Source organism: Mustela putorius, unplaced genomic scaffold, assembly GCF_011764305.1.
Source record: "Mustela putorius furo isolate JIRA1106 unplaced genomic scaffold, ASM1176430v1.1 tig00000083_pilon_pilon_pilon, whole genome shotgun sequence".
NCBI lineage: Eukaryota > Metazoa > Chordata > Mammalia > Carnivora > Mustelidae > Mustela > Mustela putorius.
In genome coordinates this window covers 14,623,183-14,694,925 of record NW_025421273.1, presented here as the reverse complement: position 1 = coordinate 14,694,925, position 71,743 = coordinate 14,623,183, and the positions used below count along the sequence as shown (strand labels likewise).

General features: G+C 49.0%; 1 protein-coding gene across 1 annotated transcript; it reads right to left on the bottom strand.

Annotated features, from left to right (window-relative positions):
• Window positions 1–12,218: 12,218 nt before the first annotated feature.
• Window positions 12,219–43,741, bottom strand: LOC101686154 (epididymis-specific alpha-mannosidase). Its single transcript, XM_045077177.1, is given in 19 exon segments — window positions 12,219–12,498; window positions 13,909–14,029; window positions 14,850–14,962; window positions 16,405–16,542; window positions 18,139–18,331; window positions 18,409–18,519; window positions 19,631–19,883; window positions 20,445–20,636; window positions 24,273–24,547; window positions 26,142–26,275; window positions 26,463–26,601; window positions 27,516–27,706; window positions 29,025–29,223; window positions 30,523–30,722; window positions 32,108–32,219; window positions 32,987–33,159; window positions 35,941–36,046; window positions 41,664–41,810; window positions 43,604–43,741. Coding segments are annotated over 19 exon segments (3,135 nt in total). The 3' UTR covers window positions 12,219–12,298.
• Window positions 43,742–71,743: the final 28,002 nt, after the last annotated feature.

Below are 71,743 nucleotides of genomic sequence, written 5' to 3'. Positions count from 1 at the left end.
TAGCATAGACATTTTCACAATATTTATTCTTCCAATCCAGGAGCATGGAACATTTTTCCATTTCTTTGTGTCTTCCTCAATTTCTTTCATGAGTACTTTATAGTTTTCTGAGTATAGATTCTGTGTCTCTTTGGTTAGGTTTATTCCTAGGTATCTTATGGTTTTGGATGCAATTGTAAATGGGATTGACTCCTTAATATCTCTTTCTTCTGTCTTGCTGTTGGTGTAGAGAAATGCAACTGATTTCTGTGCATTGATTTTATATCCTGACACTTTACTGAATTCCTGTATAAGTTCTAGCAGTTTTGGAGTGGAGTCTTTGGGGTTTTCCACATAGAGTATCATATCATCTGCAAAGAGTGATAATTTGACTTCTTCTTTGCCGATTTGGATGCCTTTAATTTCCTTTTGTTGTCTGATTGCTGAGGCTAGGACCTCTAGTACAATGTTGAATAGCAGTGGTGATAATGGACATCCCTGCCGTGTTCCTGACCTTAGCGGAAAAGCTTTCAGTTTTTCTCCATTGAGAATGATATTTGCGGTGGGTTTTTCATAGACGGCTTTGATGATATTGAGGTATGTGCCCTCTATCCCTACACTTTGAAGAGTTTTGATCAGGAAGGGATGCTGTACTTTGTCAAATGCTTTTTCAGCATCTATTGAGAGTATCATATGGTTCTTGTTCTTTCTTTTATTGATGTGTTGTATCACATTGACTGATTTGCGGATGTTGAACCAACCTTGCAGCCCTGGAATAAATCCCACTTGGTCGTGGTGAATGATCTTTTTAATGTACTGTTGAATCCTATTGGCTAGTATTTTGTTGAGTATTTTCGCATCTGTGTTCATCAAGGATATCGGTCTATAGCTCTCTTTTTTGGTGGGATCCTTGTCTGGTTTTGGGATCAAGGTGATGCTGGCCTCATAAAATGAGTTTGGAAGTTTTCCTTCCATTTCTATTTTTTGGAACAGTTTCAGGAGAATAGGAATTAGTTCTTCTTTAAATGTTTGGTAGAATTCCCCCGGGAAGCCGTCTGGCCCTGGGCTTTTGTTTGTTCGGAGATTTTTAATGACTGTTTCAATCTCCTTACTGGTTATGGGTCTGTTCAGGCTTTCTATTTCTTCCTGGTTCAGTTGTGGTAGTTTATATGTTTCTAGGAATGCATCCATTTCTTCCAGATTGTCAAATTTATTGCCGTAGAGTTGCTCATAGTATGCTCTTATAATAGTTTGTATTTCTTTGGTGTTAGTTGTGATCTCTCCTCTTTCATTCATGATTTTATTTATTTGGGTCCTTTCTCTTTTCTTTTTGATAAGTCGGGCCAGGGGTTTATCAATTTTATTAATTCTTTCAAAGAACCAGCTCCTAGTTTCGTTGATTTGTTCTATTGTTTTTTTGGTTTCTATTTCATTGATTTCTGCTCTGATCTTTATGATTTCTCTTCTCCTGCTGGGCTTAGGGTTTCTTTCTTGTTCTTTCTCCAGCCCCTTTAGGTGTAGGGTTAGGTTGTGTACCTGAGACCTTTCTTGTTTCTTGAGAAAGGCTTGTACCGCTATATATTTTCCTCTCAGGACTGCCTTTGTTGTATCCCACAGATTTTGAACCGTTGTATTTTCATTATCATTTGTTTCCATGATTTTTTTCGATTCTTCTTTAATTTCCCGGTTGACCCATTCATTCTTTAGAAGGATACTATTTAGTCTCCATGTATTTGGGTTCTTTCCAAACTTCCTTTTGTGGTTGAGTTCTAGCTTTAGAGCATTGTGGTCTGAAAATATGCAGGGAATGATCCCAATCTTTTGATACCGGTTGAGTCCTGATTTAGGACCGAGGATGTGATCTATTCTGGAGAATGTTCCATGTGCACTAGAGAAGAATGTGTATTCTGTTGCTTTGGGATGAAATATTCTGAATATATCCGTGATGTCCATCTGGTCCAGTGTGTCGTTTAAGGCCTTTATTTCCTTGCTGATCTTTTGCTTGGATGGCCTGTCCATTTCAGTGAGGGGAGTGTTAAAGTCCCCTACTGTTATTGTATTATTGTTGATGTGTTTCTTTGATTTTGTTATTAATTGGTTTATATAGTTGGCTGCTCCCACGTTGGGGGCATAGATATTTAAAATTGTTAAATCTTCTTGTTGAACAGACCCTTTGAGTATGATATAGTGTCCTTCCTCATCTCTTATTATAGTCTTTGGCTTAAAATCTAATTGATCTGATATAAGGATTGCCACTCCTGCTTTCTTCTGATGTCCATTAGCATGGTAAATTCTTTTCCACCCCCTCACTTTAAATCTGGAGGTGTCTTCGGGCTTAAAATGAGTTTCTTGGAGGCAACATATAGATGGGTTTTGTTTTTTTATCCATTCTGATACCCTGTGTCTTTTGACAGGGGCATTTAGCCCATTCACATTCAGGGTAACTATTGAGAGATATGAATTTAGTGCCATTGTATTGCCTGTAAGGTGACTGTTACTGTATATGGTCTCTGTTCCTTTCTGATCTACCACTTGTAGGCTCTCTCTTTGCTTAGAGGACCCCTTTCAATATTTTCCTGTAGAGCTGGTTTGGTATTTGCAAATTCTTTCAGTTTTTGTTTGTCCTGGAAGCTTTTAATCTCTCCTTCTATTTTCAATGATAGCCTAGCTGGATATAGTATTCTTGGCTGCATGTTTTTCTCGTTTAGTGCTCTGAAAATATCATGCCAGCTCTTTCTGGCCTGCCAGGTCTCTGTGGATAAGTCAGCTGCCAATCTAATATTTTTACCATTGTATGTTACAGACTTCTTTTCCCGGGCTGCTTTCAGGATTTTCTCTTTGTCACTGAGACTTGTAAATTTTACTATTAGGTGACGGGGTGTGGGCCTATTCTTATTGATTTTGAGGGGCGTTCTCTGAACCTCCTGAATTTTGATGCTCATTCCCTTTGCCATATTGGGGAAATTCTCCCCAATAATTCTCTCCAGTATACCTTCTGCTCCCCTCTCTCTTTCTTCTTCTTCTGGAATCCCAATTATTCTAATGTTGTTTCATCTTATGGTGTCACTTATCTCTCGAATTCTCCCCTCGTGGTCCAGTAGCTGTTTGTCTCTCTTTTGCTCAGCTTCTTTATTCTCTGTCATTTGGTCTTCTATATCACTAATTCTTTCTTCTGCCTCATTTATCCTAGCAGTTAGAGCCTCCATTTTTGATTGCACCTCATTAATAGCTTTTTTGATTTCAACTTGGTTAGATTTTAGTTCTTTTATTTCTCCAGAAAGGGCTTTTATATCTCTCGAGAGGGTTTCTCTAATATCTTCCATGCCTTTTTCGAGCCCGGCTAGAACCTTGAGAATTGTCATTCTGAACTCTAGATCTGACATATTACTGATGTCTGTATTGATTAGGTCCCTAGCCTTCGGTACTGCCTCTTGTTCTTTTTTTTGTGTTGAATTTTTACGTCTTGTCATTTTGTCCAGATAAGAGTAAATGAAGGGGCAAGTAAAATACTAAAAGGGTGGCAACAACCCCAGGAAAATATGCTTTAACCAAGTTAGAAGAGATCCAAAATTGTGAGTGGGGAGAAAGGGGATAAAAAGAGGTTCAAAAAGGAAGAAAGAAAAAAAAAGAAAAAAGATAAAGAAAAAAAAGAAAAGAAAAGAAAAGAATTTTTTAAAAAAGAAAACACCTAAGAAAAATGTAAAAAAGAAAATATATATATATTAGATAAACTAGTAAAAAATCGTTAAAAAAGAAAAAGGTAACAGTTAATAAAAAAATTTACCCGAAGGCGAGAAGGAAAAAAAAAAATGAAAAAGAAAAAATTAAATTAACTGCAAGACTAAAAAAAATCACAGGAAAAAAGCCATGAGTTCCATGCTTGGCTTTCTCCTCCTCTGGAATTCTGCTGCTCTCCTTGGTATTGAAACCGCACTCCTTGGTAGGTGAACTTGGTCTCGGCTGGATTTCTTGTTGATCTTCTGGGGGAGGGGCCTGTTGTAGTGATTCTCAAGTGTCTTTGCCCCAGGCGGAATTACACCGCCCTTACCCGGGGCCTTGGTGAGTAATCCGCTCGGGTTTGCTTTCAGGAGCTTTCGTTCCCTGAGCGCTTTCCGTAGAGTTCCGGAGGACGGGAATACAAATGGCGGCCTCCGGTCTCGGGCAGGAGGAGCCGAGAGCCCAGGGCCCCACTCCTCAGTGCGCCCTCAGAGAACAGCGCCCAGTTACTCCCGTCTGCCTGACCTCCAGCCGCGCTCCGAGCTCACCGAGCCTGTGACCGGTTCAAGGTAACACCGAGCTGTGAGCTTACTGTCAGCTCTGTCTCTGCAGCCGGCTTTCCCGTTCCAATACCCGCAAGCTCTGCGACACTCAGACACCCCCGATCCTTCTGTGACCCTGCGGGACCTGAGGCCACGCTGACCCCGCGTGGGCTTCGCCCCGGTTTAGCCTCTGGAGCGATGTCCCTCAGCGGAACAGACTTTTAAAAGTCCTGATTTTGTGCGCGGTTGCTCCGCCGCTTGCCGGCTCCCTCCCCCCGGGGTCTATCTTCCCGTCGCTTTGGATTCACTTCTCCGCCGGTCCTACCTTTCAGAAAGTGGTTGATTTTCTGTTTCCAGAATTGCTGTTCTTCTTCTCTTTGATCTGATGATGGATTTTCAGGTGTTTGCAATCTTTAGATAAGCTATCTAGCTGATCTCCGGCTAGCTGAAGCAGTCTCAGCTTGCTACTTCTCCGCCATCTTGACTCCTCCTGCCCATTTCTTGACTGGATTATTTGTTCTTTGGGTATTGAGTTTGGTAAGTTCTCGATATATTTTGGATACTAACCCTTTGTCTGATAAGATATTCCCCCAAATCTCCCATTCTATAGATTTTCTTTTGGTTTTGTCAGGAGATACATTACTAATTGAAGAACATAGATCTATGAAATTCAGACCTAATACATCCCACAGTGCATTAGGAAAAACTCACATTTTTTTTTTTAGGAGGAAAAACTCGCATATTTTTAAAGCATGTGTAGAAAATTCATTTCAGAAAGCACTACTGACAAACCCTATGTTTCAACAAATGCCTCAGTGACACAAACCAACTGAAACCCATTATGATTCATCATCAGACAAGTGCTATCTCCAGCATTAGGGGTTAAAAAAATAAAAGAGCTGGGCATATTTCTCCTAGATGGCTCTGCTCTCCTCTGCACCCACAGACTCAATGAAAAGAGACAATTTCAAAGCAGTGGGTGCTCATCCAGGGTCAGGGGTCTGGCTCTCTTTTCAGCTCTCCTGTAACTGACTTAGTGATCTCAGGCAAGTCACTGTACCCCTGAGGCCACAGTTTCTCCTGTGTCATCTCTGAAGAACCCTCCTCTTCCAGGGATCCCCAAATCCCTGCATGTGGATTCAGTCAAGAAGATGAATCATGAGATCCAGGTGGGTTTTCAGACATTGGAAACTGTAGCAGGTAGTCTCACTCCCAGGGACCCCTATCAGCTGTGCACACCATAAGCCAGGCTTTGATTCCCTCTTAGACTCACTAGGTAGATACAAACAAGATACTGTAGCTACATCCAAATGGTCAACCAACTGTCCACACTGTTGACTTTGCTCTTAAGGGTGCTATTGAGAGGAGACAGGAAGCTTCTAGGACACCTGTACAATGCAGCAGCCCCCATGGGGGTGTTTCCACAGAAACTTGAGGAGCAATAGGGCCATTGCCCCCAAGGCACAGAACCAGGGAATAGCCAGTGGAAAGGGCTCTGAGAATAATGGCAGCTGTCACTGATATGGCACTCACTGTGCCCTGGCCACGGCATTCAGAGCATTGTGGATGTACCCAAGGAAGCTCCGCAAGGTCAGGGTTGAGTTCCAAATTTTAGAGCAGAGGAAGTTGTTAGGTCAAGAGCAGGGCTCCAGTACAACCAGAGATATCCAGTGGGTCACGGTGAGGCAGGGTGTGGCTGCATCATTACAGACCCAGACATCACAGCTGGAGATGAGGATCCACCAGAGGGGTTCTTGACACATCAGAGGTACTCAGCGAAGGTCAGGGACCACAGCTCAGAAAGCTGAAGTCATATGTCTCCTGGATGGCCCTGTCAGTCCACAGAACCACGGAGATAAGAATACATTGCTGCTTTATGGGACAGTTTGTTATGCAGCACTAGGGAATAGAGACGCTGACTCCAGATCCTTCCTTTCTCTGCCTCCTGTGCCAGAAATGCTTTCCTCTGCCTTTTCATGACTGAACCTTCCTTTCAATGAGCTTTCATCAGAAGGCACCTCTCAGAGAGGCCTCAGTGAGTCTTGGCCTGGTGGCTTTTTAGTTGCCTTGTGTTCTATGTTCATGGGAATGAGATCTGCTACGGATGGTGGCAGAGTCATTTTCCAGGAGCCGTTTGTGTCTGCAGTTGGCTTTCTATTTAAGAGCTAAAATCATAATACAGAAACTCATATAAACATTTTATTTCATTGTAGAAAATTTTATTTATTTCTGAGAGACAGAGACTGAGCCCAAGCAAGGTGAGCAGTAGGCAGAGAGAGAAGCAGGCTCCCTGCTGAGCAACTAGTCTGATACCCAACTTGATCCCGAGGCCCTGGGATTATGACCCGAGCTGAAGGCAGTCAGTTCACCAACTAAGCCACACAGACTTCCTCAAATAAACATTTTTTATTTAAATTGGGATATAAATGTCATACAGTAAAGCAAACAGATCTTGAGTACCCAATTTGGTTCGTTTTGACAAATGTGTGAGAAAGATCTGTTCCCCGTCCAGTCGACTGTCCTCCCCTGCCTCATAGAGCCAACCATCTCTCATATCTGAAGGGCCAACACATGCATTTACCTGATCTAGAATGTTGTCTGAGTGGAATCTCCCACTGTGTGCTTGTGTTTGACTTCTTGGGCTCAGCAGATCTGTGAGATTCATTCACATTGTTGCATGAATCAGTATTTCATTCCTGGACATTTTTTAGAATTCCATTTTGATTTTCCCATGGGCTCTTCAGTTCTCTCTCTGCATTAAATTCTCAGTGGTTGCTCTACAGTTATACAGTACATCCTGAGATGTTCACAGAGGACTTAGTGAACACTCGTGCCACTTCCAAAAATGGAAGCCACTCATCAACAGATGGGGACATTCATTCCCTCCCTTCCTCCTTTCCTCTATAGTTATTGTACATGTTCTATCTAATGTACATTATAAGCCCCACAGCACAATGTAGTCAGTTCTCTGTACATAATCATATACACTCTGAAGAAATCAGGAGAAAAGAGTCTCTCATATTTACCCACATACTTGCCATTTCCCATGGTCTTCATTCCTTCCAGAAGGTTCAAGATTCCATCTTGCCCATTGATCTTCACTCTAGAGGGCCGCCTTTCTCATGCTTTGGAACCCAGGTCTGCTGGCAGTGCATTCTCTGAGTTCTTTTTCCTTCATCTGAAATGTCTTCATTTCATCTTCATTACTGGAGAATATTTTCATAGAAATAGCATTTTCCAGTGGCAGGCTTTTCCAGTGGGTCACAGATGTCACTCCACTGTCTTCTGACCTCCATTGTCTTTTTGTTTGCTTGCTTGCTTGTTTTGTTTTTTGCCTCCATTGTCTTTGATGACAAGTCAGCGATCCTCACACCATCCTTCCCTTGTCTGTAAAGTGCCTTTTTTCCTCTGGCTGCTTTCAAATGTTTCTCTTTGGTTTTTCATAGTTTAACTTACGACACGTGCCTTGGAATATTTTTCTTTATATAGGTCTCCTCTCAAATAGGGAAGATTTTCAGCCATCGTTACATTTTTCTGCCACGTTTTCTCTTGTCATGTTCCATGAAAACACCACTTGTCATAGACTTTGGTACTGTCTCGTAGACCTGTGTAGCTCTTATGTAATTTCTGTCCTCTGTTCTTCTGATCAGGTAGATTCTACCGATCTCTCATCAAGTTCACTGAGGATTTCTTCTAGAATGTGGGCTGTTTTTTAGCACATCTAGTGAATTTTTTTTAAATCCCAGATTAAATATTTTTATTTTATCTTATTAAAGACTTTTAATTTATTCATTTGAGAGAGAGTGCACGTGAGCAGGGGGAAGGGTCAGAAAGAGGGGGTCAGACTCCCACGAACAGGAAGTCTGACACAGACCTTGATCCCAGAACCCTGGGAAGATGACCTGATCCAAAGGCAGACACTCAACTGAGCTGCACAGCACCCTCCCAGACACATTATTTTTAGTTCTAGATTTTCCATGTAGTTCACCCAATAGTTGAGATTATCTGTCTCAATTTAGCATGAACATATTTTTCTTTACATTCTCAAGCATCATGACAAGTGCTGCTTTAAAATTATGATTTAATATTTTTTAATTAAACCCACTACCCCCAGTGTGCAGCTCAAACTTTGACTCCAAGATCAAGAGTCGCACGCTCTACCAACTGAGACAGCCAGACACCTCATCTGCTTTAAAACTATTGTCTCTAAGTTCCAACATTTGGGATGAGTCTCAGCTGACTCTCTTCTCTCTTGAGCTGTGTTCCTTCCCCTAATAAGGAATTTTGGTTTCTGTCCTGAATGTTGTGAGTACTATGCTGTAGACATCCAGGATTCTATTATGTTACTCACAAGGGTATTGCCTTCTCTTTTACAAACATTTAACTTCTTAAGTGTAAGATGTTGCCCTTGCATGGGGAGCAGCTAGAATCTCAGTGTGGTTCTTATACACCTGCTGGGCCATTTGGTGTCTGCCATGTCAACCCAGAGTTGAGGGTAGAGCCCACGCACAGAATTTGTGTTCTCATGTCTGGTTTTCTCCTCATTCCCGTGCCAGTTTCCAGAAGCTCTGTCCACTTCTTCTTTTTTAAAGTTTAAAATCTTAATTCCAGTATAGTTAACATACAGTATAATATTAGTTTCAGGTATACAATGTAGCAATTCCTCTCTTCCATCAACACTGCCTGCCCGGCACAACAAGCACATACCTTAATTCCCATCACCTGTTTCCCTTATCCCCCACCTTCCTCCCCACTATAACCATCAGTTTGTTCTCTAGAGTTCAGAATCTGCTTCTTGGCTTGTCTCTCTCTCTCTCTCTCTCTCTCTCTCTCTCTTGCCTACTGCTTTTTTTATTATTTATATACTACTCTTTTTTAATTCTTTTTAATTTTTTTTATTTTTACAGTGTTCCAAGATTCATGTTTATGCACCACACCCAGTACTCCATGCAATATGTACCCTCTTTAATACCCATTACCAGGCTCACGCATCACCCCACCCACTCCCTTCCAAAACCCTCAGCTTGTGTCTAAGAATCCACAGTCTCTCGTGGTTCATCTCCGCCTCCGATTTCCCACAATTCACTCTTCCTCTCCTTTTCCTAATGTCCTCCAAGTTATTCCGTATGTTCCACAAGTAAGTGAAACCATATGATAATTGACTTTCTCTGCTGATTTCACTCAGCATAATCTCCTCCAGTCCTGTCCATGTTGATACAAAAGTTGGGTAGTCATCCTTTCTGATGATGAAGTAATATTCCATTGTATATATGGACCATATCTTCTTTATCCATTCGTCTATTGAAGGGCATGGTGGGAATGAAGCTGGTGCAGCCACTTTGGAAAACAGTGTGGAGATTCTTAGAAACTAAAAATAGAACTACCCTATGACCCTGCAATTACACTGCTAAATATTTACCCCAAAGATACAGATATAGTGAAAAGAAGGGTCTTATGTATCCCAAAGTTCTTAGCATCATTGGTCACAATTGTCTACTACTTCTTAAAGCCATTAAGAGATCTATCCCATTGTCGACTGTCCTGAAAGGTTCAGAGTGAGAACCGTCCACGGGCTAAATGCCAACAAAAAGAACCCAGACGAAGAAGCCCTAGTGGCCCATGTGATGGACCCTGTCAGGGAGTGCCTGGAGATGTGCCACGTCCACTCTGGAGACCAGTGTCCCGCATTCAGGAGCATCAAGGGACTAGTGAGGAGGAGAGAAGCAATGCCACAGCGCCCTGGGGCACCCTAATCCTCAGCCTCCTCATCTGTGAAATGGGCCAAGGACTGGCCTCCCTCACAAAGGCCAGGACTACCTTTCTTTCCCCCATGGGTCTCTCTCTGGAGGCCAGCACACCGTCCAGGGAGAGCCACCTACTAAATGAATCAATGAATGAATGAATATCATGAGGATTCATGGCACTGACCTACATGACCCCATGAGATTCCTGTAGGTTCTCATGTGATCCTCAGGAGAACTCAGCTGACCTGCCCCTGCCCATCCAAGAGTCAGTCCTGGTGACACTGAGGGTGTACTCCGGCCCGTGCCTGACGGAACCAGGCTCAGATTCCAGCTCCTCACCTGCAGCTCAAAGACCCAGTGGGAGATCGCTTTGTTCCAGAAGCAGCCGCGTACATTTTACGGCAGCAGCTGGGTTGATATGTCAGAATCCCAGAGCAGCATCGTGGGCACTGGGCAAGTGGGAGCAGAGTGGGGCTTCCATTTGCCTAAAAACAGCATCCAGATCACTGAATAATTTATGGTTCATGCAGGTGTGATGCCCTCAGGGCTGCCTCGGCTGATGTGGCCATTCCACCCATGTCAGCTTGTATCGCCATGAGCACTCAGCTGCCTCAGGTCCCTGCAGGATTTCAGACCACCCTCGGATCAGAGCAATTTGTCCCCATGTCATGCTTTTGAACCACCAACCCTGGGTGCCTAGAGGGCGTGGGCCATGCAGGGCCCTGGGGCCCTTTCTGGGCATGAGGTTAGGCCCCCAACACACCCCAGGACTCACATCAGATGACCGATCTGGTCACCCAGAGCCTTGACATGCACTCAGGGGCCCTCCTGGGGGAGGCTGGGCCAGGGTGAAGGTCCCTGGAGGAACGGGCCCTTCCAGGAGATGGGCAGTCTCAGGCCAACTGTCCTGCATGAGGCTAATGGGGCCGGAGTGACCCCCATCTTCCCCACTTCATTCTTCTCTGAACAGAAGCCGCAGACAACCTTCATCGCTGCAGCTTTGATCCAGGGATTAAACATTGATCAAGGGCCACGTGTGCCTACGTCTGCTTCCAGCCTGGGGATACAGTGGGGAACAGCCAGAAGTTTCCTCCTCTGTGAAGCACACGTCCAGGGGTAGGAGACAGCCGATCCCTGCCATAATGAACAAGGGAAGAGAAAGCCTGGAAGGGGAGGAGACTGGCAGGGGGAGGGCGGTGTTGGTGACACCTGCCATAGAGTGGTCAGAGGAGAAGGTGACCTGGAGTAGAGACCTGAATGAGCCAGGGAGGGAGCAGTGCAGGAGTGCAGGAGTGTGAAGGAGTTTCTGGGCAGAAGGAATGGCACGTGCCAAGGCCCTGCAGTGGGACTATACTTGCATGTCAGAGGCATTGGGAGAAGGCTTCTGTGACTGACACAGTGAATACTGTGTCATCCACAGGGAAGGATGGGACCCGAGGCTGGAGTTTAAGGTGGAGCCCAAAGACAGCAAGGAAGACTCTGGATCACACTGACAGAGTCAAGAACCCAGACCACACAATGTGCTGGAGGCTTCCAGATCCTGCCGTTCAGGTGTCCAGACCAGAGTCTGGCAGACACAGGAATGGCAATGAGGGAACAAAGGAAGCATTCCTAAAGATGCCTTGATGACAAGGGACAGTCCAATTCCACTGTACCATCAGTCCCACAAGGCTTGGACCCCATACAGCTAAAGGTGCTGGGAATCCTCTTCAGGCTCCCACTCCCACGCCAGGTCCCTGTTCTAGGAGAGCGTCACACGACACCGGGCACCTGGGCCATTTCCGACACAGCCCATGGAGGGCCGCCCAGGAGCCTGAAGTGAGAGCAGAAAGAAATACCCCAGCAGATTCTGTCCCCTGCTCTCAGCACCCTGCCTGTCGGGGCTCAGGCCTTGAGGCATCTTCTCTTCCCACAAAGCCCACCCTAGCCTGAGGGTCATCTTTCCACAGCCTTCCTGGATGGACCCCTCTGCCCCCCACAGGCTCAGAAGGCCCCTTGTTCTGCCAGGGCCCTCATCCGCACACATCATTAGGGACACGGTAGGCCCGCACGTCACACTGGTGACCTGGGCAAGAGGGGGTGAGGCCTGTGTGGCAGGTGCCTTTCCTGTCACTCCCCTCTCACTTATGGGAGCTTCCCAATGACTCCTGCACAGGCACAAGAAGTGTGAGTGTGCGTGCAGACATCACCCAGGCGGGGGGATAGGAGAGGCCAGCTCTAGAGCCCAGGAGAAGATGTGAAACACAGTTTTTATTTAAAGCACAACAAAACCCCCAATCTGACCATTTTTCCATTAGCTTATGGGGGGGGTGGTCCTCACTCATTCTCCCATGCTGCTTTTCCATGTCCTGGGTCCTGTTCCTTTTCCTGGGGCTCCTGGGAAAAGGAGGGCTCTGAGGTCACAGAGTCAGCCAAGGGCTCACTGCTATGAAAGTGGATGAAGAATGTCCGCATTTCCTTCGGGTAAATGGTGACCTTCGTGCCTTGCAGGGATGTCGAGTGAGAGCTGGAGCTGCCTGGGGGAGCAGAGGTGGTCTGTCCTTAGAACCACCTGCTTCCCCAGGGTGTTTCCACCCAGCTTCCCCTCATACACCGCACCCACCTGCACTCTAATGTGGCTCTTTGATGAAGGCCCTTGGCTGACCCATCCCACAAGTACTCCCACTGCCATGCGCCCCTTGCATTTTGGCCCTCCCATTAGCAAAATATGTAGGTGGTCCGGGCCATGCATGGTCTCATTTCCCATGGGGTGTAGGCTCAATTCCTAGAACTTTCTCACTGAGGCCACCTGGTGGGGCTACACTTTATATTACTGGGTTCCACTAAATTCAATCTTGAGAGGGAAGCTTGTTCATTCATCCATTCATCTAGCCACCCATCTATCAACCCACCCATCCATTCATCTATCATCCAACCATCCATCCATCCATCCACCCATCCATTCATTCATTCATCATTGATTCATCATCCTGCAGAAAGACACTTCTACACCTCTACCCACCCACTCATCCATCCATCTACCCATCCATTCATCTATCATCTATACATCATTCATCATATATCTACCGATCCATCTATTTATTCATCAATCATCACCTATTCATCCATCCTTCCATCCATCCATCCATCCACCTATCTATGATCCATTAGTGTATCCACGAATCCATCTTTCCTTTTACTCATACAAACACTCACACTTACACAAAGCCATTCATTCATCCACACAACCACCATCCATCCATCCATTGTCATCTATCCATCCATCCATCCATCCCATTCATTCATCATCTATCCATCATCAGTCTACAAATTCATCCACCCATCCACTTATCCACCTATCTATCCATCCATCCATCCATCCAACACCATCTATCTATTCCCAACGACTAAGTGTCCAGCTATGTAGAAAGCACTCAGCTGCATGTGGTGGACAGAGAAGACCCATGGGAAAGAGGAAAGAGGGGGAGAGAGGAAAGGAAGAGGAGCCTGACCCAGCTCTGGACTCCACCAAAGCTTGAGGAGGAGTGGGCCAGAGAGAAGGGGACAAGGGTGATCCAGGCAGAGGGAACAGCATGGGAAAGACTGGGGGGCATAAAGCTGTCTGTGGTTCCCAGGAGCTGATGGTGGTGTGTGTGGTGTGAGACACAGCATGATAGATGTCAGACCCCCTGGGATATGCCTGCCAGTTCAGGACTCACCCAGGGTGGTCTGCAGACACACACACAGGCATGCACACACACACTGACCCATGGTGTGTGTACAGAATCAGAGAAGCCAAGTGTGTGTGTACAGAATCAGAGAAGCCAAGTAGCCCGCTCAAGGTCACACAGGCCATAAGGGATCTAAGCAGGATCTGGCCTGCTCCTGAGCCAGGCTGGGGGAGGGTTGGGATTCCCAGGCTCAGCCTGAACCAGAAGTTCTCAAACCTCTGTTGTGGGGACCACCCCAAGTCTTCCAGCTCCAGCGGCGCAGCGTGTTCACATCCCATGTCCCTGTGAGTGAGCGCTCCTCCACTGCCGCCACGGACCCCAGCCCCTGCAGCAAGACCTGAGGGACAGGAGCACAGGGAGGGTGAGCTATCAAAAAGGTCCCAGATCAGAGCAAAAGCAAAGCAGGAGCAGGGGCGACACCCATGCTTGGGGCACAACACACTACCACATGAATTCTCCCAACAAATTCTCCCTCTGGGGAGAGGGAACTGTGTGCCCATTTCACAGATGAGGCCACTGAGGCCAGGACCAGCATGCTTTCCCAGGAACTGCACTGAATAAGCATACCCAGGGGAGGCAGGCACAGGAACTGCACTGAATAAGCATACCCAGGGGAGGCAGGCACAGGAACTGCCTCCATCGTCCAGACCCTTCTCCCCAGTATGGCTCAAGGGGCAGCCCAGGGTGAGACCAGGAGTGGTTATCCATTCCAAGAAAACAGGGACTCAGCCTCCTGTGTGAGGACAGAGGTAGGTGGCCCCTTCTGGCCTGACCAGCAAGGGATGGCTGGCCCAGAGTTGGGAGGTTTCTGGAGAAGCTTCCCTGAATTGACACAGGGAGAAGGCAATCAGAAGCAGTACCCCATCTGCTGCTGCCTTCCCACTTCTGCAGACCTATCTGCTTGTGGCTGTGCCTGCGAGGCCGGCTGTGGGACACAGCGACACAGGAAGGGACCAGAGAAGCAGCAGCAAGAATGCAGAGAGAGGAGGGAGGGATGCCCACATGCCCCCACAGCACCCACTCCAGGGTGAGCGAGAGTACCCCAGGCATCTCTCCTGAGGTCTTTGCCAGAGGGGATTTCCACACTGGGGTTTTCCTGCTTGCTAGGACTTCAGGCTACGGCCAGGGAGCCTGTCACAGGGTCTGAGGGCTCTTACCTCCAGGTTCACACTCACGGGTTGAGACAGGACCTGGTCCTCCCCCACCTCATGCAGGTGATGGAGCCGCAGCAGGACACGGTGGAGGTCCACCTTGGCCTTCCTTCCATGGCCTTCAGGAACAGAAGGACCCCCATCAATGCCAATCCTCTAGTCTGGGCCCAGCACTAGACACCTGCCCTTCACTTCCTACCCTCAGCCTCCCTGGGAGGCAACTGACAGTCCCTGCTTGATATTACTGCTGCACACAGGTTATGAAAAATCCCTTCTACCTGTTCCAGGGACTGGTTATGGATTGGAGCCCTAGGGTCAGGAAGGTCCTCTGTCTCCAGATGATGGTGGGGGTGGGGTGGAGAGAGGACATGCTGATGTCCAGGACGACACACCTGCTTCATAATGTGGCCCTGAGCTCGGGGAGATGGGGGTTGGGTCTCGCTCAATCCCTGAGGCTTCCCTCACTCTGCCCCTCACTCCCCGCTCTCCAGGGAGGAGGGACCTTCACTCAACAGGTCTGGGGCACCCCTAGGCCAGCCCAAACTATTTGGGAGCTAGCTGTCTACAGGAGACCTATTCTCTTGCATGGGGCCACGCACACCAGTGGGAAGGGAATGCTCTGCCTGGTAGGGAAGGCTCCTTGCCCAGCAACTGTGACAGGGGGATTCCTGGTAATACGGTTCAGTGCTAGAACATCACTTGGCTGCAGGCATGAGCAATGGTCCCCAAGATGCACTTTATCAGATAAAAGTGTTATCTGGACTGTTGCCTCTTTATTTTCCTCCTTCAATCTGCGGACTCCTACTGAGCCGTCTTTGGTGACTGGCAGGACCTGGGTGGGGCTCTAGGGGACAAGAGGGTGGCTCAGGGGCAGCCAGCTCTGCCTTTGAGCTCCTCACAGTGGAAAAGGGAATATAAGGTGCAGTTGGAGCTTTGGCAACAGGAAGAGTCAGTTTATGGCAAGTGTCACCTCCACCAGGGAGCCCTCCATGATGCCCTGCTGGGGGTATAATGTGAACACTAACATCACTGGGTGGTGACTTGGCTGATTCCCCCTCTAGATGGAGAGCTCTGTGAATCTAGGGGCCTTGCCTGCCTTGGTCACTGCACTACCCAGTGCCCGGCACAAGAGACATCTGTTCAGTGAACGAATGGAAGTTCTGGACAGTCAGGCTTCCTGGGTTCAGAGGACAAGTGGGACTGGCTTTTCAGGGTTCTAGGAGGTGTCCCTGAAGAGCAGGACTGCACTGAAGGCTGAGGGTCTGGCAGATGGTGGATGATGAATGGGAGCTGGTAGTAGGGTTAGCAGGGATCCATCAGAGAATGTGTGGACATATCCTGGGCTGGGGTCCATGTCCACAGGGTACCCTGCTTACTGAGTAAACTGGTCCCCCACAGCCTGTCCGTGGGTCTGGGCTTCCACTTTGGGTAGAGAAGATCAGGTGACCATGCAGAAGCAGGACAACTCTGAGAGGAGACCACTTTGTCTGGTGATGGACATGGGGCCAGGTCGCCATGGGGAAGGAGCCATGAGTCTGGCTCCCCTGGACACCTGCCTCACCTTTCTCGAGATTCTGCAGGTGCTCTGTGTGGTTGGAGCTGTAGTTCCAGCCTGGGATGCTGAGGATCTGAAGGTGAAGACCTGGGGGTAGGGTCACAGCTTCTTGCTGTTGGGGGTCTGGGAGATTCTGGGCAATCGCTGCAAGATAGACACACAGAGCCAGGACAAGCATTGGGGCCAAGCTCCTCCTCCTGGCAGTGAGAGCTCTGCACACCATGTGCCCTTGTTCAGGCAATCTGGCTCCTGCCCATGTGAATCCCACAGGGAGGACAGCCTGAAGCATCTGCTGGTCCCAGTGCCTCAGGCATCCCCTTTCCTGCCTTTGCCCATGGACCTCTTTCCACCTGGATGCCTTTCCTCCCATCTGTCCAAGGGCTCAGATCACAGAGTCTAACAGCTGGAAGGACCCTGAATCTCTAGTCCAGCCATTTCAAAGTAGTGATGGGGAGTCTACCACCCACAGGGGTGATGGGGTTTGTTCCAGACCCCAGGGCAGGTTCATGCAGAGCCCTGATTTCAGTGCAAGCTGTGGGATGCCAGCTCCTCCCTTGTTTTGTCATTAATGGCCCCCTGCTCAGAAGGCACCTCAGCCCCCTCCTCCTTCCAGGAAAAGCCCTTTTAGCTCTGGGCTCCAGCTGGGGCATCACCTCCTTGCAGTCCCCAGGCCATAGTGATTGGTCCAAGTTCATACCACAAATTCCTCTCTGCACCAGTCAGAAGCTTTCCCTGGAATTGTTGTACTTAAGCCTGGGACGATTGTGCTCATTTCTTTTGCTGAGGTTGGGAGAGAGGAAGTGGGACAGAGAATATCAAGCAGGCCCCTCTACAGTCCAGGGGCCTAATGCAGGGCTCGATCCCATAAGCCAGAGATCATGAACTGAACTGAAATCAGGTGTTGGCTGCCTACCAACTGATTCACCCAGGTGACTCTAGGTGTTTCATTCGTTTAATGATGTTCCAAAAGTACCATCTCTAAACATGATTATTATTTATTTTCCCCATTTTCAATTATTTTCATACAGGTACAGCCTGTTTTAAGTCAGTAGTGGTCTGAGTGGAGGGAATTCATGAGCTTTGCAGATCAGACCGTGGACAGGAATCTCCCTCACCTGGTGACAGCATACCAAGAAGTCAAATAAAACAAATATTCTAATGTTGATCTTCTAGGTGTGAAGCCATATATTGGCTCCCTTTGAATATGTCATATTCAGAAAGAAAAAAAGGGTCACCTGGGTGGCTCAGTTTGTTAAAGTCTTCGCTTTCGGCTCAGGTCATGATCCCAGGGTACTGGGATCGAGACCCATGTCAGGCTCTCTGCTCTGCAGGGAGCCTGCTTCCCTCTCTTTCTCTGCCTGACTCCCTGCCTTCTTGCGATCTCTTTGTCTGTCAAATAAATAAATAAAATCTTTTAAAAGAAGGAAAGAAAGAAAGAAAAAAGAAAGAAGAAAGAAAGAAAGAAAGAAAGAAAGAAAGGCATCAGAGCAAAAATGAAGGAAACTCAGGGAAAAGGCAGAAGGTGGAATGGGTGTGTCTCAGAAATGCTCCCACCACCTATATGAACTTAAGTGAACCCTGAACCTCTTTGCCCAAGTTCGTCTACACCTTATATGAGGACTTTGGATCAGAGACCCTGAACTCCCTTGTGCCCAACGTTGTCCAGATCAGGGGTGGTCCACACCCCTCCCCAGGTCTACCCGGCCAGGTGGGCTCATTCTGGTATGAACACTCCCTTACCATTCAGCTCTCTTAACAGCACTACGGGTCTGTGCTGCAGCGCCAGCCCACTCCTCTGGCGCAGGCCGGTGGTGAGTGGCCGGGGTCCTAGCAGGAGCCAGAGCACGGGGTGGACAACAGAGGTGTCGTTCAGTGTGAGGTCATAATCCAGAGCCCAGTCAAAGTTGTTCCTCAGCCGGCGATGGAGCATGACCTGCAGGGGAAAGCTGTCTGACAGGGCCCCCTCCCACCAGCTTCCACCCTGGGTGGCCAAGAGGGCCCACTTCCTACCTCCACCTGGCCGTTCCCTTGGCTGGAGATGCCATGTGCCTGCTCAGACAGCAGCACCAGCCTGCTTTGGCTGTCCTCGATGAAGGCGGACTGAACCATGGGGTAGTAATTCTGTGCACACAAACACGGCCAGACTGGTGTCAGGGCAAAGTACGGGCAGGACTGCTGGTCAAGGTCCCCCTCGGGCCACCCCTGCCTGTCCCCCACATGGGCACAACAACTGCTCAGGGTGCAGCAGGAAGACTATGGTAGAGGCTCTGACCACAGAGCCCAACAAACTGTCATTCACATACAGATGCACTGCTTCCTGCCCATCTGAGCTGGGAACGGAGTTTCCTCATCGGGACCTCAATTTCCCCACCCATACAACAAGCTCACGACCCAATGTGCACATTTCTATGCGAGTGATGAGGGGGTGCATGGGGCTCATGTGCTATGGATGCAGGGCCGAGGGTTACTACAGAGACAAAGGACTGAGTCTGGTCTGGGGCAGCAGCCACACTCCCCACGCTCTGTGCTCTGCTGGAACAACTGTCCTGGAAGGACCCAAAAGGACGGTCAGGAGCCCCTGCATAGCATGGGAGAGTGAGCAAGCAGGGATGAAGGGACCAGAACTCAGAAGCAAAGTAGGGTGGGGACATAGCCCACTGGGTCCCCCGGGTGGAGTAAGGACTAATGATTACTGGGGTCACAGGAGACCCCCACCGTGGGCTTCACCTCGATTGATCCCGCTGACCCTCCCAGCCCTGGGGACCAAGGTTATTCCTTTCATTGGGGCAGTGGGGAGCCATAGGAAGGCCAACCCCCTTGCCCAGAGCTAGAGCCCTGGGATGGGGGAGCTGATGTGTGGCTTCGGACCACACTCATCACTTCGAACGAGCTGCCAGGCAGTGTCTCTGCTGCAGCACCTGACGGGGATCAGGCCCTCTAAGCCTTTGACCAGCATCAGCTCAGAAATTTCAAAACAACTCCCCCAAGGAGATTTCTGATCTACACAAAGGAAACCGAGGCACAGACAGGGACAGGGACGGCCCAGTGTCTGTGGTGGCACCAGATTTAAGACACCAGGGGTGACCCGAGACGGGGTCCTCCACCCCCAGCAGCACAGGTGGGCAAGGGGCTCACAGGTGGTGCTGGAACGGGCTTCTTGCTCTGGCCTTCTGGAAAAGGGCCATCAGGGCCACCCCATGGGTACAGGTCCAGCAGGCATCCTAGGGCCTACCCGAGCGATGCTGTTGGTCGCGTGTTCCCGGAAGACTCTCTGCTGCATCTGGAAACCGTTGCTGTCCGAGTAGAGGATTTGCTGGTTGTGGAGACTGGTGCTGGTCCTCAGGACGGCCTCACGGTTCAGCTCCAAGGGGCCCACCTGGTACTCCTGCTCGATGCGACGGCAGAGCAGCTCCCCACCATGGCCGACCGGCACGTGGGCGAGCCGGGAGTAGACGGCATATGTGTGGTTCCGGTCTCTCTCCTTCCTGGAGAGTTGGGACTCAGTGGGTCAGGCTCTGGAACTCTGCAGATGTCCCTCCTCCTTCCCCTTCATCCGTCTCTCCGTCCCTTCCTCGCTTCCTCCCCATTTGTCTTCCTTTCTTCTTTCCTTCTTTCCTCTCTTCCTTCTTCCTTCCTTCCTGTTTCCATGACCCCTTCTCTCCCTCCCCCCTTCTTGCAGTGAGGCAGAGAGTCAGGAGCCATCCTAGGCAATAAATATAATGGGAAGAGCCTGGTCCCTGATAATACAGAGCTTGGGTGGGTGCTGACCTGGATGGCTTAGTTCTGTGCTGTCACATGGCTTCCTTGTGGGTTCCTGGACCAACTCTGACCTTGGACACCCCCCACAAGGTACAGCATGTGCAATGAGGCCAGGATACCCCAGTCCGGAGCAATCACGTCTGCATCAAGATCCCATTGAGAAGAAGCTGGTATAAGGAACACACATGGATCCTGACTCCCTCCAAGAACGAGCTGGCATCAGGAACACACATGGACCCTGACTCCCTCGTAACCCGACCAAGTGCACCAAGGGAGCCCCAGCGCACCTGTAGAAGAACTGCCGGATCTCCGTCATGAGCTTTCCTGCCACAATCTTCATCCCCACACTTTTCCATGGGCGCTTTGCACTCTCAGTGGGTGTAAACACAAAGTTATCAGATATAGGGCCATATTTCAAATTACCGTTGACATGGTACTCCATGAACTCCTGGGTCACCCGCACTGTGCTGTTACTCTCTCTGCAGAGACAGGAAAGGGAAAGCAGTATTCTCTTCATGCACGTGTGTCCCAAGCATTGTCCTTGTCATCTGGGAACTGGTGAACAGCCTTCTATGCAGACACCCACCTCCATAAGAAGCAGAGTAAAGAGACCTCAGCAGAACCTCGATGACAATCACGAGGCCGCTTGGTGACACCTATGCATGTGGTTCAGATAACGTCCGTGAGACACCCTCTCCCCTGAGCCAAGTGGCCTTAGATCCTTCCATGTGCCAGGGGGACCCCATGCAGGAGGGCGACAGAGGCTGTATAACAGGACCCCGAGAGCGTAAGCAGAGGGTATTGAAGCTGCCCAGAGGAAACGTCCCCTGGAGGTGGTGCCTGGTCATCAGGCAGCCAGCAGGGCCACCCCACACCTTTCAGAGGAACCCCAAGGAGCACAAACAAGGACTTCGTCATGCAGACCCCCAGGCACCCAGATGTAAAGAGCCAGCACCTTCGCTCACTTCGCCGCCTCCTCCTGACTCCCGAGGGCAGGGAATATGAACCCACCTCACTCCCGAGGCCCGCGAGACTGGGAGCCCTAATCCCTGGCATAGGATCTCATGTCTGGAAAGAGCCCAAGCAGGACTCGGGTTCTGTTCCAACTGCACGATCTGGGCTCATCCCATTCGGTTCAGATACTGGGGTTGGGACAGAGGGTGGGGGAAGAATGGGCAGAAACTCAGAGCCCTGTAGACACATGGATGGTGTAGACATGTGTATGGATTGTACCTCTATGTGTGGTCAAGGCACAGTCACGTACTGGGATCGGGGCATGGGTCTGCGGGTACAGAACATAAAGAAGTGTCCCTTCCACACCCATTTGGGGGATTTCTGTGCTATTGTGTTGGGCATGGACGGGAAGGCAGGGGGTCATCTGAGAAGGGTCCCTCTGGCCCCTCTGAAGAGGCCAGAAAAGGTTCTGCTCATTAGTCTGGCCCAAACCCTTTCCCTTCTGGCTGCAGGCTGTCCATGCCCCACTCCCTGCATCAGCTCTGCTGGGTGTTGTCAGGGAGAGACTGGAGGAGTAAAGCATGCTCCATCTGCGGTGGGAATAACACTGAGCCTGAGGGGGGACGAGGCGCTCATGCCCATGGCAGCATAGACAGACCTTGGACACACGATGCTAGGGGGAGGAAACCCACCCCACACGGCTGCATGGAGTTCATCCCCTGGTATGAAATGTCCAATTTAGACAAATCCAGAGACAGAGAAGAGTCACAGGGGCCATGACTGATGATGCTCACATGAGCATTGAGTTTCCTAACCCCACAGACAGGGAACATTTCCATGGCTGAGCTGCATGGTCAGCAAATTCTACCCAAGGTGCTGTCCTGTGACAAAGAAGGTCCCTCCACCCAACCTTGCCTGGGGTGGTCTCTGCACATGGTGGCTGCCCCCTCGGGCCCTGCACAGGAGGGTCCTGCCATGGAACAGCTGTCCCCTCATCTGTGCCCATGAATTCTCTGGCCCTTCCAGTCCTCAGTCCCGGCTCCAGGTGCCTCCTGCCCACCAAGACTCCTCTGATCCACTGCTCTCCAATTCCACAGCTCCTTCTCTCTGTGACCAGTGGTCAGGCACTGGGCCATTGATTTACCCCAGAGGGGATTTCAGGGACCCATAAGTAGCACCCAGTTCTCACCCAGCCAAAAGGAACAGAGACAGATGGGGGTGAAGGGATGGTCAGCAGGCCAAGAGTGTACTATTGGACATGCTGAGTAAAGGGTCATGGCTAAAGATGAGGCCTTCATGAATTGCACACAGTGAAGGCGAGGTGGGGCTGGCCCAGCAAGAGCTGTCTAGTTGGGCATCAGGCCTGACTGGACAAGCATCCCAAGGCCAGCCTGGGGACTCTGCTCTGACCAGGGAGGCTCAGAAGTTGCCTGGCCGCCCCGGGTTCTACTGCTCTCCTCATCCTCCCCTCCCCACCCAAGGGGGCTGCAGTCACTTCCTTCTACCTGCCACACCCTCTCTCCAGGAGATCTTTAGCATGATGAAGGGCATAGCTCTGCTGGGGTCCCCCTGCAGGGAACTTCTTAGTGCTGTAGGCTCTAGAGCTGTGCACAGCTGCCCTCAGGGTGATCGCCAGGTACCACTCACCTCACACCCATACTCCTCTCTCCTTTTTCTTTCCCTCACTCACTTTCTGCCAGCTACTCCTCCCAGACTTCCTGTTCTTCCTGCATTTCCAATCCTGTTGGGAGGTCACATCAGGAAATGTAGTTGGGGTAGAACGACAACTATCTGGGATGTGACCTGGGGATGGACAGGGCTGGCCCCAAAACACTTGGGAGGCTTTTTCCTGGAGGTCACCTGCTTTCTCTGCTGTCAACAACTAGTTGCTGAATGAATGGATGTGTGGATGGATGGTTGGATGGATGAATGGATGAAAGGGAAGATAAACATACAGGGATAGATCAAATGATAATTGGATAGATATATGTGTGTAGGCATGAATGAGTGGGTGAGTAGGTCAATATATGGATAGATTGGAGGGTATGTGGATGGATGGATAGATGGATGTGTGGTTGGGTATGTAGGCAGGTAGATATATGAATGGATGGAAGGCGAGGGAATGGATGGGTGGGTGGTTGAGTGAGTGGATGGTGGATGGTTGTGTGGTTGGGTAAATATATAGACGACTGTGAGTATAATGGACGGATGAAAGGATGGGTGGTTGGGTGTATGGATGGATGGAGGAAGGGTGGATCTGAGGGTGTGAGAAGGTAGCTTATAGGTGGTTGGGTGCTTTGGTGTGTGGATATAAAATAATACTTGTGGGAGTTAGTGAATGGATGGGTGGTTGGTTAGTTGAATAAATGGATGAACAATAAGGATAGTGTATGGAAAGATGGATGGATGGATGGATGGATGGTTGGATGTTAGAGTGAGGTGATGGATGGATGGGTGGATAGAAGGTTAAAGAAGAAGGTTAGTGGGTGTATGGATAGATGGATGGAATGATGGATGGATGGAATGATGGATGCATGCATGCATGCATGCACAGATGAATATATAGACTAGTGGTTGGATGAGTGGATGGATGGAGGATGGATGGATGAGAAGGTGTATGAAAGTGATAGATGGGTCACTGCATGGGTAGTTTGATGTGTGGATACATGGATGGTTGTGGGGGTGGTCGGGTTGTTGGATACATGGATGAACAAGAAGGATGGTGGTTGGATGGATGGGTGGATGGGGGAATGGATGGATGAGTAGATGGATGAGTAGATGGATGGGTGAATGGAAGGGTGAGCGGATGGATGGGTATAAAATGGGTAAGTAGACGGATGCATAAGTGGTTGTTGGGTGGGTGGATAGTTATATGTTTCTCTAAATTTAAGATAGTGAGTAAAGTGAATATTATATATTCTCTTTGAGTGAGGTTTCACATCCACTTTGTGGATCAACAACCCTGGAATGATAAAATTCATGCAGGGTTTTCCTGTAGTGGTCTAGTTTCACAGTTGCAGAAATAAAGCTGATAACACAGGAAGGGCCTTCACCACCTTCTGATGATTCCTCTAGCAGGTGAGGACACAGACAGGTGGGGGAATGATAAGTCCAGGTCTCAGCACACACTTCTGTCTGAGTCAGCAATGGCTGTGCCTCACCTCTCCAAGATGCTGTGCATGAGGTTAGTGTCAGCGTCCAGGAACACAGTGTAACAGTCATTCTCCACAGAAATTAGGTGCCTACCCCCTGGACCGGCTTGTGTCTCTGGCTTGCGGGCAAAGTTGGAGGTTTTAGCCAGACTGGCACCCAACTGCTTGGTGTCTTTTTGAGTCCCCTGGTCACGCCTGATACTATAGTGTCGGTAACTGAGGCCCGGGATTGTGGTCAGCACATGCAAGTCATAAGCAGTTTGCCTCTCTTTTGATTCTTGGATCTGCAAGGCCAAGAGAAGAAAACAAAATGGTGAGTATCAGGGCAGGAGGACCCTCAGTGTCCTCACTCTACTGTGACTTGCACACCTCCTGGATAGGGTGCTCGCTACCCTCAGACAGCAGGGTCTTTCCATCATTGGACTGTGCTGAGTTCCCTTCAGGCATCCTCCCTGCTCACAAGGACCCTGCCTCAGCCCCCACCTGCCTCCCCAGCCTCCCTCACTCCTCAGACTCCAGCATCAGACGCTGCCCTCACTTCCAAGCACCCCTGCTGTTTCTTACCTCAGAGCCTTTGCTCATGCTATTACCCCTTCCTGGAGAGCCTTCTCTCGAAGTCCCTTATTTCACACCCTCCAGTTTCCCCAGGGGAGGTTTTTCTGTTCACCCCACCATCTTCCCCTTCCCCTGTCACCTGACATCCAGGGAGGAGGGATGGAGAATGACACTGGGCACACTCAGCCAAGTCCCTTACTCTCCAGGGGAAGCATGCAGCATCTGAGCCCCCAAGGGAAGCTCGGGAGCCCTATCAGTAACACCAGGATGGCTGCACACACCATCCCACCCAGGCTTTGTGAGACATACATATCCTGTCCCTGCCCCCCTTCCAGCTCTGTCAATCTTCCTCATCGGAACACAACCATCTGTCACATTTCACACATTCTTATTTTGTCTCCTGCCTGTTCCCCAGAGTGAGAATATGAGTCCTCTATGGACAGGGACTTCATGGGCTTGGTTATTAAGGAAGCCTGGAACCTAGGCCAGGGCCTGACACACAAGTGTCCAAAATATTTGTTGAGTGCATTTACTCAGAGTGGTGTTGCGTTTGGGTGAAGAAGGGGGTGCTAGGGGTTGGGTCTGCTGAAACCAACACCATCCCATCTCCCTGCCCAGGTCAGATGACTCCTCATCCTTCTGCATCAACTAAGGTCCACTACCCTCGCTCCCCAGGTCATCACTCCATACCACACATGTCCTTTAAGTGTCTGACCCGCCCATTCCCCATGGGTGATGCTGCTGTCCAGGACCAGAATGTGCCTCCGGGAGTGTTTGCTGAGTGGCTGATGTCAGCACCTCCTGCACGTCCACAGGGAAACCCTGGCACTGGGGGACAGGCAGGGTCCCTGGGCCCCTCGGCTGGCTCCAGGCAGTGGAAGGAAATGAGGACAGACCACACACAAGCTGGTGTCTGGGTGTGCGGACACAGGCAGCTGGGCCAGCCTAGAGCACCAGCGTCTCCACAAGTCTGAAGACTCCTGAGGGCCTGTCCACAGAAAGTGGATGTTTACATGAGAACACAAATATGCCCCATGTCGAGGGCGTGAGGAGAAGCCTCCCAAGCAGGGCAGGCCACCCAGGAGACCCTCCAGGGAGGGGATAGTGCTGGGACTTCTGGGCACTTTAGATGCTCACAGACCAGTGAGAGTCCCCTGGTAGATCCCACTGACCTTACTGGATAAGGGTCCCAAAATGTGTCCTCTAGGTGTGGCCCCCCATGGTCATGTGTTCATGTGAACTGCTTCCATTTCTGGAAGTGCCATACTGGAACAGGTGTCAGCAGCAGCAAGTGTGCCATTCTGCACGCTGTCAGGGCCATACCTGTGCAGCCACCGGCTGGCCAGACTCATCTGTGACGCTGACCCTGGAGAAGCCCACAGTCAGGGTAACAAGGGTGGTGACCGTCCAGGCCAGGGGGTTGTAGACCACGGCAACGTGTCCCCTAGCTTCTGAGTCTGCACACAGAAAACCGCCCTTACCAGCAGGCCCCATACTCTGCTCAGGGCTCTGTGTCATGTCCCCAGGAAGAGGAAAGTGGAAGGGATCACGCAAGGTTCAGGCCGCATAAGGGATGTGGTTACATAAGGGATGTCAGAGACCCCTCTCAGACATGCAGGGCCATCCCACAGGGACCTCACTTACCTGAGTATGCCGGGGTCCTGTCCTGGACAATGGAGACCATCAGTTTGTGCACACCCTGCATCCCTGACCTCAGATTCTTCACATACATGTCTCTCACCTTGGGGGTCTCAGTCCCAGTGATGGCATGATGGTGCTGCACCTGCATCCCAACCAGAGTGGGGGAAACTCTGGATCGGGCCTGCCTCTGCAGACCACCTCCTGGGGGCTGGCATTCCTTTCCCGTTCACCAGGTGCTAGTGGAGCAGATGAGAGTCCCTACCACATTCCAGACTAGGAAACTGAGGCCCCAAGACTGACGACCTTACAGAAACCCACCGAGTCCCCTAGCTTGGGCAGAAAACAGACATCTGCAAGGCACCTGCCCCAGCTTCATCTCCGCTGTGCAGTCTGCCTGTGAGTGCCACTGGGACGCTCCAGGCACCCTCCATTCTCTGTACTGAAGTGGGTGTGGGATGAGCTTGTGTTCCTCAAAGGGAGACTGAGGCCCCACCAGCTAAAGCCACGGATCTCACCCACTCCGATGGACTCAAGTCTATCCACTCCACCCCCAACACAGTGTCATATTCTGTCAGTTTTCCCATCTGTACAGTGGGGACACATGGAGACAGAGAGTTGGGAACAACTTGCTGTGGGGTAGCCACCGTGCCAAGCAGCTTATGTACATTCTCACATTCAGTTGCCCCACCATCCAGGGGTGGGCATGAGCTTCTCAGTGTACAGGGAGGGAATTAGGGCTCAGAGAGGAAAGTCCTGAGCCTGAGGACACACAGTGGAGTGGGACTGAATCCATGCAGGACTGTAGAACACTAATGCTGCTTCTCTTTGCCCTTTGCCCTCTGGGTAAATTTGGCTAAAGCTTACTGAAGCCATGAGCTGAAGGCTATCAGAGCCTGGTTCTAACCTTGGCCCAGGGTCCACCTGCACCTGTCATGAGACCACAGGCCACCTCAGTGTTCTTTTCTGAAACATGGACCTTTAGTGACCAGGGACTGGGAAAGTGCACTGACCAGAAGGTTTCCAACCTGATCGTGTTGCTGAGAGGGGTGCCATTACCTCAGAGACAGCCCAGCGGAGCTGCTGAAGCTGCTTCAGGGCCCAGTCCAGGTCCAGGTGCTGGTGGGGGACCGGCCACACAGAGCGTGTGAACATGGACTCCCCAGCATACAACAGAGCACTGGCTCGCCTGGCCAGCCCCTTGAGCCTGCTGCGGGATGAGTAGAAGCCGGTCCAGGCCTGATGTGGACCTGGAGAGAAGGGCTGGCAGTTGGCTTGAGTCTTCCTGGCCTGGGGACTTCCTGAGACCAAGTCCCAGGAGAGCTGAGGAAGCTGGGGCCTGGGCTCCGGCTCTGCCTGGGTCACCTATGAGGGCAGCCAAAGACTCCTGCTCCAGCTAGGCCAGGAATGGTCCAGGGATTCCAGGGAGGGGCTTGGGTAAGTGTGAGTATGTAGGTGGCCTGGACCAGGCCTGGGATAGGGAACCAGAGAGCCCAGGGTGGACCTGGGAAACCTGGATCAGCCCATGAGCCTAGGGCCTGGATAGGAGAGCAAGATGGGAGCCAAGTTGGCAGCATCCAGCTGACATAGGCCCTGAGCGCTGGCATGTGACTCGGCGGCAATGGGGAGTCCGAGATAAGCCTGCAATCACTGGGGATCCACTGGCCACCCAGGGAGGTGGGATCGGGGAGAGCTGAGGGATCCCGTGTCTGCTGTGTGGACCTGCACATAGGGAATGACTCCTGACTAAGACTGGGTGGGAGGAGGGGGGCTGGGTGCCTCCTGGCAGCATGGCTGGATCCCACAGGTGGTTGACTGTCCCTCTTGTTCTTGCCTTCTGCCTTCTCCCAGGCTGGGGAGTGTCTCCATTCCCTGACCTTCTCCCACATGACCTGAACTCACCAGGAAGGGTAGCCCTGTGATCTGGGGAAAGGCTACAGGCTGTGTATGCTGTCCACAGCTGTCCACGGCTCCTCCAGCAGGCTGAGTGTCCTGGTCAGGCAGGACCTAGCTCTAAATCCCCAGTGACTCAGAGCAGGGACCAGGGATCACCGCACCTGTCCACTCTCCACACAAACATTGTCTCTCCTGGAGGGTTGCACCAAATCAAGCCCCTTCAGAACACCTGCAGGACATTGCCCTATCTCCTCCCTCCTCGGTGTAGCCCCGCCCACTTCAGCATAGCCGCGCCCACACTCACGTAGCCTCCCCTACCTGGACTGTAACCACGCCCACAAGGAGGTAGTTACACGTGAACTGCAAGTGTAACCCCGCCCACATCAATCTGCCCCTCCCACCTCAACTGTAACCATGCTCACAGCCTTGTAGCCCTCCTGGGTGAAGGAGGCCAAGGCCTTGTGGATGTGGAAATAGGAAGCTATGGAGCCCTTCTGTGAGTGTAGTGTCAATCCTAGGATAGCTAGGTGGGACAGGGTGTGGGGGCGGGTGTGGGGAACAGGGGCCATCTCGGCCCCAGTGACCCTCAAAAGCTCCATCAGCACGGCAGAGCAGACTCGGTGGGCACCCTCCCCAGCACCAGATCTGCATCCAACCTGCACGGGGTCATACCTGAGGAATAAGGCAGGAAGTCTTGGTGTTCACGCACGTGCCAGGTGACATTGGTAGCTTGCAATGCACCGAAGTATTTGGCCAGCGTGGCGTACTCAACAGAGATGCCGAGTTTGGGTGTATTACTGTTGATGAATTCCAGCAGAGGGTCCATGTTTTCGAACTGCAGCGAGGCATTGAAGAACTGCTTGTCACACCCCTGCATGCAGGGACATAGCGCAAAACCTTGGAATTCCTCTGCAGAGCCCAGCCCAGGCAGAACCCAGCCCAGCCCTCATCATCCCCATCAGGGGCCCTCCTGGCTCCCTGGCAGAACCTCCAACCAGCTCCCCAGGGGCATCCCTGCACCCACTTACCTTCCTTCCTCCCTTCTGTCCTGTCTTACTTCCTTCCTTCTTTCCTTCCTCTTTACTTTTTTCACTTTAAAATCTTGTTAGTTTTAAATCATACTGTACATTACATCTCCAGAGCATATTTCTTGTATAACTGGAAGTCTGCACCTTCAACCACCTTGCCCAGAGCCTCCTCCCTCACCCCTTAACTCCAGAGACTGCAAAACTTATCTCTTCATCTATGCTTGATGACTTTAGTATCACATTAAATGAGATCATGCAATATTGGAATTCTCTGTCTGACTTATTTCTCCCCAGGGCCTTTTTAAAAGATCTACAGTATTACTATCCATCAATATCATTAATTATAACACCTGACAATTATGAATAACAGGGATAACAGCTATCGCCCTCAATTACAGACCTTCTGTGCCCCTTTCCACAAGCAGTCAAGATGTAAGAAGACAGGCTAGGGAGTGCCCTGCTGGGGTCTGAGCATGAATCCCCATCCTAGCTGCCCCTCATTGTGGCTGTGCAGCCTCAAGACGATGCCTTGACCTCTCTGGTTCTCAGGTCCCTCATTTCCAAAATGGGATACCGGCCATGCCTGCATCCTAGGCCCATGAGGCATAGTAAGTGGATGAGACAAATATATCACATGGAAGTTGCCTGTGCCCTGGGGGTGCTCCACAAAAGAGAGCTCTGCATGGGATGGTGAGGAGGAGGACGTCCATGTCTAACACTGTCATGGGGCATGTCTCCTGTCAGCCCTAGATCAAGCCTGTGAGGCAGGACCTGTCATGATTCCTACTTCAGAGACAAGGAAACTGAGACCCACGAGGTAAGGCACACAATGACGGATCAGGGGGCCAGGATTCCAGCCTAGGCCTCACATCCCAACACTGAGATGAAAAGATGAGGAGGAAGGAACTGAGGGGAGTTGGCAGCTGGCATGGGCCAGGGGCTGTATTTCCGGTGGGAGAAGCTGGGGGAGGTGTTGGGAGGAGCTGTTGGAAGGGGTGAGGCCATGTGGTGTACAGGGAAGAGACAATGGCCCAGGGCTGATTATGGCAGCCCGGCCTGGCCCCTGAAGAGCCTGGTTGGGTGAGACTGGACAGGAGTCCAAAGCTGTGTTGGGGACACTAGGGTGTGGGACCCCGCCTTACCCAGGGCCAGAGGAGATGTGATGTCTGGAACCAGGCAGCCCGTTCTTTCACATTGTCCACAAGAAGATCTACATAGTACTTCATGTTGTTCCAAGTGATGGGTGCAGACTTGGGTTGAAATAGCCTATTGGAGGGAGGCTCCGGGAAGACAGCAGAGCCGTCCCAGTAAAAGCCTTCCCTGCAGGGGTGTAAAGGGTTAGCTGATTCCACCTTGAGAAGAGAGGAAGCTTGGGGTCCAGAAGGTCAGGCAGGGTGCAGCTGGACCCAGGCAGCTCAGGGAGTGCAGACCACCACTCAGGCCTCCATCTCCCAGTATTTTTTTTTAATCTTTTATTTATTTCAGAGAAAGAGTGAGCCAGAGAGCAAAACCAGGGAAGAGGCAGAGGGAGAAAGAGATGCAGACTCCCCACTGAGCAGGGAGCCTGCTATGAGGCTCCATCCCAGGACCAAGGGATCATGACCTAATCTGAAAGCAGATGCTTCACCAACTGAGCCACCCAGATGCCCTCCTTCTCCCACCTGTGTGATGAGCAGCTCAGTGCTGTCCCACAAGAGCACTGCGGAACAATGGGGCTCAAACACACATGTCATGGTTGACCAGCTGTGTATCTTGAACGCGGCCCCTTCCCTGGACCCACACTGCCTCATTCAACACATGGAGCCCACAGTCCGTGCCTCCCAACTTCCACCCCTGGGGATCTCATGGGATTCCTTTCATTACGGGATTCTCAGGGCCAATAAGATGACCATCAGACCTGGGTCTAAGGCCCCAAGTGGGGTGAGGCAAGAGAGGCACTGTGTCCCAGGGTGAATGGTAAAGGAGTGCTGAGTCTCCGTATGGGACATAGAGATAAGTTAGTGTCCTATTTCAAAACTCAGACTTAATGCAAAGCAAATTGTCATGAACAGAAGCCCAACATTTCTCTAAGGACAAGGGCAGGATTCTGGATTTTCCCTCTTGCCTCAGGCTCCAGTTTAGTCCACATGGCAGAGAACCCAAGATCGACCCTGTGGGTCGACGCCCCCATTAGGGTCCTCCCTGCCTTACTCTGGGCTGCACAAGGTAACATAGGGTGGACCCTGGAAGCCACCAGGAGCCGCCATTTAGATCCTCTCAGCCTGTCTCCTCATCCATAAAATGTCCTGATGGTTGTCATGAAGGATAAAGGAAAGACATCAGTAGACAACACTGGGCTCAGGCCTGGCACAGAGCGGAGCCTGACAAACAGGAATGATCGGTCCTGAAGTCCGTGTCTGGCATCCTTCTCGCCATCTGCCCTTCACCTTGCCTGCTAATCTCTCCTGTTCCAGGACCGGCAAGCCTGTTGCCCACAGCCTCCCAGGTACAAAGGGCCAGAGCGGGTTGAACCCAGGGCCTCCCACCCGAAGAGCTCCAACGATGTGGAGACCCTTGGAGCTGGCCACCCAAACCACCCAGACCCCGACACAGCTGACCACGGGCCAGTGTTGAGCGGCCCTGCCCCGGTTTCTCCTTCTGTAAGCTGGAGAGCTCAGAGCATCTGCCGAGGGGGTGGATGAAGAGTGGGCAGTGTCTGTGGTAATACAGGGAGGGTGCTTAGAACACGGGCTGCCCCAGGAGGTGCTCACGAGCAGTAGCTGTACTGGTCCAAGACGTGTGTGAAGATTTCCTGCTTAGCCGCCAGGGATGGGGACCCTCGCCACACGAACTGTAGACCCTGAAATCCCCAAGAAAACAGAATGAAAGCCCAGGGACAACACAGCTGCCCTGGTTCCACCAGCCCCACCTGGGCCTCCCTCCAGGTTTCAGGACTCCATCCCCTCTGCGGGGTCCTCTCAACTCCCTCGGACCACCCACAGCTTCATATGGTGGTAGAAACTGCCCTCCAGAAGGAGCCAGCCTGCTCCTGCACCCTTCCACCTCCAGCACCACTGTCTCTGCCAAGGCCCGCTAGAGAAGCTCATTCTGGCTCTGCTTAACTACCTCCTGGCACAGGGAGCTGCCCGCCTCTCACAAAGCCTGCAGTCTGTTGTTATTGCCCTCATGGTTAGAACCCGGTCTGGGTCACAAAGGACGGAGAAATCCTGCTTCTATTAAGTACTAGCCAGCGGGATGCTGGAACCACACGCATGTTCCCTGATTCTTCTGTGCCTCAGTTTCTGCGTGGGGGAAATGGGGAGGCCCCACCCAGGCCCAAGCAGCACAGAGTCAGCTGCGGGAGAAGTGGACCAATGTGGGAAGGGAACTCCATGCACGACATGGCCTGTGGTGGGGCTCAGGACGACGTTGCTTCTCTCACCCACTAGAACCCAAGTCCACCTTCATCTGCTGCTGCCCGTGGCAGCCTGCATTTGTCTCAGACCACTCTTGCCTGAGTCATGCTGGAGAGAATACTCGTTCCTGCAGGGGCATGGGAGCAGGCCCTGCACACAGAGGGAAGAAGGCAGCGACCAGAGGCAGCAGTGCATGTGGCTAATGACTCACTTGGTTTTTCTGCATGGCACCCTTCAGGTCATAGTCGATCCGGGAGATGACGTGGGCATGGAAGCCCGCCAGGGCAAATAGGGTGGGGGTCGTAGCAGAGGCGCCAAAGGGGTCGACTTGCCAGGAGAACTGTGGCCGGATCCCAAAGGTTTCATATAAGAACCCGTGTCCTTCTGCAAAGAGAGCACCGCCTTGCTGGTGACAGGAGGGGGCCCCTTGCCACCTGCTCACTCCGGGTCCCTGCCTTTCCATGGGGCTAGAGTGTCATCTGGGGCTGGGCTGCAGGAGATCCTAACACAGAGGAGGCCACACCAGGATTCCCTGATGTTTCCTTCACTCGTCCATGACGTTAGAGTCACCACATGGGCCTGAGCCATTCCAGAGGACCCCAGGCCTGTTGGACAGAGCCATGAACAGAGCAGAGGCCAGGCCAAGTCAGGAGAGAGGAGTGCTGCCAGATGTCAGTGGCTGAGAAGGTCGGGGTCTGAGGCACCCGGGAGGGCATGAGGACGAGCCAGGGTGTACGGACCTGGCATGGGATTTCAGGCCCTCAGAGACAGCAGGGGGAGGAGGCAGAGGGTGATCAAGAAGCAGAGGAGACCAGGAGGGAACAGCAGAGGTGAGGAAAGATCTGGAGATTGTGGGTCAGGAATTATGAGGGAGTGGACAATAGCATCTCAGGAGAGAGGGCAGGTAGTACAAAGAAGAGCCCTCTCTATAGACAGGGAGCCAGAGCCAGGCAGACCTGATTGCTGCCTGTTCAGTATCCCCTTTTCCTGCACTTAGAGAATCCTCACTTTGTTCAGGGGGTGCCATCCCCACCCCAAAGGATGAATTGCCATTGGTCTCAGCTGCTCGTGGCGAGTTCATTCCCCTCTGGCAGATACTTGTTTTCTCAGCCTGGTTGGAAGCCAGAGTTGGTCATGGACCCCAGTTGGAGCCAAAAAGATGTGTGCCTTAAGCTTGGTTTGCTTTGGGGAAGATTTCCCACCTTCATTAAAAACAGCAAGTCAGATTGGCTGAAGGAGAGAAGTGAGCTGGGAGAAGTCGGAGGGGGAGACGAACCATGAGAGACTGTGTACTCTGAGAAACAAACTGAGGGCTTGGGAAGGGAGGGGTGGGGGATTGGGATAGCCTGGTGGTGGGTATTAAGGAGGGCACGTATTGCATGGAGCACTGGGTGTGGTGCATAAACAATGAATCTTGGAACACGGGGGAAAAAATTAAGTTAAAAAAAAAAAAGCCAGGGGCACCTGGGTGGCTCAGTGGGTTAAAGCCTCTGCCTTCGGCTCAGGTCTTGATCCCCAAGTTCAGGGATCGAGTCCCACATAGGGCTATCTGCTCAGTAAGGAGCCTGCTGCCTCCTTCTCTCTCTCTCTCTCTACTTGTGATCACTGTCTGTCAAATAAATAAATAAAACCTTAAAAAAAAAAAAGACTCAAGTCGCTGCTCCTCAGGTTCCTGGCCCTCTAGCCCAAAGCACCCCCAAGCCCCAAATGAAGAGGTGATTACTGAAGGAAACTGCTAATTATCCCATGGACCGGGGTCCTCCTACTTCTTCTAGTCTCAGAAGCCCACCCTACCTGTCAGCTTCAGCAGCTGCAGAGTCCCTAGGCTAGACCCCGCCTTCCAAGATACGTGGCTCTCCCTGACCAATGGGCTGTGAGCTCAGTGTTGGAGGCCATTCCCCAGCATCTCTTGAGGGCCCTTCGGGTCACGTGACTGCATCCTGACCAATGAGACAGGAGAAGGACATTTGGCCTACATCCCATAGTATCCCTGCAGGCCAAAGACAAACTGGGAGTAGGGGTTTGGGGCCTCACCGAGAGCTAGTGGTAGATAATCCCTGGACCGGAGGGGCCCGGATGGTCACAGGTGTGTCCCCTCCTCCTGGCCAGACCTTTCACTTCTCTGCACTGCAGTGGTGGCGCCCAGGAGCCTGATCCATGACATGCTCTCCCACTCGGGATGCAGTGGGTGTGCAGCTCTCGCTCAGGGACCTGCCCTCATCTCACCTCTGTGGGGGGTCCCAGCTGGGGAGCTGCCCCTCAGCGAGTGGAAGGACGGGGCGGCGGCCACGTTCAGCTTTCCCTGGTCACTGAGTGCTGCGGGCAGGTCCCTCTCCCTCCAGAGAAGTGTCAGGTCTCAGACTAAGGTGGGGGTGGGCGGCCCTCAAGGGCAGGGTTACGGGGGCCCCCTCCATTCCCTCCCTCCCCGGCGGGCAGCCTGCAGGGGCCTGTCATGGCAAAGAGACACCTCAGAGCGAGGAGGAGGGCCCGTGCCTCTGCCCACTGATGTGCTAGAGGACAGGTGGTGATGACAGGGTAGGTGGCGGCGGTTGGGTGGGGTGCGGATGGGGCGGTGCGTTCAGGACGCTGGTGGTAATGACATTGGAAGTGATGATGGTGGTCATCATGATGGTGACACAGGTGGTATACATGGTGCTGTGGCTGTCAGTGTGGATGGGGAGAGGATGTCAATGCAGGTGGTGGCCTGAGTAACAGAGGCAGAGAGGGGGGCCTCACTGATGCAGGTGGTGTTGTGTGTACTGGTGGGAATGAGGGGGATGGCATCTAACCCTCACTGTTTATCTCCTGGGAGCCACGGGCTCCACTTCATGTGCCCCAAGGAATTGTCCCAATTTGATCTAATTTGATCCTCACAAGGGACCTCCCAATTTGGTCCCTCACAGGTGAGGGAGGCTGTGCCGTCAAACTCCTTTGGGCCATGAGGAAAGGGAGGCCCAGGGAGGGGATGTCCCTTGCCCAGGGTCCTGGGGCTGGGAATGCACAGACACAGGATAGATCCAGGTCATCTGGTCTTGAGACCACGCACTCACGTGGCCGCAGTGTCCTGCTCAGAGGGAAAGACCGGTCCAGAGCTGGGGTTCAGGAACCCAGTCCTAGTGTGTTTGGAGGCCCCAGGATAACCTGAGGTGGGGAAGGGGTCCTAACCTGTGAGCTGCAGAATCTGGTCATCAAAGTGGGTCACAGCCTCATCATGCATGACCTGGCCCCCGATGACAAACTCCAGGCGTCTTGTGGCCAGGAGATGGCGGACCTTGGTGACAAGGAGAGAGAACAAAGCCAGGTTAAAACCCCAAGTTGGGCTGGGTCTGTGGGGACATGACTCCGGTGTCTCATGGTGCCTTCCCCCACACCCATATATGCATTCATTCTGCAAGAGCAGCAGGTCAGACCTGCCTCCCAACACCCACACCAGCACCTGGCCCATGGTTGCTACTTGATCTGTGTTACCTCCACCTGAAACTACCTGTAGCTCTGTCTCTACTTGTCTCTACCGCCATATCTACCTCTGTATCTACCTCCTTGTCTACCTTTTCCTCTGTCTCCATGTCTGTATCTATATCTGTTAAATTGTCACTGCTGGAATAACTTCAGATGTATCAAAAACTTGCAAAAATTGTGCAAACAGTTCCTGTGGATCCCTTCCCTGTTTTGTTCGCTGTGAACTTTCTTTATCTATTTGCCATAGAGCTCCCATATCTCCTTATAATCTGGTACAGTTTTCTCTAAGCCATTCAGAAGTACCAGTTGGACATAGAATACCTGCTCCCTATTCCCTCACTGTGTGTTTTGTCAGGACAGAGTAATTATAGCCATAGTACAATTCTCAAAATTAGGACACTTACCATTAATGCAACACTGTAGCTAATCCAGACTTCATCCAAATGTTTCCAGTTGTTCAATGAATGCCCTGTTACTGGTATGGGGCTCAGTCCAGAATGGGGCCCAGCCTCCCCTGTCATGTCTCGTCATTGTCCTGTATACCCAACACTTCTTCAACCCCTATGTCCTCTTGCTCGGCTTGATCATTTTGGGGATTACAGGCCAGGCATGTTGGAGAGTGTCCTCCTGCTTGTGTTGCCTCATGACTGGCTGGTATTTTTTATAAACCCTTTAAACTTTAAATTCAATTAATTAACATATTATGTATTATTAGTTTCAGAGGTAGAGGTCAATGATTCATCAATGTTATAAAACACCCAGTGCTCATTACATCACATGCCCTTCTTAATGCCCATCAACCCATTTACCCATTCCCCACACGTCCTCACCTGAGCAACCCTCACTCAGCTGGTTTCCTATGATTAAGAGTCTTTCATGGTTTGTCTTCTTCTCTGATTTTGTCTTGTTTTATTTTTTTCCTCTCTTCCCCATGATTCTCTGTTTTGTGTCTTAAATCCCACATATGAGTGAGATCATATGATAATTGTCTTTCTCTGACTGATTTATTTCTCTTAGTGTATTATCCTCTAGCTCCACCCACATCATTGCAAATGGCAAGATTTCATTTTTGATGGCTAAGTAGTATTCCATTGTGTGTGTGTGTGTGTGTGTGTGTGTGTGTGTGTGTGTGTATACACCACATCTTCTTTATCCATGCATCTATTGATGGACATCTAGGTTCTTTCCATAGTTTAACTGTTGTGGACATTGCTGCTATAAACATTAGGGTGCACATGCCCCTTTTGATCACTACATTTGTATCTTTAGGGTAAATTCCTAGTAGTGTCAGTTCTGGGTCATAAGGTAGCTCTATTTTCAACTTTTTGAGGAACCTCCATACTGTTTTCCAGAGTGGCTGCACCAGCTTACATTCCCACCAACAGTGTAGGAGGGTTCCCCTCATCAACACTGTTCCCCTCATCAACATCTGTTGTTTCCTGTCTTATTAATTTTAGCCATTCTGACTGGTGTGAGGTGGTATCTCACTGTGGTTTTGATTTGTATTTCCTGATATCAAGTGATGTTAAGCACTTTTTCATGCGTATTGGCCATTTTTATGTCTCCTTTGGAGAAATATCTGTTCACGTCTTCTGCCCATTTCTTGATTGGATTATTTGTTCTTTGGTTTTGAGTATGATACGTTCAATATAGATTTTGAATGCTAGCCTTTATCTGATATGTCATGCAAATATCATCTCTCATTCTCTCAGTTGTCTTTTGGTTTTTCTGACTGTATCCTTTGCTGTACAAAAGCTTTTTGTCTTTAAAAAAAAAAAAAACTTTTGTCTTGACGATATACCAATAGTTCATTTGTGCCTTTGCTTTCCTTGCCTTTGGAGACATGTCTCCCAAGAAGTTGACATGGGTGAGATTGCAGAAGTTGCTGCCTGTGTTCTCTTTTGATGGGTTCCTGTCTCACATTTAGAGCTTTCATCTATTTTGAGTCCATTTAGACGGACTCAAAAGTATGGCGTAAGGGAATGGTCCAGTTTCGTTCTTCTGCATATGGCTATCCAATGTTCCCAACACCATTTACTAAAGAGACTATCTTTTTCCCTTGGATGTTCTTTCCTGCTTTGTTAAAGTTTAGTTGACCATAGAATTGAGGGTTCATTTCTAGGCTCTCTATTTTGCTGCATTGATCTATGTGCCTGTTTTTGTGCAAGTACCATACTGTCTTGATGATTACACCCTGTAATAGCGCTTAAAGTCTGGAATTGTGATGCCACCAGCCTCATAGAATGAGTCCAAAAGTTTTCCTTCCATTTCTATTTTTTGAAACACCTTTAGAAGAACAGGTATTAATTGTTCTTTAAATGTTTGGTAGAATTCCCCCAGAAAGCCATTCAATCCTGGACTGTTGTTTATCGGGAGATTTTTGATGGCTGCTTCAATTTCCTTGCCAGTTATGGGTCTGTTCGAGTTTTCTGTTTCTTCCTGTTTCAGTTCTGGTAGTTCATATGTTTCTAGAAATGCATCCATTTCTTCCTGATTGCCTAATTTGTTGGTGTATAGTTGTTCATAATATGTTCTTAGAATTGTATTTCTTTGGTGTTGGTTGTGATCTCTTTTGTTAATGATTTTATTTATTTGGGTCTTTTCTCTTTTCTTTTTGGTGTGTCTGGCCAGGGATTTATCAATCTTAATTCTTTCAGAGAATCATCTCCTAGTTTCCTTGATCTGTTCTACTGTTATTTTGGCTTCTAGTTCATTGATTTCTGTTCTAATCTTTATTAATTCTCTCTTGCTGGGTTTGGGCTTTATTTGGTGTTCTTTCTCCAGCCCCTTTAGGTGTAAGGTTAGCTTCTCTATTTGACAACTTTCTTGTGCCTGGAGAAAGGTCTGTAGTGTTATATACTCCCCTCTTAGGACTGCCTTTGTTGCATCTCAAAGTTTTTGTTTTTGCTTTTGTTTCTAAATATTTTATTTATTTATTTGACAGAGACAGAGAAAGCAAGAAAGAGGATATACAAACAGAGATACTGGGAGAGGGAGAAGCAGACTCCCACAGAGGAGGGAGTCTGATTTGCGGCTCTGTCTCAGGACCCTGGGTTCATGACCTGAGTCAAAGGCAGATGCTTAATGTCTGAGCCTCCCAGGTGCTCTGCATCTCAAAGGTTTTGAACAGTTGTGTTTTCATGTTCATTTGTTTCCATGAATTTTTTAAAATTCTTCTTTAATTTCTTGGTTGACCCATGCATTCTTTGCTAGGATGCTCTTTACCCTCCATGTTTTTTTAATTCTTTCCTTCTCCTCTCCATCTCCCCACGTCTTCCATGTTATTCCTTATGCTCCACAAATAAGCAAAACCATATGATAATTGACTCTCTCTTCTTGACTTATTTCACTCAGCATAATCTCTTCCAGTCCCGTCCATGTTGATACAAAACTTGGGTATTCCTTCCAAATTTCCTCTTGAGAGTGAGTTCCTGTTTCAAAGCATTGTGGTCTGAACATTCACAGGGAATTATTCCATTCTTTTGGTACCAGTTGAGACCAGATTTGTGACCCTGTATGTGATCTATTCTAGAGATTGTTCCAGGTGCAGTTCAGAAGAATGTGTATTCTCTTGCTTTAGGATGGAAGTCTCAGAATGTATCTGTAAAGCTCCTCTGATCCAGTGGGTCATTCAAGGACCTTGTTTCCTTGCTAATCTTAGATGACCTGTCCATTGTAGTGAGGGAGGTGTTCAAGTTGCCTAAGATTACAGTATTATTATCTATGTGTTTCCTTAATTTTGTTTTAATTTGTTTATATAATTAGCAGCTCCCATGTTTGGGGTATAAATATTTACAATGGTTAGATCTTATTAGACAGACACTTTAATTAAAATATAGTGTCCTTCCTCATCTCTTATTTCAGTCTTTGGTTTAATATATAATTTGTTGGATATAAGGATTGCCATCCCAGCTTTCTTTTGATGTCCGTTAGCATAATAAATGGCTTTCCACCCTCTCACTTTCAATCTGGAGATGACTTACAGTCTAAAATGAGTCTCTTGCACACAGCATATCAATGGGTCTTGCTTTTTTGGCTGATAAGTATTTTTTAAATAAATGAAAGAATGGAGGGATGGGCAGTAAGGAGAGACAGTTAGTGGTGGTGAGTCCAGTGCATTCTTTGGATACTGTAGTTTCCATTTGCTTTCAGGACTATCAGGGTCCTGATATGATTATGATTACTGAATCATTGAATTATTGAATTATTGAATCACTGAATTATTGAATATTATATTATGAATATATGATTATTCACTCCAAGATGATTGAATGGGCTCCTGCTGCATACTGTTTTACACGAGCACCTACCACATCCCAGGCACTTTTCAGACACTGGGGGTTCATAGGAGCAAGTAGAGAAAAGTCCCTGCTTCCAGGGAGCCATGCCATGAGTGGTCTGCCCAGGATTCTGCTGGGTCACATCCCTCCTCAAGGATAAGGAGAGACATTTGGGTTTGGGATGTCTCCATAGAGGGCAGCCCACCCCTGGACACCATGAGAGACCCATTTCACTCAGACCTGCCAGGCTCAGTGTCCCACCCATCCAGTATCAGCTCTGTTTCCATGGGCCATTCACCTACCCTCTCTGAACCAGGACCGTCTGTGCAGCATGGAGTAACTATCCCCACCATACACCCTGTTGGGAGGACGTGGTGATATGGACCATAAAAAGTAGAAGCCAGCTCCTGGCACTTGGCCAGCGCCCACACCATGCAAGTTTCCTTCTTATGACTCCACAAGGTGCAGGTTCAAGACACCCCTCAAGTGGGATCCAGTGAAGTCTTCCCTTCACCTTCTCAGCTTTGCCACTTGGGCAAGTCTCTCACCTCTCTGTCAATGACCATTCTAGAGGAAGGTGAATGTCAGGGAGGGGACCAGGTCCACAGTGTCCTCCCAGGTTCACACATCCTGCATTCATCAGAACCCAGCAGACCTGAGGAGGGGGAGGTCACTCCCATTCACACAGGCAGGACCTATAGCTCACAGAATGCACCTCTGCCTGAGGCTGGAATGAATCCCAGGTTGGCCCACCTCTAGGAGACTGGCTTCCCAGGGCCTCTCTAACCCTGCACCCCATGATGCCTTCTGTGACCCACTTTAAATGCAGGCACTGGGGCACCCTGGGCAGGGTGGCCAGCTGCAAGCCACAGGGCCATGCAGATGGTAGATGAAATGGGAGGTGGGGTCCAAAGAGACCCCATTCCACACAAGATGAGTGCAGGGCTGACTTGTTAGAATGCCATTTCACACCAACAGGCACAAAAACAGATAAAACCAAACCCATCCTTTGGGCTGGGCTGAGCACAAACCAGAGCTGAACAAGTCATGTGTGCACCTGGCCTGAGAGTTCAGACCACAGAGCCCCAGACACAGGGCTTCCCTGCCTGGGCATCCCTCCCTCCCAGAAGCCCCTGCAGACAGCAATACCTGGTGTTTCTGCCTGTCCGAGGCGATGCCATCCCACCACAGCCGGAAGTACTCCTGCTCCACGGCGATAAAGCAGCGATGCTCCTGGAGCATGAGCTCCTGCACCACGGAGGTATACACGTTGGATGCATAGGCCTGTAGGCTTTCCTGTGGAGGGGGCACCCCATCACACCAGTCCCTATGGATGATCCCGGAGGCTTGGCCCCATGGATCCAGGACTACAATCCCCATGACACAGGGTCCCTGGACCCTACAACTCCCTTCGGGCATCTGCCCTGGGCTCTTTTTCTCTTCCTCCTTTGCCACTCCAACAGAGACCCACGGGGACTGCTCTGTGCTGGACACACAGTGCCAGCTGGCCCTGAGACAGTGGTATGACTTTCCCGCCTCTGATGAGATCCTGCTGTTCTAGGGAGAGAGGTGATGTTCCAGACCATGACACAGGATGTGTCCAGGGGACAGAGACAGCTTCCCCAAGGGGCAGGGTAGCTGGCCCTGAGGGTGCAGTAGGGAGGCATCCCAGTGAAGTCATAGGGTGACAGGGAGGAGGTCCAGGGACCCCATAGGGCCTGCCTGGGCTGAGATGAGAGGCACTGATGTTGAGAACTGAGATGGAGAGGAGCCACTCCTGGCCCCACGAGTAGTCATGGGCATCTCCTGACCTGCCTCCCCCAGGCTAGAGGCTCCTCGGGACTAGCCATAGCTGCTTCCTATATGTGTCTTCAGGCTGGCACAAGGTGGTGTCCAGAGGGGCTCCTTAATGAAATGTAAAGATCCCTGGCAGGGAGGCCTCAGAAAGAGGGGTCATTCCTGCATTCCCTCTTGCAAAACCCCAACGCTTTCCGGGCTTCAGTTTTCTCTTCTGTAACTGAGGGCACCAAGCATGCTTCCCCACCATTCAGCAATCTCCACAGGCAGCAGAGTGTCCCCCCAGACGCTGTCCAGTGTGTCCCAGAACTGGACTCCACACGCCTCCCCCAGCATCAGATTCTCTTGCTGAGTCTCTCTCCAGCTGCCCCTCAAAAATGTCCTCAGAAAAGTTACTGTATCCTTAATCCCAGAGAGTGTTTGTTCTCTTCTGGGTTTCCTTCCTGTTCCCACAAAAGAGCTGGAGGTGGCCTGGGTGATAATATGCAGTCACCTGACCCAGGATCTTGAGCAAATCTTGGTCTCTTCCTGATCCTTTTCCTGCCTTCGTTCCTTCTTGCATGCATTCATTCCTGTACTTCTTCATACCTGCATTCATTCAGTCCTGTGTTCATTCATTCATTCATTCGTTTGTTCATTCCCCCATTCATTCACTCACTCAGCAATAGCTGGTGCACCTCTTCTGTCTGTCAGGGTGGTGAGAACATGCCAGGAAATATAACGTAAGAAGCCCTTGGCCTGTGAAGCTAGCTTTCTGGTAGGGACAAGGGACCGACACCAAGCCCCCTCCAAATGTGCATGGAAGGGAGGAGGGAAGGGAATAAGGGCACACACAGGGATGCCAGGAAGGCCCCACCAGAAAATGTTTTTTGTGGAGCCACACACAGGTTGGGGGGCTCTAGGACAAGCCAGCTTGTTGGAGGAAGGTCTTCTGGGAAGAGGGAACAGCTCATGCGAAGGGTCGGAGACCTGTACCATCCTACAGAAGGGGGACATGGGGCTCAGAACGGGAATAGAGCCCACCCGTGGTGTCCCAGTCATGGACTGCGACCATGGCCTGAGTCAGGCCCATGTATCTTCACCTGACTATCCCTTGCATGGATGGGGAAACTGAGGCCATAGATGGAGCCAAGCAGCCCAAGTGAGCCTCCCTGGTCTCCAGCAGAGTCAGGTCATAACCTGGCTGCCTTGAGGTTGTCAGCCAACACCAGGCTTCAAATCCACCCTGGGATCTGGCAGGGAAAAGGAAGTTGATCTCCAGGGGTTCTGGGGGATGGTGAATGGGCACCTACCTGCACAGTGTAGATCCAGCCCACATCCATGTGACTGTGGGGAACCATGAAGACCCTGATGGGCTCCATGGGCTGGGCCACCAGGAACCGCAGTACCACCAGCTGTGTGAGAATGGGAAGCCAGCCAGGCAGCCCCATCCCAGTGGCTGGTGGGCAAGGGCTACTGCTGGCCATCACTTGCTGTCCACTGGTGACTGGCCCCGTAGCAGAGAACAGTGCTCCCGACCCATGGGGATGTGGGGACAGGAGCAGGAGGAGTGGCACTCGCAGCAGTGTTGTCACCTGAGCCAGAAGAGGGGGTGGCCCTTGGACATCACTATTTGGTGCTCCGCCCCCATCACCAGTGTCTGGGCACTGATGTCAATTTTTTTTAATTGTTTTATTTAAATTCAATTATTTAACCTATAACGTGTTCACCCAGTGGTCGTCACGTCATGTGCCCACCTTGATGCCCATCACCCAGTTACCCCATCTCTCCACTCACCTCCCCTCCAGCAACCCGCAGTTTGTTCCTAGAGTTTTTGCTAGAGTCTTTTGGGTTGTCTTCCTCTCAGATTTCGTTTTCTTTTATTTTTCCAACCCTTCCCCTATGATCCTGTTTTGTTTTTTTTTTTTCTTAAATTCCACATATCAGTGAAATCCCATGGTAATTGTCATTCTCTGATTGGCTTATTTCGCTTAGGATAAACCAGTGCTGTCCACTTCTCACCAGACTCCCAAATACCATGTGCCCCAGGGCAGTGGTCACAGTGTGCTCTACCCCAGAGACTTGTCTGGAGGAAGCCAGCAGCCACATCGTGGGTCACCGCAGCCTTCTGTGCAAGGGACACACAGTGGGGAGCTCTGTCCTGCCCACAGCCAGCACCAGCTCAGCAGCCCCAAGAGCCAGCCACAAGCTAGCCATTCCTCTGGCCCAGCCCCAGCTTCAGGAGTCCGTGCTGAGTCCTCACTGTAACCTCAGGAAGGACAGGGAGCGAGAAACATCCTGCTAATCACTCCTGAATGCTTCACCCCAGAAACTCGGGTGCTAATGGGTATTTGAGGCTGCTTGAAGTCCCTCATCCTCAAAACAGTGCCAATCCTCTATCCCAGCGTCCAGTGACCAGGAGCCACCTTGGGGAAGGGATGGAGGAATCCTTTCCATAGGGTCCTGCTGGGCCCTTGCAGCCTCCTTCCTCCCAGGGACGAGCTCTCCTTCCATCAGAGGGTTTTGGGTTTGGAACCTGGGCAAGGAATCCAGATGTGTCATTGGTGTGACTACCCTCAGCTTCTGGACTCAGCGATCCTCATGGCCCCAGAGAAGTCATGCAGACGGTGTGTGGTTCACCTGTCCATCTATTTTCCCACATGAGTGCTGTGTACTATATCACCTCCATGGCTTACAGTGGTCCCATGCCATGCTGACCTCCACGTGTTCCCATGGATCGACCTAACTTTGCTTCTGACGGCTCCGTGCAGTCACCTGACCTCTTAATTCTGTGTCCGGTGATCCCCACCCCCACCCCGAGCTAGCAGCCCACCTAGGTCTGCCATGGTCTCAATCATCAAGGAGGCCTGGAGGGAGCTGCCCATCTCTGAGCTCTCAGTGATGCTGGTGCTTGAGAAATGGGGCCTCCGGAGAGCACTGTCCCCTGAAGGGATCTCACCTATAAACACTATCATCCCGAACGCCCATGTCCACCTGTCTGAATCTCTGTCTGGGCATCTCCTCTCCTCCCTGAGTGGTCTTCGCCCTCTCCACCCTCCCGAGCGGCTTGTGTGAGCCACAGCCCCTGCACGATGGTCCTCACGGCGGCGGCATAATCTCCTGGAACAGCCAACACAAGATCCCTCAGCCTGGACTCCAACACCGACGTGTGCCCATCAGGCTCTGGAGGCTGGAAGCTGCCAGGGCTGGGGACAGGGTTAGGATGGCCTGTGTGACCCTGTCAGAGCCCCGGCTCTCCTCGACTCGGCGGCTGGCATTGGCTGCCCAGAGAGGCTGCCAAGGAGGAATGGAACTTTCTGGCAACAGACTTGGGTGGGCCCAGCCGTAGGAAGCTATTTCAGTTTCTGGATTCTGTGGCTTCAGTCACTAATAGCACATTGTTGTCAGGAACAAGCCAGCAGGAGACGTGTTTTCCCCGCTCCAGTGAGATGCTCCCAGACACTGCACATTTGAGTCAAAGCTCTGGAAAAAGAATGCAGGGTGCTGGCAGCTCCCTGGTGGCAAAGGGAACATGTCCCCCGTGTCACACCTGGGTTCTCTGGACGGTGACTCCTGATCCGGCCACCACTGCACACGAAGGTGCCCAGGACTTGTTCTGGGCAATTAGAAAAAGGAACATCCTGAACGTTCCTTGTGGGGGTTGCAGACGGGCACCCCGCACCATGGCCCAGTGAATCCTGTGAACTCAGTGTTGTCTGTCCTCTGGAGCAGCTGGGACAGGCCTGGAGGCCTAGGTTGTTTCATGGTCAATGTGCCTGGGAGCTGCTTCCAGTGCCAATGACCTCCCTGGCCGACAGCCTTGACCATGGAATCCTACCTCCAATCTTCCATAGCTCCCAGTGTCTCCCCACCAGACCCTGATTCCCTGCCCAAGTCCTAGAGCCTTTCAGAAGTGACCCCACCCTGCCTTTCTGGCCTCACTTCCCAATCCCTACAAATGCATCCTTCCCTTAGCTGTTGCCAGCCCCCGCTGTCCCCATCCTCACGACACTTGTCCTCTGCTGTCCTGGCTGCCATGGCTCCTCCAGCTGCAGTGAGCTGGCTTCCTCCCTCCACTGGTGCTCTATGGCCAGATCCTCCCTGCACTTCAAGCCCTTTCCTGCCTCAGGCCCTTTGTGCGTGCCATTCCCTTGGTGAAGCAGCAGCTCCCTCCACTTTCCAGCTGGCTGGAAATTGTCTCACAGACACCTTCCATGGCCTCCCACGCCTCCTCCATAGATTCAGTCTGTTTATGAGTCCACGTCCATGTGTGTGCAGTTAATATGGTCCTCACCCACAGCTCGCCCCACTAGGAGGCTCAGTAGGTCCCCTGCAGGACCCAGACCTGGAATAAGGAAGAGCTCTCTCTTCTTGAAGAGCATGTGACGTTAGTTGTGTGGACGGACCCCCACCCCCTCTTCCCTGCAGGACCCGGGTGCTCTCCATGGTAATGTATAACGTTCATCCCAGCTGCTCCTCCTGACCGCCCGTGTCACCTCATGTCAGCAGCACCACCCTGGAGCAGGGCAGACACACAACTCCCGACAGCTGGCATGTAGCCTCAGGCTTCTGACTCGTAAAATGGGGATGTTTAGGGGTCTTGTATTAAGTCACGTGGAATGTAAAGTAACCGTCTGTGTCTGACCCAATGTGAGCATCAGCTTACCAACAGCAGGTGCGCGCTTTCCAGTCTGAGTCTTGTTGCTCCATGGACCTGTTTTCCCATTTTTATCCCTTAACCCCCACTTTCCTTGATTCTGTGCCAGGCTCTAGTCTTGGAGACCAGAGAACAGAAAAATGTGCTGCCTCAGGGCGCCCTTGGAGTGGAAGACAGATCATGGCCTTGGTGGGGTGCTGCCCACAGGAAAAACTGCTCTCGTGCCTTGAGGGCTCCTAGAGAATTCCCAGGCCTTCCTGGAGGAGGGGATGAAGGCGGTGGGCCTCCAGTCCAGGAAGGAAGACGGAGGAGTCACAGGCTACAGGGCCGAAGAAACAGTGTGGTCCAGGGAGTTGGACGGGGTGGCCAAGGGTCCTGGGTGTTGAGGAGATGGCTGGTAGGCCACCTAGATCTGGGGCAGGGTGCGGAAGGTGAGGGAAGGCAAGGTGTGTTGCCCGCAGGGCTCTTTCCATCTCTCTGCTCCTCCTCTCTCTCTCCTTCGCCCCCTGGGTGGCCCTCTCCCTGAGCATCCCCACTCCCCTTCCTTCCCCGGACTGGGAGGAAGGGCAGGCAGACATTCATGTGTATCTGTCCCTGAACTAGTGAGCATTGGTGTCCTCGGGGGCCATTTCTTGTGCCCATTTCTGGTGAGGCAGCTCCAGCCCCAAGAGGACCAGTCCACCACCTGTCCCTCAGGAGAACGGCTGGAGCCCCCTTTGTCCTCCCTCCATAGAACTGGCTTCTCTGGGCCCCATCCATGCCTCAGTTCCTCCAGACTCTGCCAGGTAGAGGAGCAGTGACCCCTACCCCGGGTAGGTGTGGGCTTGGGAATGTGGGAACACAAACAGGTCTCAGGCCAGAGTCCAACAGTCAGAGTTTGAGTCCCACCATGGCTGCTTTCCTTACTGAGTCCCTCACTGTACCCCAAGCTCTGTGTCTTCTCCATGAAATGGGCATCGCAATAGGCAGCTCAGGCAGCAAGAGGGCGGTGGTGTGGAGGAGGAGCCTCGGGGGAGTGGAGCCCCAGTGTGCCCTGGACACTCCAGTCTCAGCCTCTCAACCCCCGCCCTGTGCTGGCCATCCCCACCCGCCTCACCTATTTCCGACCCTGCATATGCACCCTGTGCCCTGCGCCCCACACTCCTTGTTCCTGCTCTGAGCTGCCTCAGGGATGAGGGACAGGGAAGGGGGAAGACAAGGACCAGCAGGAGGGGAAGAGAGGAGGAGGGAGAGATGGGGAGGGGATAGGAGAAAAGGATGGAGGGGGCGCGCCGGGGAGAGGATTGAGAGGAGGAGGAGGGAGAGGATGGGGAGGAGGAAGATGAGGGGAGGAGAAGGAAGTAGAGGAGGAGCAGGAGGATAGGGAAGAGGGGCTGCCATACCTGGTCCCTGGTACCTCCAGGCCACACCAGAGGCCATGGCAGGCTCCAGAACTACCTTGTGTATTCCAGTCCCTGGTTAGCCTTTGCCCTGTGTCCCATCTGAAGGTCAGCACAGGGCTCCAGGGCACCCTGGCCAGCCTCCCCCAGTGCCATCCTGAGACCCCACACCCCATCCTCACCTGCCTCAGCCCCTCCAATCTTCCAGGCAGTACTCCTCCACAGAGCCCTCCATGTGGGGATGAGGTAGGCAGACGGGAGGGCATAGCTTTGTGCACCAGAAGTAGGATCCGGAGAGCCCAGCCAGGTGCTGGGGCCATCCCCCGGCAGCGTGGCCTCTCCTGGACTTGTAAACGGTTGTTCCAAAGCCCATGCTCTTGGGCTCACAGGGAACCTCCAGCCCCTGGGGATATGCTGTGCCAACTTCTCTGAGCCGCAGGGTCTCCTGGGGATGGACATGGAGAGTTCACCTCTTTGCAGGCTGGAGGTGCTGGGGACCCAGTCTCCAGGCCCAAGCCAGGGATGTGGTCCATGCAGGAGGCTCTCCATCCTGGCTTCTCCCCCCCAACCCAGTCCCTCAGAGTCAGGTCTCCACTGGGGACAGCCTCATGACAGCACTCACCTGGGGGCCTGGATGAGTGTCGAGTGCAGGGACAGGGGGTGGGACGTCACCCCCTCTGCTGCAGACCTTCTGACCAGGGTGGGTTCCTAGGTTGTTCAGGCTCCCTGGGGCCATGGCCTCTCTGCTCCTTGAGCCTGGGACGGGGTTCTGTCTGACAGGAGGAGGGGCAGCAAATGGGCTGGACCCCACCCCCTTGCCTGTTCATGTGACCAGAGGCAAGTCACTCACCTGCTTAGGACCTCACTTTTCCCCTCCACAGCAGAGCAGTGTTGCCTGACCACCAAGCTGTAAGAGCCCACGATAGGAGCTTCTGCTCTCTGATCTCTTTCTTTCACTGAGGGGCCTCATGAGGTGAGTGACATGAGGGGAGGGCACAGGGGACATGGCCGTGCAGAGGGCTGGCCTGTGTCATCTGGTGTGACAGACACACTGGGCGCCTGTGTGTTCCAACTGCTTTCAAATACCCTGCCACTGAGTTCTCGCACGATCTGAGGACCCACGCACGAATAATGCACAGGGACCCAGGGAAGCCAGCTTGCCCGAGGCCATACAGCCCGCAGAGGCAGAGCTCTGAGTTCCTGCTCTTCACAGGACCAGCTTTCCTTGGGCCCTGTGTGCTGTCTCAGGAGACTGTCCAGCAAGGAGCAGAAAGAGGGTATGTCTGGGACCGGGTCCCCATTGCCCACAGGCGAGCTCCTGGGGGTGGCTTTCAGTGCCCATGGTCTGTGCTGGCATGTGCCCAGCCTCTTCGCCCCCACACACTCCCCCCTCCCCCATCTCGGCCCCACAAAAGACCCTCCTGTCATGGCTCCTTGCCTTCCTGTAGCCAGTGGTTTGGGAGATCTTTCTCACCTTCTCTACCTCAGGTGCCCTCCCCTCTGAAATCCCCCTTGGCCCTTCTGTTGAGGGCAGAGTCCACACCCTTCATGTCTGTGGGACTGGGACTATTCCTGTTGGTGGTGATTATTCACTGTGGAACCGTCGACTGAGCACCCATGACCTCGTGCAGGCATGAGCGAGTGCATGCGCAGTCGAATGCATGGCTCCACTCTTCCTCGGCTCTCTGTGAAAGGGGTGGGCAGCCGAAGTTTAGCACCTTGTCCTCCTCCCTCTGAACCTCCCTCGTGCCTGCTCCCAGCAGGCCAGGGTCCTGCAACGTCGTTGCCCTGGGAGTTAGACCCTGACCTCTGAACCCAAGTGGGGGTGTCATGTGCATGTGCGTGTGTCACGTGCGTGTGCATGTGACAAATACTCAAATACACACTTGTTGGGAAGTTGTAAACAATACGGGAAAGGTTGGAGTGCAAGGTACAAATCCTATCCTGCTTCCTTCCAATCCCGGACCAGCTACACCATTTGTAGGGCCCGTTGTCACACGCAGAGCCCAGAGCCCTTCTCCAACAGCAATCCAATGCGCACCTGAAAGCGTTCAGTGTAAAGTGTTTGCTTTTCTTCTGGGGCCTCTCGCGCTATTAGTGTCATGTCCCTTGGCCACAGGAGGCCGAGTGCAGACTCTCACTGGCTCCTGGAGGCATCTGTGCCCCTCCTGCCCACCAACTGGTTGATGTGCCCTGGCCGAACTGGGGAGGTCGCCAGCTGCCTCCCCTCCCACGGGCCCGCTGCCCCACCGCGCTGTGGACAGGACACATGCAGGCTATCACAGCCTCCAGGCAGAGGCAGCTGGGTACCGGACCCCTCAGCTGAGTGGCCTGCAAAGGGGTTGCCAGGCTGGGGCAGGTGGCCACAGCCCGTCCCACCCTGAGACACCCATGGGCCCATGCATCCAACCCACCCGTCCCAGCTTATGTCCCGCTTTCTGGGCCCTGCCAGGGACACTGGAGCAAAGGACAAAGAGGGCAGGCAGGAGGGGTTCCCGGGTGCCAGGGTCAGCAAAGCAGGCAGCTGAGGACCTGTGTTGGGACCACACATGAGCCGAGGTTCCAAGTGCCCCGCACATGCTCAGTGCTTCCATTGGATTCACTTACAAAACACAAATTCAACAAGAAAATGATGAGGAATTTCATGACTATGGTCACAGGGCTGGCACCCCCAGGCTCGGGCCCCTGCTGAGCATAGGGCCCTGTGCAAGCACACTGGTTGCACACCTTCAAACCCAGTGGTGTTCCAACCCTGTTTCCCTCCCAGTGGGTCATTCACTGCTGGGAAGGGGGCCCCCGAAACATCTGAGAGTGGCAGCTGGTGCCAAGGGGCACGTGGTAGGGTGGGTGCTCTGTGAGGCTTCCCCGCACCAACTGCTCTCAACCCCACAATGTCCTACAAACGAGGTGCTCTTGCAGCTGCATTTGACTCGGGCTCAGAGGAGTTAAGTGACCTGCCTAAGGTCAAACAGCAAGGAAGCGGCAGGTTGCCTTTCCATCAGCTCTAGGTTCAAGGCCACACCCTGAGAGTGGATGCTTTCCTACCCAAGAGCACGGGCCACAAACCCGGGGTGACCATGCTGTCACCTCCATGCCATACACCCGGGTTGGAGAGCCAGTGTGGGGTTAGGAAGGACCATTCCTGTTCACAGGAGCTGCAGTGTCCTCTTCCAATCCTACACACTGGAGTGCTTTGCAGGATGAAATCAGGTGCTGTCAGCAACTATAGAGGGCCATGTAAGACATTGGACCATGGTGCCAGGTCGCCGGGGCTGTCCCAACAGAGGACCTCACACGGAGTGCTTCAGCCACAGGAAACGGTTGTTTCACACTTCTGGGGCCAGAAGCCCAAGATCAAGGTGTCAGCAGGCTTAGTTCCCTGGGAGGCTGTGAGCAGAATCTGTTTGGGGCCTCTCCCAGCTTCTCGGGTTTGCTGGTGATCTCTGGTGTCCCAGGGCTTGTGGATGGACACATGGCGTTCTCCCCGTGTGCATGTCTGTGTCCCAGCTGTCAGGCTGCCTGGTAGAAAAGGGACACTGGGGATGAGCGTCACATGCCAATGACCTAGGAGAAGCTGGGTGGCTGCTTCATACAAACTGGAACCCAGAGGACTGACGTGGGTGACTCGGGGGTGACTGACGGGTACTGCCACGTGGAAGAAAGAGGTTATTAAATGCAGCACCAACCCCACTTACATAAGACCTCAAGAGGCTAGATCTCTTGTCAGTTATAATTCTGGGCATTCCACCTGATGATGACCCAGGACCCATGTCTTGTGAAATTAGTATGTTACTCACAGCTGCAGCCAGACAAGAACTTCAAAGGTAGGTTTAGTAATGCCCATCACTTGGGAAGCAGGTACTGTGGGACAGATGGCATGCAGGAAAACTAGATCATCTCTAAAGCTGATACGTTACCTCCAACTAGACGAGGGTGCCGTGAGCTGCCTCCCTGGCAATCCTCCTGTTAGAGACGAGGATGGAGGCCAGAGGGATGGTTACTTGACAAGCAGGTGGTAGAGCCAGACTCTGAGCCCAGGGCTCTTCACTCTGAACCTGGTGGTCTGTCCAGATAGCAGGAAGGAGGCAAGTATCATCAGTCTCATTTTGCAGATTGAGAAGCCGAGGGTTTTACACAGGGTGGCAGGGTTTGTGAGTGGCAGGAGGGGGCCCTGGTGTCCTGGGTGCAATGGTGACCAACATATCTGCTGGAGATAATCGCACACAGGAACCGTTACACATAGTTGCCGTGACCCTGGTCTATTCCACATGCCTCTGTGCATGCTTCACAAGTTAACCCATGTTCATCCTCTCCTTCATCCTCAAGACAGGCACCGTGACCATCGCATTTTCCAGGAAGGCTCAGCATTGGCCCAGCAGTCCCCAGCTGGGAAGCAGAGCATTCTATCACGTAAGCCTGTTAGCAGAGCGGGCTCTTCACCACCTTGTGCTCCCCAAGATGTGTCTTGGATGTCATGTGTTCATGGTGCTGTTGGGAGCAGTGGGATGCGAGTGTGGCAGTCAGTGCAGTAAGGACTCCATTTAGCAGGCCTCTGTGTTCACCAAGCATTTCCTTATCCATTCATTTCTTCACTTATTCACTTGAGAGTGCTCCCTGTGGAGGTCAGCTGGTGTTCCAGGCCCTGGGGAAATTGCAGCGAGCCACACAGACAAGTCCCCTGCTCTGGAGAGAGGTGATAATGGAATTGAGCAATCAGATTGTTTCCAATAGGACGAATTAAAGGAAGAGCATGAAATGAGGAGTAGGATCCAGAGACAGGCAGCTCCAGACAGAGGTGGTCATCGAAGGCCTCTTGCAGAAGGTGATCTTTCACCTGGGACCTCAATAATAGGAAGCATCCAAGGAAGGGAGTCCCAGGCAGAGAACACAGCAGGTATCAGCCCAGGAGTTAAATGAGCTTGGTGTGTTCTGTGAGGAGGCCAGTGTGGCTGGAACAGAGATGTCAGGGTGAGGGGAGGAAGGAGGCTGAGATGGGGCGGCAGTGGTACAAGATCGCTCTGCCTACTGTGTGGAGTGTGGTCTTTGGGGGTCAAGGTGGAAATCAGGAGAGGATTTGGAGCCTCCCACGGTGCCAGGCTGAGCTGTGCCGCTGCCATCAGGAGGACCTGAAGAGATCCAGACGAGAATGAATTGTTTCTTTCAAGACAATTGAGCCCCTTGCTGGCGGCAGAAATGGACCAGCACACACATAAACATACAAGATTGTGTCAGGGGCACAGGTATGGTTTAGGGAGAAAAGATGGGGAGGGGCTGCAGAGTGCCAGGAAAATTAGGTCAGGACACTGCTGGACGATTCCAAGAAACTGTGTTCCTGGCATGATGATAGCTCTCTGCTTGTGGAAAAACTGAGCATGCTGAAGAGAAGGGGGTGGTTGCAGCTTAAATTCTCCAGGAAAGGAAAATGGGCGCGAGTGGAAAGAGAGGGATGAGGCCAAGGAGTAGAATATTACTGACTGTTGGATCTGAGCAATTCCACAGTTGAATGTGAGTCTTCGTTTCCATAAACCAAATTCTGAGGCTTCTCTCCCACACAGGTTCTCAGGTGAAGTAAGTCATTGGAAACATTTGGAGTGCCTATTCCTGCCTACGGTTGGGACTTTTGGCATTGGGCATTCCCATCCTCCCATCTCTCCTTCTTCCTCCATTCCTTGTCCCCATTCCCTACTTGGAACCCCTCCCTTTTCAGCAATCAGGCTGATCCTGCGGAAAGAGCTCCTGTCTTGTACTGATCTTTCTCATGACTTCCACCAGAGGGCGCCATTGCGGGCTATGGTGGCCGCTGTCCCTGGTCCTGAAATTCGGACTTGCAAGTGAAGCGCGTTATGGGTCCATGAGCTGCAACATTGCTGGTCCTTTGAAAACACATTTAATTTTCAGAACTGACGCCTAAGACATTTGCATCTCTGAGGCTGGAAATGGAAGGGACCACTCAATCCACAGTGCTTGCCATGGTGCCTCCACTGCTGGGAACTCTCCCCTGTCCCCGTAGGGCACTTCCCACAGCTGTCCCTGTTTGTCATCTCACTGGCTTCTGAGTCAAAGGGCCCAAGTCATATGCATGCACCCTAGCTGCAAGGCGGACTGGGAAACCAGTATCCAGCACCTTATACTCCATTTCTATAGTGGGAGATGAGCTCAGATTCTATAGGCAGAGGATTTCCATGCTAAAAGGATTTAGATGCCTCAGAAGAGGCAGGGCTGGTGCCATGAGGCTGCAAAGGAGACACTGTTAAATGCTGACAGCAGGTGGTGCCTGTCATTCCCTGCCTTCTGGAATCCTTAAAGCAATCCTGGGAGGCAGAGATGATTCCCATTTCATTCCCAAACGAACCAAAGCACCTGGGGGCCCTTAGATGGAAGCTGATGCACAAGCCTGGGAGCATGGCCCAGACACCAGCTGGGTGGTGTCCAGGGGGAAGTGGGGAGAAAATGATGTGGCTGCCTGGATCCACCACCACCTGTGTGCTGTGCAGGAAGCCAGCATGTGGTCACTGAGGTTCACATATCACACACCACTCTGGGGCACATGAGGCACCCACCAACTTGTGTGGGATGACGGGAGCAGGCAGGGGCAGCTGGGATTCCCAGTGAAAAAAGCAAAGAAGTGGCTGTGGGAGCCTTCACTGCATCAGGTACATCAGCCCCCTGGGTGGCACCCCATCCTGACTGGTGGTCCCACCCACTGGCTTCCCACTGCCCTCCATGCTGCCTCCCCCATATCATGCTTCACACTTTTCATAACTTGTGGAGCAGCTACACTCTTCAGATGCTCAGCTAGGATAAGCTAAAGGAGGCAGTGTTTAGTGAAACACTTGTTCTAGACAAGGTTTGCAGAGCTCAGCCCCCTACTTTTGTCTGATGAGGTGGGTTTGCCCACCATCCCAAATGGTTCCCAATTCACTGAGTCTTGGCTGATGCAGCTCCACTTAATATGGACAGAAAAACTCTGCAGAATCTCAGCACACACAGGGGCATATTTCTTCTTTACCAAACATCAGGTCTGGTCCATCACATGGTTGGGTCAAGTGTCTGCCTGTGGAAAGTGGAGATCACAGGGCCATGCCTCCACACAGACACCATCCCTGCCCACGTGAAATTCACCTCCTGGTCTGCAGTGAACCCCTGCCCCTGGTGGCTCTGGTGCAGGGCCAAGCATGGCAGTCCTAGAAGATGGCAGGAGCTGGCTCCCAAGGTGTCATGGAGTCACACTACCACTTCTGGACAACATTCTCTAACATTTTGGGCTCAAGGTGCTGTTTGCAGCCCCATCTCCTTAGGCTCCAGCTATCAACAGTCATTTAGCCACTTCTTCTCTAACTTTCAGCCAAAAACTTTCTTAAATGATACCCATTTATTTGCACACAGATGTCCCCACAGACGTTCTTGTAAGTGGACAAGAAGGAAGTGTGAGCGACAGTCTCTCTGAGAATAAACACCACTGGCCAGCTACGTCCTTTCCCCCGTGGTCTGTAAGTACCTAAAGGAATGAGTTCACACAAAGGAACAGATGCCAATAAACACACAGCTGAAAACCACGCTTCTGTGGTCGTCCGTTTGGGTTGATTCCAGGGCTGTTTTGTTTGATCTTCACTGCTAAATCACTCTGCAGTGAGTCCATTTAGGCCTGCAAGTTTATTGTTTATTGTTCCTTCTTCATACACTTTACCCAGGGCAAATCCCCCCAAATGGAAATGCTGTGTCAGGGAGGATGAAGGGGTTCTTAGCTCCTACTGCCTAACGTCACACTGGTTTCCAAAATGTTGCCCTGGTGCCTACAGTCCACCCACCCCTTCCTGGGACTAGGAGATATATCATCATCATCGTCGTCATCATCATCATCATCATCATCACCATCATTATATTCCTCTGTAATTGGCTCTGTTTTATTTATTTATTTTTATTTAAATTCAATTAATTAACATGTAGTGTATTATTGGTTTCAGGGGTAGAGGTCATGATTCATCTCTTGTATATAACACCTAGTGCTCATTACATCATGTGCCTTCCTTAATTCCAGTCACCCGGTTATCCTGCCCCCCCCCACCTCCGCCCTTCCAGCAACCCTCAGTTGATTCCCTAGAGTTAAGAGTCTCTTATTGGTTGTTTCCCTCTCTGATGAGGTCTTGTTTTATTTTTACCACACTTCCTCTATGCTCCTCTGTTTTGTTCTTAAATTCCATGTATGAATGAGATCATATGATAATTGTCTTTCTCTGATTGACTTATTTCACTTGGCATAATACCCTCTAGTTCCACCCACATCATTGCAAATGGCAAGATTTCATTCTTCTGATGGCTGAGTCATATTCCACTGTTTATATATACACTACATTCTCTTTATCCATTCATCTGTTGATGGACATCTGGGCTCTTTTTCTAATTTTTTTAACTTCTTTTCAGTGTTCCAGAATTCATTGTTTATGCACCACACCCACATCTGGGCTCTTTCCATGGTTGGGCTATTGTGAATATTGCTGTTATAAACATTGGGGTGCACATGCCCCTTCAGATCACTACATTTGTCTCTTTGGAGTAAATACCTGGTAGTATAATTGCTGGGTCATAGAGTATCTCTATTTTCACCTTTTCTTTTTATTCTTTTTATTTTTATTAGTTTTTTATTAATATATAAAGTATTATTTGTTTCAGGGATACAGGTCTTCGATTCATCAGTCTTACACAATTAACAGCACTCATCATACAACATACCCTTTCCAATGCCCATCTCCACCCACCCCAGCCCCCTGGCCCCCTCCCGTCCAGCAACCTTCGGTTTGTTTCCTGAGATTAACAGGAATTATGGTTTGTCTCCCTCTCTTGTTTCATCTTATTTCATTTTCTGTTCCCTTCCCCTATGATCTTCTGCCTAGTTTCTCAAACTCCTCAGATCAGTGAATCATATAACTGTCTTTTTCTGATTGACTTATTTCGCTTAGTGTAATACCCTAGTTCCATCCACATCATTGCAAATGGCAAGATTTCATTTTGATAACTACATAGTATTCCACTGTAGATATATACCACATCTTCTTTATCCATTCATCTATCGATGGACGTCTAGACTCTTTCCTTAGTATGGCTATTGTGGACGTTGCTGCTATAAAAATTGGGGTGCACATGCCTCTTCAGATCACTAAGTTTGTATCGTTAGGGTAAATATCCAGTAGTGCAATTGTTGGGTCATAGGGTAGCTCTATTTTCAACTTTTTAAAAAATATTTTATTTATTTATTTGAAAAGAGAGAGAGATCACAAATAGGCAGGGGGGTGGGGAGCAGGCTCCCTGCCAAGCAGAGAGCCCAATGTAGGACTCGATCCCAGGACCCTGAGACCACGATCTGAGCCAAAATCAGATGCTTAACCTACTGGGCCACCCAGGTGCCCCTCAACTTTTTGAGGGAACTTCATACTGTTTTCCAGAGTGGCTGCACCAGCTTTCATTCCCACCAACAGTGTAGGAGGGCTCCCCTTTCTCTGTATCCTCCCCAACACCTGTCACTTCCTGACTGGTTATTTTAGCCATTCTGACTGGTGTGAGGTGGTATCTCACTGTTTCAATTTGTATTTCCCTGATGCCAAGTGATGTTGAGCAAATTTTCATGTGTCCATTGGCCATTTGTATGTCTTCTTTGGAGAAATGTCTCTTCCTGTCTTCTGCCCATTTCTTGATTGGATTATTCGTTCTTTGGGTGTTGCGTATGATAAGTTCTTTATAGACTTTGGATACCAGGTCTTTATCTAATATGTCATTTGCAAATACTTCTCCCATTCTGTCAGTTGTCTTTTGGTTTTGTTGACTCTTTCCTTGGCCATGCAAAAGCTTTTGATCTTGATAAAGTCCCAAGAGTTCATTTTGCCCTTGCTTCCCTTGCCTTTGGCACTGTTTCTAGGAATAATTTGCTGTAGCTGAGGTGGAAGAGGTTGCTGCCTGTGTTCTCCTCAAGGATTTTGGTGTATTCCTGTCTCACATTGAGATCTTTCATTCATTTTGAGTCAATTTTTGTGTGTGCTGTAAGGAAATAGTCCAGTTTCATTCTTCTGCATGTGGATATCCAATTCCCACACCTTTTGTTGAAGAACCTGTCTTTTTTTTTCCATTGGATATTTTTTCCTGCTTGGTTGAAGACCAGTTGACCTTAGAGTTGAGGGTCCATTTCTGGGCTTATGACTCTGTTCCGTTGATCAATATGTCTGTTTTTGTGCCTGTACCATACTGTCTTGATGATTACAGCTTTGTAATAGAGCTTGAAATCTGGAATTGTGATGCTGCCAACTTTGGTTTTCTTTTTCAACATTCCTCTGGCTATTCACGGTCTTTTCTGTTTCAATGTAAATTTTAGGATTTGTTCCCACTCTGTGAAAAAGTTTGATGGTATTTTGATAGGAATTGCATTAAATGTGTAGATTGCTCTAAGGAGCATAGACATTTTCACAATATTTGTTTGTCCAATCCATGAGTATGGAACGTTTTTCCATTTCTTTGTGTCTTACTCAATTTCTTTCATGAGTACTCTATTGTTTTCTGAGTACAGATTCTTTGCCTTTTTGGTTAGATTTATTCCTAGGAATCTTATGGTTTGGGGTGCAATTGTATATGGGATTGACTCCTTAATTTCTCTTTCTTCTGTCTTGTTGTTGGTGTATGGAATTGCACATGATTTCTGTACATTGATTTTACATCCTGACACTTCACTGAATTCCTGTATGAGTTCTAGAAGTTTTGGGGTGGAATCTTTTGGGTTTTCCACATAAAGTATCATATCCTCTTAAAGAGTGAGAGTTTGACTTCTTCTTTGCAGATTCAGATGCCTTTTATTTCTTATTTTTGTCTGATTCCTGTTGCTCAACATTCCTGACTTCTAGTACTGTGTTGAATCGCAGTGTTGATAGTGGACAGCCCCACTGTGTTCCTCACCTTAGGGGAAAAGCTCTCAGTTTTTCCCCCTTGAGAATGATATTCACTGTGGGGTTTTCATAGATGGCTTTTATGATATTGAGGTATGTACCCTCTATCCCTACACTGTAAAGAGTTTTGATCATGAAAGGATGCTGTACTTTTTCAGCATCTATTGAGGGTATCATATAGTTCTTGTTCTTTCTTTTATTAGTGCATTGTATCACACTGATTGATTTGCAGATGTTGAACCAACCTTGAAGCCCTGTAATAAATCCCACTTGGTTGTGGTGAATAATCTTTTAATGTACTGTTGGATCCTATTGGATAGTATTTTGGTGAGAATTTTTGTGTCCATGTTCATCAGGGATATTGATCATAATTCTCCTTTTTGATAGGGTCCTTGTCTCGTTTAGGAATCAGGGTAATGCTGGCCTCATAAAGTGACTTTGGACATTTTTCCTTCCATTTCTGTTTTTTGGAAGAGTTTTGGGAGAATAGGTACGAATTCTTCTCTAAATGTTTTGTAGAACGTAAGCCATTTGGCCCTGGTCTCTTGTCTGTTGGGAGACTTTTGGTTATTGCTTCAATCCCCTTACTTGTTATGGGTCTGTTGAGGTTTTCTATTTCTTCCTGGTTCAGTTTTTGTAGTTTATACATCATAGGAATGCATCCATTTCTTCCATATTGTCAAATTTGCTGTGTGTAGTTTCTCATAATACATTCTTATAATTGTTTGTATTTCTTTGATGTTGGTTTGATCTCTCCTTTTTCATTCATGATTTTATTAATTTGAGTCCATTCTATTTTCTTTCTGCTAAGTCTGGCCAAGGGTTTATCAATCTTATTCATTCCTTCAAAGAACCACTCCTAGTTTCATTGATCTGATCCACTGTTCTTTTGGTTTCTATTTCATTGGTTTCTGCTGCTATCTTTGTTATTTTTTTCTCCTGCTGGGTTTAAGATTCATTTGCTGTTCTTTCTCAGGCTCCTTTCACTGTGGGGTTAGATTTGTATTTGAGACCTTTTTTGTTTCTTGAGAAAGGCTTGTATTGCTGTATACACTCCTCTCAGGACCACCTTTGCTGAATCCCAAAGTTTTTGAACAGTTGTGTTTTCATCTTCATTTGTTTCTATGAATTTTTTAAATTTTTCTTTAATTTCTGGTTGACCCATTCATTCTTTAGTAGGATCTTTAGTAGGATGCTCTTTAGCCTCCATGTATTTGAGTTCTTTCCAACTTTCCTCTTGTGGTTAAGTTCTAGTTTCAAAGACTTGTGGTCTGAAAATATCCAGGGAAAGATCCCAACCTTTTGGTACTGGTTGAGACCTGATTTCTGATCCAGGACATGATCTATTCTGCAGAATGTTCTATGTGCACTGGACAAGAATATGCATTCTGTTGCTTTTGGATAGAATGTTCTCAATATATCTGTGAAGTTTAGTGTGTCATTTAAAGCCTTTATTTCCTTTGTGTATTGTGTAAGAGAATGGCCAAGTTTCATTCTTCTACACATAACTGTCCAATTTTTCCAGCACCATTTATTGAAGAGAGGGTCTTTTTCCCAATGGATATTTTTTCCTGCTTTGTCAAAGATTATTTGACCACAGAGTTGCGGGTCCATATCTGGGCTCTCTACTCTGTTCCACAGGTCTATGTTTCTGTTTTTGTGCCAGTACTGTGCTATCTTGGTGATGACAGCTTTGTAGTAAAGCTTGAAATCAGGGGTGCCTGGGCGGCTCAGTGGGTTAAAGCCTCTGCCTTTGGCTCAGGTCATGATCTCAGGATCCTGGGATTGAGCCCCGCATCGGGCTGTCTGCTCAGCAGGGTACCTGCTTCCTCCTCTCTGTCTGCCTGTCTCTCTGCCTACTTGTGATCTCTGTCTGTCAAATAAATAAAATCTTAAAAAAAAAAAAAGCTTGAAATCAGGCAATGTGATGCTCCCAGTTTTGTTTTTCTTTTTCAATGTGTCCTTAGCAATTCCAGATCTTTTCTGATTCCATACAAGTTTAAGGATTGTTTGTTTCAACACTTTAAAAAATGCTGGTGGGGGCCTCTGGCGGCGGGCATGGCTTCCCGGGCTTCACGCCCCTGGACTTGAGACGGCTTCTGCTTCTGCTCATGGGGGCTGCGGCCGGCAGCTGCGCGGGTTCTGCGTCTGGGAGAGAAGTCGTCTGGCTTCGCCTCGGCCTGCGGATGCTCATCCTGGCGGTGGAAAGAGAAGCCCGAGAGAGAGATCACAGGTAGGCAGAGAGGCAGGCAGAGAGAGAGAGAGAGAGGAGGAAGCAGGCTCCCTGCAGATCCCAGGACCCTGAGATCATGACCTGAGCTGAAGGCAGAGGCTTAACCCACCAAGCCACCCAGCTACACGGACCGCATCCTTGTTTTATAGCCAGCTTCTGGGGCAGCCCAAGATGGGGACACAGTCTCTCCGTGGCTGCAGCACAGAGACTGACGTGTTCAACTGCTGAGCTGAATGGTCGAGCAGTTCTATCTGGGACCATTTCATTATCGGAGGCTGGAAAGTCAGGGGAAATTGGAGAGGAAGATCACAATGTATGGTGAGCAGTTTCCACGAAGATTCCAGTGTTGTTAAAGGAGCTCAGCCCTCCTGGCACGAATCATAGGCTAAAGGGCTAGCATGGACCAGCCTGTCCACTCTCCACATGCCTACTCCCCAGTGATGCCTATGAGGACACGGAGATCCAGCAGAACTGAGGGATTTCATAGAGTCTCAGAGAGAATGAGTGCCCTAGTCCAGTCCAGTAGGTTGCTAAGCAAAGTGTTAAAAGAGCAATAAAATTAAAATGGCAAAAAATAAAAAAATAAAAAATAAATAAAAAATAAAAAATGCTGGTGGAATTTTGATCAGGATAGCATTGAAAGTATAGATTGCTCTGGGCAGTATAGATATTTTAACAATGTTTATTCTTCCAATCCATGATAAACTCAAAATGGATAAGACCTCAGTGTGAGGAAGGAATATATCAAAATCCTAGAGGAGAACATAGGCAGTGACTTCTTCAACAATGGCCACAATTTCTTTCAAGACATGTGTCCATGCGTGCCTGGGTAGCTCAGTTGGTTAAGCAACTGTCTTTGGCTCACGTCATGATCCTGAGGTCCTGGAATCAAGTCCCATGTTGGGCTCCCCCTGTTCTGTGGGGAACCTGCTTCTCCCTCTCCCTCTGCCTGCCGCTCCCCTTGCTTGTGTGCTCTCTCTCTCTCTCTCTGTAAAATAAATAAATAATATCTTGGGGGGAAAAAGACATGATTTCAGAATATCCAAAAGCAAAGGAAACAAAAGTAAAATGAACTTTTGGGACTTCATCAAGATAAAAAGCTTCTGCACTGCAAAGGAAACAGTCAAAAAAACAAAGAGGCAACCCACAGAATGGGAGAAGATATTCACAAATGACACTACAGACAAAGGGCTGATATCCAAGATCTATAAGGAACTACTCAAACTCAACACTCAAAAAAAAAAAAATGATGTTGAAAAAATGGGCAGAAGATATGAACAGACACGTCTCCAAAGAGGATGGCCTGGGACTCAGTTCAACCTCAGGCAGGAGTGCATTCTGTGAGCTGCAGGTCCTGCCTGTGTAAATGGAAGTGACTTCCCCTCCTCAGATCTGCTGGGTTCTGGTAAATGTGGGACATGAGCACATTGGAGGACACTCTGGACCTGGTCCTCTCCCTGACATTCACCTTCTTTCAGAACAGTCACCGAACATGAGGGACAGGGAGATGAGAAACTTTCCCAAGTGGCACAGCTGAGAAGGTGAAGGGAAGAGTTCACCAGATCCCACCTGAGGGGTGTCTTGAAGCTGCACCTTGTGGAGTCATAATGAGGAGTCTCGCATGCTGTGGGCACTGGGCAACTGCCAGATGCTGGCCTCTACTTCTTAGAGTCCACGTCACCATGTCCTCCCAACAGGATATATAGTGGGGATAGTTACTCCATGATGCACAGATGGTATGATTCAGAGAGGGCAGGTGAATGGGCTGTGGTGCCACAGCTGATACTGAGTAGGTGCGACACCAAGCTGGAAAGCTTGAGTGAAGCCAGTCTCTCAGGTTGTCCGGGGGTGGGCTGCCCTCTACATTGACTCACCAAAATCAACTGTCTCTCCTCATTCTTTGGGGGGAAGTGACCCACAAGAGCCCTGGGGAGACCACTCATGGCACTGTTTCCTGGAAGTGAGAATTTTCTCTACTTGCTCCCATGAACCCCCAGTGCCTGGAAAGTGCCTGAAATGTAGTAGGTGCTCCTGTAAAACAGTATGCAGCAGGAGCCCATTCAATTGTCCTGGAGTGAATAATCATGACCCTGACAGTCCTGAAAGCAAATGGAAACTACAGTCTCCAAAGAGTGCACAGGACTCACCACCACTGTCTCTCCCTACTGCCCATGCCTCCATCCCTCTATTCCTTCATTTATTTAAAAAATACTTCTTAACCAAAAAATCAAGACCCATTGATATGCTGTGTGTGCAAGAGACTCGTTTTAGACTGTAAGTCATCTCCAGATTGAAAATGAGAGGGTGGAAAACGATCTATCATGCTGACAGACATCAAAAGAAAGCTGGGGTGGCAATCCTTATATCTGATAAATTAGATTTTAAACCAAAGACTGTAATAAGAGATGAGGAAGGACACTATATTTTAATTAAAGTGACTATCCAACAAGATCTAAACATTGTAAAAATTTATGCCCCAAACATGGGAGCTGCTAATTATATAAACCAATTAAAACAAAATTAAGGAAACACATAGATAATAATACTGTAATCATAGGCAACTTGAACACCTCCCTCACTACAATGGACAGGTCATCTAAGATTAGCAAGGAAACAAGGTCCTTGAATGACCCATTGGATCAGATGAACTTCACAGATACATTCTGAGACTTACATCCTAAAGCAAGAGAATACACATTGTTCTGAACTGCACCTGGAATAATCTCTAGAATAGATCACATACCAGGTCACAAATCAGGTCTCAACTGGTACCAAAAGACTGTGAATGTTCAGACCACCATGCTTTGAAATAGGAGCTCACTCACAGGAGGAAATTTGGAAAGAATACCCAAGTTTTGTATCAGCATGGATGGGACTGGAAGAGATTCTGCTGAGTGAAATAAGTCAAGCAGAAAGAGTCAATTATCATATGGTTTCGCTTATTTGCAGAGCATAAGGAGTAACACAGAAGACATGGGGAGATGGAGAGAAGGAAATAATTCAAAAACATGAAGCATAAAGAGCATCCAAATAAAGAATGAATGGGTCAACCAAGAAATTAAAGAAGAATTTTTAAAAATTCATGGAAACAAATGAAAATAAAAACACAACTGTTCAAAACTTTTAAGATGCAGAGCATCTGGAGGCTCAGACATTAAGCATCTGCCTTTGACTCAGGTCATGATCCCAGGGTCCTGAGACAGAGCCCCACATCAGACTCCCTCCTCTGTGGGAAGCCTGTTTCTCCCTCTCCCAGTACCTCCGTTTGTATATCTTCTTTCCTGCTCTCTCTCTCTCTGTCAAATAAATAAATAAAATATTTAAAAACAAAAACATAACTTGGAGATCCAACAAAGATGATCCTAAGAGGGGAGTATATAACACTACAAGCCTTTCTCAAGACACAAGAAAGTTGTCAAATAGAGAAGCTAACCTTACACCTAAAGGGGATTGAGAAAGAACAGCAAATAAAGCCCAAACCCAGCAGGAGAGAATTAATAAAGATTAGAGCAGAAATCAATGAACTAGAAGCCAAAAACAAAACAAAACAAAAAAACCAAAAAACCCCACAGTAGAACAGATCAAGGAAACTAGAAGTTGATTCTCTGAAAGAATTAAGATTGATAAATCCCTGGCCAGACTTAGCAAAAAGAAAAGAGAAAGGACCCAAATAAATAAAATCATGAATGAAAGAGAAGAGATCACAACCAACACCAAAGAAATACAATTATAAGAACACATTATGAACAACTATATACCAACAAATTGGGCAATCAGGAAGAAATGGATGCATTTCTAGAAATATATGAACTACCAGAACTGAAACAGGAAGGAATAGAAAACCCAAACAGACCCATAACAGGCAAGGAAATTGAAGCAGCCATCAAAAAGAGACTATGGACTCTGAAAAACAATCTGAGGGTTTTGAAGGGGTGAGGGGTGGGAGGTCGGGGTACCAGGTGGTGGGTATTATAGAGGGCACGGGTTGCATGGAGCACTGGGTGTGGTGCAAAAATAATGAATACTGTTATGCTGAAAATAAATTAAAAAATAATAATAATATTTTGTCTCACATAAGTGACTCTTAATCTTACAAAACAAACTGAGGGTTGCTGGGGGGAGGGGGTTTAGGAGAAGGGGGTGGGATTATGGACATTGGGGAGGGTATGTGCTTTGGTGAGTGCTGTGAAGTGTGTAAACCTGGTGATTCACAGACCTGTACCCCTGGGGATAAAAATATATGTTTATAAAAAATAAAAAATTATTAAAAATAATAATAATAATAATAATAAATATAATTAATTAATTAATTTTTTTAACTCTCCCAATAAACAAGATTCCAGGACTGAATGGTTTTCCAGGGGAATTTAAACATTTAAAAGAATATTTAAAGAACAATTAATACCTGTTCTTCTAAAGGTGTTTCTAAAAATAGAAATGGTTTGTCTCTTTGTTTTGTTGACTGTTTCCTTTGCTGTGCAGAAGCTTTTGATCTTGATGAAGTCCCAGAAGTTCATATTCGCTTTTGTTTCCTTTGCCTTTGGAGACATATCTTGAAAGAAGTTGCTGTGGTTGATATTGAAGAGGTTACTGCCTATGTTCTCCTCTAGGATTCTGATGGATTCCTGACTCACATTGAGGTTTTTTATCCATTTTGAGTTTATTTTTGTGTACGGTGTAAGAGAATGGTCGAGTTTCATTCTTCTACGTATAGCTATCCAGTTTTCCCAGCACCATTTATTGAAGAGACTGTCTTTTTTCCACTGTATATTTTCTCCTGTTTTGTCGAAGATTAATTGACCATAGAGTTGAGGGTCCATATCTGGGCTTTCTACTCTGTTGCGCTGGTCTATGTGTCTGTTTTTATGCCAGTACCATGCCGTCTTGGTGACCACAGCTTTGTAGTAATCAGGTAACGTGATGCCCCCAGTTTTGTTTTTGTTTTTCAACATTTCCTTAGCGATTCAGGGTCTCTTCTGATTCCATACAAATTTTAGGATTATTTGCTCCAACTCTTTGAAAAATACTGGTGGAATTGTTATCGGAATGGCATTAAAAGTATAGATTGCTCTAGGCAGTATAGACATTTTAACAATGTTTATTCTTCAGATCCATGAGCATGGAATGGTCGTCCATCTTTTTGTGTCTCCTTCAATTTCTTTCATGAGTATTCTGTAGTTCCTCGAGTACAGATCCTTTACCTCTTTGGTTAGGTCTATTCCCAGATAAACCATTCCATGCTCTTGGATCAGAAGAATAGCATTGTTAAAATGTCTATACTGCTTAGAATAATCTATACTTTCAATGTCATTGTGATCAAAATTCCACCAGCATCTTTCAAAGAGCTGGAACAAACACTCTTTAAATTTGTATGGAACCAAAAGAGACCCCGAATTGCTAAGGAAATGTTGAAAAAGAAAAACAAAACTGGGGGCATCACGTTGCCTGATTTCAAGCTTTACTACAAAGCTGTGATCACTAAGACAGCATGGTACTGGCACAAAAACAGACACATAGACCAGCAGAACAGAGTAAAGAGTGCAGATATGGACCCACAACTCTACAGTCAAATAATCTTGGACAAAACAGGAAAAAATATACAGTAGAAAAAAGACAGTCTCTTCAATAAATGGTGCTGGGGAAATTGGACAGCTATGTGTAGAAGAATGAAACTCAACCATTCTCTTACACCATACATAAAGATAAACTCGAAATGGATAAAAGACCTCAACATGAGGCAGGAATCCATCAGAATCCTAGAGGAGAAGATAGGCAGTAACCTCTTTGACATTTTCCATAGCAACTTCTTTCAAGATATGTCTCCAAAGGCAAAGGAAACAAAAGCGAATATGAACTTTGGGGACTTCATCAAGATCAAAAGCTTCTGCACGGCAAAGGAAACAGTCAACAAAACAAAGAAGCAACCCCCAGAATGGGAAAAGATATCTGCAAATGGCAGTACAGACAATGGGCTGATATCCAAGATCTATAAGGAACTACTCAAACTCAACACACACAAAACAGATAATCACGTCAAAAAAAATGGGCAGAAGACATGAACAGACACTTCTCCAAAGAAGACATACAAATGGCTAACAGACACCTGAAAAAATGTTCATCATCACTAGCCATCAGGGAGGTTCGAATCAAAACCACATTGTGTGGTGCATAAACAAGGAATTCTGGAACACTGAAAAGAAATTTTTTTAAAAGATCACATTGAGATACCACCTTACACCTGTTAGAATGGCCAAAATTAACAAGACAGTAAACAACAAGTGTTGGAGAGAATATGGAGAAAGGGGAACCCTCTTACACTGCTGGTGGGAATGCAAGTTGGTGCAGCCCCTTTGGAAAACAATGTGGAGATTCCTTAAGAAATTAAAAATAGAGCTTCCCTATGACCCTGCAATTGCACTACTGGGTATTTACCCCAAGATACTGATGTAGTGAAAAGAAGGGCCCTCCGTACCCCAGTGTCCATAGCAGCAATGACCACAGTCATCAAACTGTGGAAAGATCCAAGATGCCCTTCAACAGATGAATGGATAAAGAAGATGTGGTCCATATACACAATGGAATACTACACCTCCATCACAAAGGATGAATACCCTACTTTTGTACCAACATGGACGGGACCGAAGGAGATTATGCTGAGTGAAATAAGTCAAGTAGACAGAGTCAATTATATGGTTTCACTTACTTGTGGAGCATAAGGAATAACATGGGGGACATTGGGTGAAGGAGGGAGAAGTGAGTTGGGGTAAATTGGAGAGGGAGACAAACCATGAGAGATTGTGGACTCTAAGAAACAAACTGAGGGATTTGGAGAGGAGGGGTGGGGGGATGAGTGAGCATGGTAGTGGGTATTAAGGAGGGCACGTATTGCACGGAGCACTACATGTGGTGCATAAACAATGAATCTTGGAATACTGAAAAAATAAAATTAAATTTAAAAAAAAAAAAAACATGCACAGGACTGGAGGAGATTATGCTGAGTGACATAAGCCAAGCAGAGAAAGTCAATTATATGGTTTCACTTACGTGTGAAGCATAAGCAATAACATGGAGGATATTAGGAGAAGGAAAGGAAAAGTGAATTGGGGGAAATCAGAGGGGCAGATGAAGTATGAGGACTGTGGACTCTGAAACAAACTGAGGGTTTTGGAGGGAGGGCGTGGTGGGTTGTGTGAACCTGGTGGTGGGCATTATGGAGGGCACGTATTGCATGGAGCACTGGGTGTGGTGCATAAACAATGAATCTTGGGACACTGAAAAAGTAAAATAAAATAATAAAATAAATAAATAAATAATTAAATGAGTCTCTTGTAGACAGCATATCTTGTTTTTATCCAATCTGATGCCCTGTGTCTTTTGATTGGCACATTTAGCCCATTTACACTCAGGGTCACAATTGAAAGATAGGAGTTTAGTGCCATTGTTTTGCCTGTAAGGTGACTGCTACTGTATATTGTCTCTGTTCTTTCCTGGTCTGCTACTTTTAAGCTCTCTCTTTCAGTATTTCCTGTAGGGCTTGTTGGTGTTTGCAAATTCTTTTAGTTTTTATTTGTCCTGAAAGCTTTTTATTTCTCCTTCTATTTTCAATGACAGCCTAGCTAGATATAGTATTCCTGGCTGCATATACTTCTCATTTAGTGCTCTGAATATATCATGCCAGTCCTTTCTGGCCTGCCAGGTATCTGTGGATAGGTCTGCTGCCAATATAATATTTTTACCATTGTATGTTACAGACCTCTTGTTCCAAGCTGCTTTCAGAATTTTCTCTTTGTCTCTAAGACCTGTTTTACTATTAGATGATGGGGTGTTGACTTATTTTTATTGATTTTTGAGGGGTATTCTCAGTGCCTCCTGGGTTTTGATGCTTGTTCCCTTCCCTAAATTAGGGAAGTTCTCTGCTATAATCTGGTCCAATATACCTTCTGCCCCTCTCTTTCTTTCTTTTTTTTTTTCTGAAATCCCAACTATTCTTATATTGTTTCATCTTATGGTATCACTTATCTCTTAAATTATTCCATTGTGATCCAGTAGTTGTTTATCTTTTTCTCAGCTTCTTTATTTTCCATCATTTGGCCTTCTATATCACTAATTCTCTCTTCCACCTCATTTATCCCTAGCAGTTAGAGCCTGCATTTTTTATTGTACCTCATTAATAGCTTTTCTTATTTCAACATTGTTAGATTTTAGTTCTTTTATTTCTTCAGAAAGGGATTTTATTTCTCCTGAAAAGGGATTCTCTAGTATCTTCTATGCTTTTTTCAATCCCAGCTACCATCTTTATAATCATCATTTTGAACTCTAGTTCTGACATCTTACTAATGTCCATATTGGTCCCTAGCAGTCGGTACTGCTCTTGTTCCTTTTTTTTTAATGTGAGTTTTTCTGCCTTGTCATTTTATCCAGAGAATAGATGAATGCTAAAAGGGTAACAAGAACCCCCAAAAATATGCACATCCAGAAAGTGGTCACTTTTCTGTTCATAGAATTGCTGCTATTCTGCTCTTTGATCTCCTGCTGAGTTTGTAGGTGTTCAGAATGGTTTGATAATTATCTAGCTGAATTCCTGGGAACAGACGAAATTTAGATCTCCTACTCCTCTGCCGTCTTGCTCCTCCTCTCTATTTTCAACATTTTAAGGAACCTTCTTAGTGTTTTCCACAGTGGCTATACCAGTTTACATTTCCAGCAGGAATGTAAGAGCGTTCCTCTTTCTCCATATCCTTGCCAACATTTGTTGTTCCTTGACTAGTTAACTTTAGTTATTCTGACTGGTGTGAGGCAATATCTCATTGTGTTTTTTAATTTGTATTTCTCTGATGCCGAGGAATGTTGAGCATTTTTTTCATGGGTCTGTTGACTATCCAGATGTCTTCTTTGGAGAAATGTCTGTTCATGTCCTCTGCCCATTTCATGACTGGATTATTTTTTCTTTGGGTGTTGAGTTTGATAAGCTCTTAATATAGTTTGGATACTAACTCTTTGTCTGATAAGACATTCCCAAAAATCTCCCATTCTCTAGATTGTCTTTGCTTTTGTCAAGAGATACATCATTGACTGAAGAACATAGATCTACAAAATTCAGACCTAGCCATCAGGGAGTATCAAATAAAAACTACATTGATATACCACCTTACACCAGTTAGAATGGCCAAAATTAGCAGGAAAGTAAACAACATGTGTTGGAGAGGATGTGGAGAAAGGGGAACCCTCTTACACTGCTGGTAGGAAAGCAAGTTGGTGCACCCCTTTGGAAAACAGTGTGGAGATTCCTTAAGAAATTAAAAACAGAGCTTCCCTATGACCCTGCAATTGCACCACTGGGCATTCACCCCAAGATACACATGTAGTGAAAAGAAGGGTCATCTGTACCTCAGTGTTCATAACAGCAGTGGTCACAGTCGCCAAACTATGGAAAGAACCAGATGCCCTTCAACAGGTAAGTGGATAAAGAATATATGGTCCATATATACGATGGAGTATTATGCCTCCATCAGAAAGAATGAATACCTTTTGCATCAACTTTTGCATCAGCATGGATGGGACTGGAGGAGATTATGCTGAGTGAAATCAGTTGAGCAGAGAGAGTCAATTATCATACAGTCTCGCTTATTTGTGGAGCATAAGCAATAACATGGAGGACATGGGTAGATAGAGAGGAAAATTGAGTTGGGGGAAATTGAAAAGGGAGACAAACCATGAGAGATTGTGGACTCTGAGAAACAAACTGAGGGTTTTGGAGGGGAGAGGGTGAGAGGTTGGGTGAGCCTGGTGGTGTGTATTAAGGAGGGCACGTATTGCATGGAGCACTGGATGTGGTGCACAAACAATGAATTCTGGAACACTGAAAAGATATTTAAAAAAATAAATAAAAATTCAAAATAATTCAGGCCTATTACATCCCACAGTGCATTAGGAAAAACTCACATTTTTAAAAAATTATTTACTTTTTTTATTTACTTTTTAATTTTCTTTTCAGTGTTCCAGAATTCATTGTTAAAACCCACATATTTTTAAAGCATAAAGTAGTAGTAGAGCTTTCTACTGATGCACCTGTGTTTCAACAAATGTTTCAGTACACAAACCAGAGGAAACCCATTATGATTCATCACAGGGGCATCGTAGCTGGACACCCTCAAGGTAAAGTTACCTTGACTAACAAGGTGCTTTAAAGGTATGGTGGCTGTAAAATTAGGTGCTCCTGATTTGCAGCGCCTGAGAGACAAGTGCTGTCTCCAGCATTG